The sequence below is a fragment of the Salvia hispanica genome, chromosome 5, assembly GCF_023119035.1.
Source record: "Salvia hispanica cultivar TCC Black 2014 chromosome 5, UniMelb_Shisp_WGS_1.0, whole genome shotgun sequence".
NCBI lineage: Eukaryota > Viridiplantae > Streptophyta > Magnoliopsida > Lamiales > Lamiaceae > Salvia > Salvia hispanica.
Window position 1 is genome coordinate 9,435,587 of NC_062969.1, and position 61,851 is coordinate 9,497,437.

Genomic DNA, 61,851 nt, shown 5'->3' on the forward strand with positions numbered 1-61,851 from the left:
TACTATAATATCATAAGACATTGTTACAAAATAAAGCCGGAAATCATCCAATTAATAGTTTTTCAGTCAATTTCTATTTTTACTAAAGTATAACAAATAAAAATTTACTTGATTTTATAACACCATATAGCACTAATGGAATGCCATTAAATCGATATTAAGATCAAATGAAATAGTTGAAATATCCCGGAGAGTATATAAATATACACATCATTCTCGGGTTAATTTCTCAAAAAAGCTAGCAACTATATGTAGTGTCTTATAAAAATGATGCTAAACAAAATTTTGTTCTATACTATACTTTATGTTTCTTCCAAATAAGGCACCTATTTATTTTATTTTTGTTACCGTTATGAATGTCTTTAAAGTTATTTTTCTTCTACAATTTAATTATCTAATTAATCTCAAACAAATAAAAGTTATTTTTATTCAATAATCATATACGCCCAAGTATATCTTATTTGAAAGAAAATAAAAGTTGAGTATGAATTCTGATACAAAAATAGTTTATTAAGAGTAATTTTTTATACAAACATTATAATTTCGCAATCTTTAAAAAAATAACCCCAATGTTCTCTCTCTGTGAAATTCCACAAATGGTCTGCGATTCTCAAAATCATTGAATGAGAAGGGGACATTGATTGAGATAGAAAATGCAAAGAATAATTGAGAAACCAACGATAGCATTCAGACAAACGAAATTAAATTGGACTGGATGGATTTTGATTTTATGTTTGAACTTTTATGAATAAATTTTATTCCAAAACGTGTAATGTAACCCTCAAACCTTTATTTTTAATTAAATTAGTCGGTTCCCAAATATCAGGTGAATGACACGATAATACAAATAATTGTACTACAAAATTATCAATATGGTAAGAGACGTTGTATCTTTTCTTAATTTTGAATAGTAGTAAAAATTTTAAAAAATAATAATATATATTAATTTAGGAAAAATTGCCTAAAAAGTCACAAACTTTGGGGAAAGTTTGGTTTTTCCCACAAACTATAAAAGTTGCACCTTAAGTCACGAACTTTATCGGATCATGCAAATTTCCCAAACTACCTATCTGGCGACATATTTCAGTTAAAAACTTATCCCACGTGGCGTGACTTGGCAAAAATTTTTACCAGGCACAAAACGACGTCATTTTATGTTTTTCTTTTTTATTGAATCTTCTTTACACATCGCCGATTTCATCCCTAAACCGTTTGTCTACAATTTCACTCTTGTCGATTACGTTTTCCGTCGATTGAATTGGGGTTGTGCTTTCGAAATCAGCCAAAAAGAGGTTATATTACCTGAGTTTAGGGTTAAGCCAGAATTTTTGCCAATTCATGCCTTGGCATGCCACGTGGGATAAGTTTTTAACAGAAATATGCCGCCGGATCGGGTAGTTTGATAAATTTGCACGATCCGTTAAAGTTCGTGACTTTAAACACAATTTTTATAGTTCGTGGAAAAAACTAAACTTTTCCCAAATTTTTTGACTTTTTAAATAATTTACCGTTTAATTTATATATTCTCTCTCTTCTAAAGACCCAAGCATACATTAGAGAAAGAATCACTGAAAGACAAGTAGGTCATTCATTCACCATTGGAAATGAACGACGATAAAATCAGTCAGACTCTGACTAAAAGTGAATTTTAAAATGCAACATAAATTAGGAAATTTCCGTTCGTCGTTTATTTTCCCCATAATTATACAAATATGTTTCTAATATATAGATATTTTATTAAAGATTATTCGGTTTTGACTGTTTCTAAAGTTATTGATTTGAAAGCAAATAGTTGGACGTGTTACACTACCAACAACCACCACCAATCATCACACTTTTGTTTGCCTTATCTCTCTGTTTTTCGGATTTGGACCAAATATTTTTTTGCAGACTCCAATTGTTTCAAATAATTTATTTCAACATCGATCTGTGAAACAAGTCTTGTCATTTTAGATATAGTTTAGCTTTATTTATTTTCTCCAGCATTTATATATTTTTGGTATTGCCAATGTTGTATCGTATTGGACTACTCAATCAAGTCGGTCGATGTAAATTATAAAATATAGTAGTAATATTTTAAAGGAATCAATTGATCATTTTTTTAATTAAGTACATAAACGAGTTCTCTTCAAATTGCTTTAATTTAATTCATATGAAAAATTTACCTAATCCATCTTTAGTCTTATAGCTTAAAACAATTGTCTCTTTCTTTGATTTTTTTTTGAAACAATATTATCGACACTTACTAGGTTATATAACAAACAATTTTAAGTCAATTCCAACTCATATCCAACCATAAAAAGTCCAGTCACGCAAATACAGAAGACATTCGAGTTAAGCCCCAACCGATTTGGTCTCAAATGTGTATTGTTTTTGACAAATTTATCATTTTCAATTTCATGATTCAAGCTTAGTTTAAAAAAATTCATCTAGATCCTTTAACCCGACAATGGGTTTGTCAATGAATCCATGAATTATTACACTAAATCACTTACTCACATACTACATAATAAAATGGTGTAGTCTAAAAGATTTTATAAATTAAAATAACTTGAGTTTTATCCATAGAGTCACGAGTCCAAAACACTTTTAGCCCAAAATCCTTCACCTTTTAAATCGACTTCATACCAACATTCTTGAACTTCAAACTACACTCCAAATACTTACCAAATATACCAAAATACTCTTATCCCTCAATCTTCAAACTCAAACTTTTTGGTTATCCCATTTTTATCCGTGCACCCAAACACAAGTGAAATAAATTTAATCTGTCTACCGTAAATTTGCTTGGTGTTGAATTAGGATTCAACAAGCGAGATATTGATATTACGAACCAAAAGAAATACTTCGATTTGAAGAAATGAGGGGATACAAATTCCACCAAAGCAATTCATGACATCACACCCGGCATCCGAAGAGATGAATGTTTGGTCATTTATATTGATGATATGATTATTATATAGAACGACATAGAAGAAATGAAGAGACTAAGAATGAACTTATTTACTGAGTTTGAGATAAAAGACTAGAGTGTGAAGTATTTCATCAACATAGTTACACAATAAACACTTTTAAATATGCCATGCTTCTTCTTAAATTATTTCATCACCAACCTTATGTGGTGAAGCCCTTATGGGCTAAAATTAGGTCGTCATTTATACGTCCATTTAAAATATTGAAGCGCATTGAGGTGTTGCTTATACCTATGTTTACAGGATGTGTGTCATATCCTTTGCAACGACTTACTTCACATCTCGCTGTTGAAACCCGATCACACGATAGTGCCCATTCCCCACGCTACATAAGACCGTCTTTAATGGTCGCCCCATTTCCACCATGATATATGTGTTTGCTACATGGAATGTGCTCGTGGATAGTGGCGTGCCACAACACATTGGTCTGATGATTCAGAAGTAACCTGCATACGTATGAGACCACTCGACATGCTTAGCTCGTAGTTTCTAACCTTAGTCATTGGGACAAGGTTGGCAGTACGAAGACTAGGTTTGAGTCCTCTTCACCTTTATATAATTTTTTGTAGGAGTATTATTTTAATCCATATAATACATTTGAGCGACTATAAGTTCTATTCTGAAATTTCTTTGTTGTTCTTGAGAAAAAATTAGAAGAAATTTCTATGTTTAATGTAGTTGTTTTTTAGAAGAAAAATTAGATATATAATTGTTTGTAATATATACGAAGCTTAACCCTCTTCTATATTATTGACTTTATTTTTTATGTGCACGTTTCAAGATTTGATTAACTATAAAAATTGCATTATTATGCAACATTGATATTAGAGGATTTTTTTTCATTGCAACTCTTTTGTTGCCCGTAGACTGATAGTATCTCTCCTCGTAATTATTGTACCAAAACAAACTATAGCATTCGAAAAAATGAAAATTTCCGATACTTATATATCTATCAAGTAATCACTCTAACCGCTTTATATTAGTAAATGATGGTAGATGATATAGTATGATCTAATATAAAGCCAAAATCCCTTTTCTTTTCTTCATTGTTTGTCGTGCGGGCACAGTCGATTGTATACATTTATTTGTTTGCTACTGTATATTTTCTGAGATATTGTATGCAACTGTATTAGGGACCCAAAATTTCTTCATTTTCTTAGGGTTTTTAATTTCGAGATATTCAAGAATAGTTAAAGGATATTTTGTCTATTGACACACCTATGTAATATGTATACATTTATAGAAAAATCTTCTAAAAAGGTATTCATTGAAAATTAATGTTTTTCGGCCGCACCTAATACATTTCCATTTTGTCAAAATTAAACTTTTCTCTTTTTATTCTGTTTGCTCCAATGGATTTAATAGGTTTTTATGAACGAATTTGTTGATATCGTTAATTAAACATTGACTTTTCTCTCTCAATATTTTATATATTTCTCCAACATTTACGAAACAAAGCACCATTTTTTAATACATTTTCTGTATTAATTCGCTTGAAATTCGTTTAGCTTATTTTGACAAAATTAGTTAATCGGAAGCTATCGATTTATCAGCAAAAAGTTATGGTGAAAATTCATCTTTAAAATCAAAAGAAGTGTTTTATAATACTTGCACAAATTAGGAATCAATTATCTCTAACTTATATTTTCACTTATATATGCATAATACCATTTTTTTTTCAATTTTCATTTTATTTTCCGTACTTCATTCATACACGACGTTGGGATATTTGAAAAGAGATATCAATCACGTTCATAAGTGTTGTACTACCTCAACTCATAACATCAAAGATGATTAAAATAGAAATATCCCTTTTCATGAATATGTACCCTCTTTTGATGGTTCCAACCTCCAACTTTAATTCCTACCACTATGGATTTTAGGCACACAATAAATTACCAAAAAACTTTAAAATCATTAAACTAAAGAAATAATTGAAACAGATATGCACGTACATATATACGTAAGGGGCCATGATTGCATATTTATTCATGTACTCGTAAATATGGCATATCCAAAATGTGATAGCGTGTCAATGTGGAGATACGTATTTCACAGGTACATACAAGTTACAACAATAGTTTTAAATCAACCAATTCCTCCGTCCCAATCTAAACGAAGCATTTCTAATTCGGCATCAAATTTTTAATAAAGCATAGAGCAGGGACGGATCTATAAATTCTTAGCAAGATTGGCAAAAATATGCATGGAGAAATTTTAAAAATTAAAGAAGAGCAATTAGTGAAAGATTAATAAAAAAATCTCTATAATTGGTTATACACATATATAAAGAATGAAATATGAGCAGGGACATTTGCCCCATCTAGCTTAATGCTAGATATGTCCCTGATATAGAATTAAGTTTTTAAAAATGTGTCATTTAGAATGAAACAGTTCAAAAACAAAAATATGGTACGCAGTAGTAATATACTCCCTCCGTCCCGCTTTAGCAGTCCCATTGACTTTTTTGCCATCTTTTTTGTAAAAATGATAAAAAATAATTAAAGAGGAGAAATGGTAAATTAAGAGAGAGAATAATATAGAGAAGAGTCTTATCGATATTATTGTCTCTCTTACTTTACCATTTCTCCACTTAAACTATTTTTTATCATTTTCATAAAAAGAGGGCAGAAAAGTCAATGGGATTACTAAAGCGGACGGATGGAGTAGTTAGAATGAGACAGATGAAGTAGTTATTAAGTTTTACCACCCCTAGAATTAAAATTGACTTGGCTAATAAAACATATTGTACTTTTATGTGGCCGCGTTAGCTTAAATCCACCTAACTTTAATCCATATTGTTCATTTAATATTTTTTTTAAACAAGATAATATCATGACATGTATTCATCTCACAGTTTCTAGTAATACTTCAAGATCGTTTAATTTATTTTTATATATATCGAATAACTAAATGGTAATTCGATACAATAACATAGTACTTAATTTTCGATTTACAATAGTTTTTAAATCTTACACTCCATAAAAGAAATATGCCATGCCAATCTGTATAGTTGATCACAACATAGTTTTAATTTGAATATTATAATTCGAGTGGTTGCCAAAAAAGTTAACACGAACTAGCCATACATATATGAAAAAGTTGCAACAATATTGTCTAAGGTACTTTTATAGTATTAGCCACAATACCTTTACGTACTTATTTTCTTAATTTAGATTAATATTGTACACTCAATTACGTCCTAAAACATATTTATATACAATTAATAAATCATGACTAGGTATTAATAAACTATACTTGGAAATTGATGAACCCTAGCTAACTTAGTTGGATAAATGTGCATAGTACAATGTTGATGTACACAAATCTTTTACCAATAGCACAAGTGATCATATATGTGTAGTAAATAGTAGAAATAAAATTACTATACGCAGTTAACCCTAATTAATAATAATGGAAAGGCTCAACGTTACATCATGTGATATCTATGCGCAGGACTTTCTTATTATTAACGCTAGCTATATTTTTCTGTGCGGTAAGAAGCCTTTCTTTCTTCTTTTATGTATGCACAGTTGTCCACTTTCTTTCTAATTTGGAGTCACTGTTTGCTGCGTAGTAGTAAAACGTCGGAATCTCATTAATCACTGTACCAGTCGTTTCCGTAGACAGAATTTAACGAGATCCTTGCATAAAAATAAATCCCAATACTATTTCCAAAACTTGCCTCAGATAGAGCAAAAAAAATATTTCAAAAAAATTATTTTTAAAAAAAATAAAAAATCTTCAAAGCCACCCCCACCCCACCCCCACCCCCCCAAAAACATGGTACACTTAAGCAGTGAACTCAACTCACCAAGAAGAGTAGAAGAAGAAGAACATAAAGCTAAATATAAAGTTGTATCTCAAACTCCAACCTGAAAAGAAGCCCTATTTTTTTCTGCGATTATTTCTTGTCTCAGGAAAGCAAGAAAGAAACCCTTTTCATTTTCATTTTTCTCCTTTTTTTTTTTTTGTGGTGATCAGGAGCTACAGATCAAGAAAAAAAAGGAAAAAAAAAGGGCATTATTATTTTGTTCATCTTCTCTCTTCCTTTTTCCCTGTCTCTCTCAAACTTTGCTTTGCTTTTTCATGATGAGAAGGGAAGAAATAGGCGTGATAAATAGCTCGTCTTCGTCCTCGAGCAGCAGGTGCCAAGACTGCGGGAATCAAGCCAAAAAAGACTGCGAGCATTCGCGGTGTCGAACCTGCTGCAAGAGCCGCGGCCTCCAGTGCCCCACCCACGTGAAGAGCACGTGGGTGCCGGTGGCCCAGCGCCGCCCCCGCCACAATGTGATGCAGCAGCACCACCAGATTTCCGCCTCCGTTGACCACGGCCCAAACCCTAAAAGATACCGCGAAAATCAAGCTGCTTTAGGTATGTTTAATTACTACAATTTATAGAGAGAGAGAGAGAGAGGAGAGAGAGAGAGAGTTTGTGTGTGTGTGTTTTCCACTTGAGACACAGTGCACAAGATTTGCCAGATCCGTGGAGAGCAGACTAGAAATTAAGTGAAAAAAGTGATGATTTCGGTTTTGAACATTTTGCATCACAATACCTGTTTTCATATACACTACTGTTGATAAAAAACAAGTCCATCCGAAAATCTTGCCGTGTGTAGCGTCACACTGTAGTAAAACCCACAAACCCTAGCCCCACCCACACAGGCTATGCTAGAACACACTGTAATTTTATTTTATTTCTTGAATTTCTTCAATCTCCCCTCTTTTCTTTTCATTCCACCTTTTTCACCTATTATACCTAGATAGATAATAATTTTTTTTTACGATCATAAATAGTTTCTTGTGACTCCTCTACTTAATCATCAAAACTACCTTTTTTTAACTTTTCCAAGAGGCTAAACACTATATAGAGATATATGATCAATCCATGTATGTAATTTTACATGGTATATAATGTGTTAAAACTAGCTCCTACCTACATAGCTAGCTAGTTTATAACCTGGCTGCATCATTACTTGATTGTAACATTTTATTTAATTTTTTTTGGAATTTCTAATTTTTTGGTAAATTAGGGTTAGAGGAAGGGGATTTTCCAGGGGAGGTTTGCTTTCCGGCGATATTCCGATGCGTTCGGGTGAGCTCGATGGACAATGTGGTGGACGAATACGCGTATCAGACGACGGTCAACATCGCCGGGCATCTATTCACCGGTCTATTGTATGATCAAGGGCCGCCAGAACCGGAGGGAACCGGAAACTATGTCGCCGGAGGGAGCTCTTCTGCTGCAATTGGGTTCTTGCAACAGCCACATTTTCTCAACAGTACTAGTGCTGCAGCTACTGGTACAACCCCCTCTCAATATCCTAGCTCTTTCTGCCCATTTACCTCTACTAGTTCACAGTTCTTCTAAAAGGCATATGCCTCATTCCAAATCTTGAAAAAATGGGGATATTTTTAGCTATGAAGAGGTGGTGGCGGTGATTAGGATGATGATGGGAAGTTAAAAATAATTGTTTCGCTTCTTATTTCTATAAAGATTTATTTGATTTTATTTTAAGAAATTGATCGAGGAAAGGGGAATTTGTATATATCCCCTTTTTGCTGGTTCATGCATATCCCTTACCACTTTAAATATATGTTAAGACAAATATAAGGAAATTAATCTCTTAGTTGGTGTCTGCCTAACTAAATGTGTTATCAGTAATTTTTTTTCTGTTTTTGATGAAGTGTTGTTCTGTTATTTATATGTGTGAAGGTTGTGTTTGTTGTTGTTGTTATCGTGGTGTGTTTTCCATGGAACAAACATGTCTTCTTGTGTTTATATATGGATAGCTAATTGACTATATATACTTTTGTTTTCCGGCTTAAGCCCTTTGTCCATAAATTCTGATTTTTATGGGTTTAACACCTAATAGTAATACACATATTAGGGCAATATTTAAATAGTTACATGTGTACATGATGCCTTGAGAGTGCTCTTAATGTTCATATGATTTATGAATAATTTTGACATGAAAATATTCTTATTTTCTCATTGAATGTTATAGGAGTATATGAAAACATGATCTTATTTGTCACACCTAATAATAATTTTTTATACTATTAATTTTGAAACATTCTTGGCGCATGTGTCATGTTGAAGACATTGAACATAAAGATTCTTGTCCCTTAACATGCCTTTTGAATTTCTAAGCGGCGAAAAGATTAATTGGTGGGCATCTTATAAATTTTTTGATGATGGCGACCTTAAGCAGAAAGCAATTAGTTTGATTATAATAAAATACTTATTTATATAAGTTAACTCTTTATATGCTAAAGAGACATTCACACTAGCCAAAGTAAAAGAATGATTCCCTCTCACCTAAATTTCACATATATAGAATATATACTTAGTACTAATTCAGAAGAAAATTAAATTAGAAACCTCCTCAACTATACAATTGATTAAGATGTCATCGTGCATTGATTCTATTCAACTCAAAGAATCAAGAAAAGAATTACCCTAGTAAATTATAATTGTACTTTAGTTGTTCTAGTGCATTCTATATCACACACTACTATATTTAAATTTCTTATACGACTTTCCGGTTTTGATCATTTAAAAAACCTCCTTTTATGGAAGGTGCATCAAATACTAACAATAACTTTAAAAGGAAAGGGATCCAAGAATTTAAATATGTTCTTTGTAAAGTAACTTGACATGGGGAGGGGGTGGCAATCAATCAAGCTTTATGCTAAATTAAATTAATGATGTCTTCTTTTTTGTATAGTAGTAGAACTTTAACATGTACATGAATAAATTGGTAAAAACTTAAGGGGCCATCTTTTTCTAAAGAGGATTATTCTATAATTCGACTTTAGTTTGGCCTATTTAATTCAATCCTGGTCTTTTGATCTAACTGAGGGGATAATCATTGAGAGAAAGCTTATAAGAATATGTACCCTTCTTGTACGGATTCATGAGAATATAATTTTCAATACACCATATACAATCTAGTTGTAATACGTAGTAGTAATTTATAAAGTTGGCAGTCCTAGTTGTAATTTATAAATTACAAGAAAAAGAAAACTAACGAAGATTATAACGGTGCTCACAGACACTATGAAAGTTAGTAATACTTTACAATTATATATGAAAGTTAATGCTGCAATAACGTCCAATCATTAAATGCTTATTACTATGAGCGTAAGTACAACTTATAGAGTATGAAAATTTCAGTGGTTTAGTGATTTTTCTATGGTTTAATATTGACTTTGCACAGTGAAGAATAGTGTGTTGGTTCTGATCAATTATTCATTCGTAGGTTGATTGTTGTTCCTTGCTTAGGGTTATAGGATTCTGCACATACCTATAAATTGTGTTTAAATATGTTGGCACGTATAGTGATGAAATTTTGTCCCTTTGGCATACAATTTGGTGATGTTCAGTTTCAAAAGATAAAAAAAATACCAAGATACAATCTAGGATTGAGTTGTGAGATTATTTTAGTCGTAAGGATTAACCATGACTAATTATACCATGATTATCTATCTAGGATTGGATTGTGTGGTTGAATCTCATGAACCAAACACACTAAAAATTTAATACATGATACAATCTTGCAAACCGAATACCCCTTTGTGTATTGTTCTTTCATGGAGTACTTTAAACTGTTTGGGTTTTTATTTAGTAATTAGAGTTAAGGCTCTTTTTTACATTAATTTTAGCTTAGAATTTTAATTTTTAGCAAAAAAACCAATTATTAGTAAGTAGTTAGTTATTTCATAAACCACATGTATTTAAAAAAATTTATCTTCGGTTTCTAGCTCAAAACTGTACTAACCTATGATGATTTTCATAACTACTTCTCTGTTATATAAAAATCAGACTTAAATTATGTCATTTGAATGTGTTGTTTTCAGGGTTAAATGGCAAGTCTTATTGTCACTTATTAAGCCTACAATCTCTACTAAATCTAATTAAATATACATAATGTCAATTTTGTGTGTTTGTATGTGCGCATATATGTATTATTTATTTATATATATATAATTTTGCAATCATAAGTTGGTTACTGCTCCAGAAAATGACTGATAGTGAGGAGTAACAGTGCCACAGATTTATCAAATTTTGTACAGATTTTCATCATAACAATTGTCCCTTCAAATCATTCTCCCATTAATTTTGACAAGGATAAAAAGTTATATACGCCGTAAAAATTTGTGGTTATAAGACTACAGCATTTAATTATTGTACAATATTCTTATCTAAAATCCACTTTATTTACGAGTTGCTCGATAAACTGTGAAACATTTACTTTGTTTAGATTTTGTCATGTTAATTTATGAGCTGTGTGACAGGACACAAAATTTTAGTCATAACGATTAATTTGGAGAAATAAGAACTACAGTGAAATAGATCATATATACTCTAGCTAGGGTTGGATTTGGGATAGAGATGTTAAAAGGAGACATATATAAAATCAATAAAATCATCAAATTAATTCCATGGCATTCTAATTTAAAATTTCAAATTTAGAAAGAATTGCACAGACGTGCATACAACTACTACTGGAAATTTAATTTATTAATACTTCAAAAAAATTTAAAATATTCAGACTTTTCAATAAATATGTTAAATAATTTTTGATAAATTCATTAAAAATCTTAGAGCCCCCCCTGCTTCAACCAAATCGTTAACAGGTTATAGGAAAATTCATCTTCGATTGAAACAAGAGCACCCAACAAAGAGAAAATCCATCCCTGCATTTGTGAGTTGGATCAGTAGAATAGTAATGTCTGAAATCGAAAGTCTCAGGTTTGACTCTAATGTGGTTCGGCCTTTAAATTTATATTCTTTTACCCATAAAAAAACATTCAACAATTATTATGATGTATGGATCAATGACATTTATAAAATGGATTTCATGAGTGAAACTCGCCATGTGATGAGGTTGGCGCCAACTCGCCAACGTTGTATGTCAACATTTGGGTTCTTTTCATTGTTGTCTTTCATTCCCTGATGTCTCGTGCAAAACCTCACTACTATGTACTTACTATGTACTCCCTCTGTCTCACAAAGATTGCCACATTTTTCTATTCCCATCCGTCCTATAAAGTTTGTTCCATTTCACTTTTTACCATTTTTTATAGTGGATCCCATATTCCACTAACTCATTGTTACTCACATTTTATTATAAAACTAATATATAAAAGTAGGACCCACATTCCACTAACTTTTTCAACTCATTTTTCATTACATTTCTTAAAACCCGTGCCCGGTCAAAGTGGGACAATCTTTGTGGGACGGAGGGAGAATTGTTAAGATCATCGACTATTACATTAGTTTGATATTATCCGCTCTGAATGGAACCAAACCTGTACAGATTTATTTTTTGGGTCACCCTCAAAACCCTCAGACTAATTGGGGTTGGATAACATTTATATACGGCTTCCAATTTCCTTCTATTCTCCAATGTGGTATGGGTTTGCAACCCGATAAACCTCCCCTCAACCGAGACCACATTGGGAACCATGTCGATAAAACGAGTCAATCCATACACGACTCTCACTTGAGTCATCATGGGCCCAACTCGAACATTGGCCATTCTGCTGTGGCCACTGGGTCAATCTGGATCCGACTCTAACTTGAGTTTTTCAGGGCCCGACCCTAACTGAGGCTCATCCAGACGCGATCCAAAGCTATTTAGGCTTTGATATTATTTGTTAAGATTCGATTGCAAATTAGTTTGATATTGTCCGTTTTAGATGGAGTGGATCACCCCAAATGATCTCAAACTAATTGGAGTTGGACAATGTTTATATAGTACTACTTTCAAGGTCCATCCATTCTACAATGATATGGGTTTGCAATCCAACCATAATAGTAGAAAAAAGAGTATGCAATAATAGTTCTAAATACTAGGCACTTGTGGTTTTGTTTTCTTTCCAATTAAATTCTACTATTTCTCTCCATAGAGCAAATCATAATCCATGAGAAATTTATATAAAAAATCTATTAACTTTACATAGCAAATCTTATTCTATATATAAAAAGTCCTTAGTATTTTGTGATTATAAAAAATCACAGTAATTTGTGATTCTATCCAACACTAATCAATGTGTCGTTCCTCCTAAAAAGTCGTTTTTAATAACACGAAAAATTTCTTAAAAATATTACTATATAAATAAATATCGATAACTGAACAAGACTATTTAGAATGAAAATTGAAATCAATGTAAAGTGACTCAAAAAATTTTGTGAATGTTGTGAAATATACTATGAGTTAACAACTAGTATTTGAAACATGAAATTAGCTTATCAAGTAAATTAATTATTCTCCATATTTTAACTATATATTTGGTTAGTCCTATAAGATTTGATCATATTTTAATCAGTCCCCTATATATAGTTTTAGAGACATAATGTCTCTATGCCATAATACCCTTATGTCACTTTGCCATAATTATATTTTATATTGTGACTAATTTATCCTAATATCATATTAAATGGATATCTACAATTAAGGAAAATTAAAATCAAACCAAATACATTATCTAAATGCATGTGCATTAATTCGGGATAAATTTGAATCATGCATTAAAGTTATAAATGGATTTTAAAATATTAATTCAGATTATAAATTTATCATTACAGGAGTATTAATTAACACATTATACAACTAAAATATTATATTTAACTATAAAATAATTCGATAACTTAATATAGTAGTACTACCATTCTTTCATAGCTTGTTCTTTTATTTAAATATTCTAAAATATACAACAATGAAATCAATTATTTTAATATATGAAAAAAATAAAAATTAAAACATTTTTCTTATTCAAATTTGAATTGTATAATAAAATAATATAGTTACTATAATTTAATACTTCATTGTGCTAATTATTTTTGAATAATTATTCGATCATCTCATCTAAAGTCAATAAGGTCTAGTTTGATACGTCTTTTATTCACCTGTTAAACATACTATTAATTTAATAAAATTACAATATTTAAAATTATAAAATATGACTTTAAATAAATGTAACAAAAAATAATAAATATTAAAAAAACCATGCATCACAAATGTGTAGGTCTCACATAGTCAAAACAAAATTATACTTGCATTATTAGTTCCATATCCTTAAATAACTAAGTAAATTAATGTAAGGGTAATAAAGTATATACACAAAATATAAATTACTCCAAAAATAAAATTTAATGCACAATTACTAATTTAACCTCATTATAGGATTATGGCTTGGAGACATTATGTCTCTAAAACATTTTCCCTCTTTTCTAGTGTTAACTTAATTAAACATGTGTAAATTTTTTACCAAATGTCCAAATCCCTAATTAGTAAGTAGCTACAATTTGCCTGTGGTGAACCGCTAATTAAATCAAAGTCTTACCTATATATAGCTGTGGGTTAATGTGAAACTTTTCATTATGAACTTAAAACGCTTCGCTAATGTATGAAATAACTATATTTACAGTTACCTTAACTCCATTTAAAAACAGGAAATTCAATAAAATTTTCCTTTACCACGTCATTCAGTTACTTAATGTACTCACACAATGGAATGACTGAAAAAATGGTTACTTATTCAGTTATTTTAACAATAAAATGAGCTTTCATTTGAATAATTAGAAAGAATGTTATAGTACAAAATTAACATACTGGTCCCAATACCTTTTTGAACTAAACCTAACATTAAATACCGTCGATATGAAGTTCAATTTAAAAGTAAAAGTTAGTGTATCATTTTCATGTTTTTGTAGTTTTTACTTTTAATTAAAAGTTAGTGGAAATATTAATTAAATGTATATGCTGATGATAACTTAATATCGTAAGATCTGTACACGTATATGAGTACTTTATTAAGTTCTTTTTGAGAATATAAATTTTATAGAGGAATTATACGAAATCCTGGATAAGACTAGAATATGCCCAGGAGATTGAATCTAGTAAGTATGTGAGAAACTAGGTCTGAGCTAGACACATTTTTACCACGCTGCATTTCACATGGATTATATTGGGGGAAAAGTGAGAAAAAAGTGGGAAGGTTTTAATTAGGAAAATGGTCTCGACACATCCCTAGCCTTTTCTTATACGGTTTCCTTTTGATTTTTGAGATTTCTTGATATATTAAAACTAAAATTGATACTTTCTCTTTAGGAAAAAAGGAAATTAGACTGGTTTGACAATACGAAAATTATGAAAAAAAAAAGCATTCCAAAATGTGGGGAAACAAAGGTTTAAACGGAATTATATCCTAATCTTGATTTGGAATTCGCTATAGTATATATCTTCATTTGTTGGATCATTTTTAATTATGTGTATATTTTAACCTTTTGTTTTATGTATTTATTTTAGCACAAACTAATAAATAATAAACCTGAAAATGACTCAAAATTCAGGAAAATAAGATTGTGCGAAGGAGAAAACAAAATTAGGTCAACAGAAAGGGGAGATGCAACAGCAACCTAAAAAGAGCGCATTGAGCCCTAGATATACATACTATTGCCCTACAGTTAAAAGTTTACAGTTCCCAATGGTTAGATAAGGAAATCTATTGGTCAATTCGGACAGCATTCAAAGCCTAGTTCCCTTATATCGCTGGACAAAGACCATTCTCAACTATTTTTGTTTTAGGGTTTACACATTTTGGATTTAATATAATACTGGAGTGTTAAAATTAATTTTCATTTTCCAAAAATTACAAGAGGGAAATTACAACATGTTTTAGTTCAAACCCGGCCTGTACGTTTAATTATATTGTGGAGCAGTCTATACTTTCATGTATAATTGGATTGTTACTTTGTAGTACTAGTAATTTAGTCATCATCACCAGTTGATTTACGGATTTGGATTCTATACGTGATTATATATGATAGTACTAGTATGTATACAGTAGTAGATAAATTTTGAAATATTACTCTTTACAGAATATAAGAAATGAACTATACTATATAGCTAGATGAAATATATATTCATGGATGTAGCTAGATGTGTAGTGAATGCTGTCTAAAGTTGTAGGAAGGTTTGTTCTAATTCACACATTTCTACCTTAGGCGCTGATTCTTTTAAGATCCATCGTATACAAGTCAATTTACACGAAAGTTCGAGGTTAAATTAACAAAAAATCTAAACCAAGCACATGTTCAAATATCCACGCTGTTAAATAGACACCAATATATCTAAATTCTAAAATATGAGTCACATGACTCACATGCATCACTCCTAATTAAATTTTTGTTTAAATTAGTTTACTAGAATTGGGGGATGTCTCGTACATCCAGATATATATAATTCTTTGTCAAATACAAATAGTATTTTTAAAAAAATTAAAGGAGTTATCGTTCTGGTGTTTGATTTTGAAGTACTAATATTCTTTACTCCTAAAAAAAGAAGTGCATCTCTACTTACTAGTATGCAATTAGACTTGCAACTTCAAAATGTGAAATGCAGAAATTGCTTTGAGTTACTTACAATTTACACACGCAACCCAAGGTCTCTCGAGTTCCCGACTTATTAGCCGGAGTGGAAGCATGTTATGTAACTTATCCTACTTGAATACAAAATGTGAAATGCATATTAATCACCGTAATTATATGCGACATTAATGTGTCCAATGAACTCATGTAACAAAAAAAATGCTCTAGCAAATGAAGATTTAATCAAATACTACTACAATATATACTAGTATTATTTGTAAGCAGGGAAACATAAGGTACAAAACCACTGCCCCGTTCACTTAGTAAAAAAGAAAACCAGATATTCTGGTACTATTTGTACTCATAGTCATGGATAATTACTTTAAATAAAATCAAACACAATGAATGACCATTGTGAATCCACCATTACTTGGGCCAAACCAAAGTCATCCAAATACAAAATTACTTAAACGGCCTCGCTCATTTTATGGGATGGCATAGATAATTCATTCCTTGTTCATTTCATTCCCCTTTTCTTTAAGAAAATAGATTTGTACAAGCTCAAATCCACTTAAACATTGCATTTAAACATTTTCTATAATAATATGATGGGACTCTATGTGTTGAGGTGTGAAAAAGAAAGCAAAGAGATGGCAGTCAAGAAATTAAATTTGGAGAGAAGTAGCGATCAAAGTTAATGATATGAAGCGAAAAAGCAATTAGATTTTGTAATATAGTGCAGTACGATAAGTAAAAGTGAAGAGATGAGAACTGGCATCTCAAGTGACTGATCAATAGTACTAAAAGCAAGTTTGGTTAATTAATTAATACAAAAAACGGGTCAGAATTTAACGACTTGAAGGCAGAGTAATAAAGTAGTGTGCCTTTGCTTTGGCTTGTAGCATATCAAGGCTGCTGTGTCTAAAGCTAGTTTCTTGGCACATTTTCCTGTACTGCCCGCCGTGGCGGCAGCAGCCTCTTACAATTTCAGGAACAATGTTGAGAGAGAGAGAGAGATTTCCTATGACCCCTGCATAGTACTCTCTAGCAAAACTGGGATTACACACACACACACAGCTGGCTGATTTTCAATGACCCCTGCATAGTAATTCTAGCAATCTGGGATTTCACACACACATACAGAGCTTATGTAGGATATATATATCTCAATTCTCAGCAATTAGAAAAATGATGTCAAAACATCCACATCTACAATTGATAACATTAGCCAACCAAGCTGTATGCCTCAACCAATGAAAATTTCAGACTGAAATATGATACAATCAAGCATAAATTCAGCGCCAATTCACTCCATATGCTCATTGCATGAACATCAGCTACTCAAAACTAGTAATCAAAACTCATTGAAGGTAGGAGTAAAGCAAAGATACAACTACTTGCGCGCGATAAACTCTCGAATTTAAGTGAGCAAGATCAAAGACAAAACTATAGACCACAAACATCATGGTTCAAAATTAGGTAGCTCTATCCTGATCTGTGAAGAATTTATCATAAGCCCTTCAATCACAATTGACTAATCCTTCAATGTAAAATTAATCAGCCTGAAAAAACGGCTGAATCTTGCAAAACCTCAGAGGTATTTCAGACTAGAAATTTAATAACTAGCAGCCTCCGAGAAGTGATTGCACAATGAATACAAAACTCAATTACTCAATCATCTGTATCAACCTACCCTGCTTTCATCTTCCTACCGAATTCCAGACAATTTCCAGCAGACATAATATGAACAGAGGTCACATGAGGCACAAGGCAGTATGGATTTGACTTGGCAAACATGCTACAACTCAGTTATAGTTCTAGCTTTCAAAGGCATATCACATGACTACTTCAATAAAAAGTTTAGACTGCTCTAGAATTAATTCAGCAAGCATGCTACAAGAGTACAAGTGATTTATAGTTCTAGATTTTTAGGGCATATCTTGTAAGGATGAGACTGCAATTGTACTTCAATAAACAGTGATCTACTCTAGAATGAGTAAGTTATAGTTCTACTCCCTCCGTCCACGAAATGTAATGGAAAGTGAGTTGAAAAAGTTAGTGGATTGTGGATCCTACTTTTAAAGTATTAGTTTTATAATAAAATGTGAGTAGGAATGGGTTAGTGGAATATGGGGTCCACTACCAAAAATGGTAAAAGTGAAATGGGACAAATTTTGGGGGACGGGCGGAAATAGAAAACTGGGACAAATTTTCGTGGACGGAGGGAGTATCTTTCTAGCCAAATTCTTGATGCTCAATCCTAGCATGTGTAGCAAAGCCATCAATCAATCATATATTAGCAGGTCTAATCGTGTAAAGATTTTACCTATCATGCTACCTGATATTAATTCACCTCTGCCTCTTATGTTTCAAAGAATGCAACCATGTGGCATGGGAAAATGAAGCTTCTCGTTCCTTGCAGTCATCTCCACCACCAAGAACATCGCATCCCACCACTTTCACTATTCAAAGAAATAAATATTCTTAAATGTTAAACTCTATCTTATGGAGTAATTCAATTACAAACACCCATATTTTTTCTTCCACCTGCACATTTGGTCCAAGATTGTGCCAACAGTAGTACTTAATGGAACTAAACAAGCCATTCTAGAACTATGCAATTTACGTCGAAATGGCAAATTTAACTTGGGGTACTAACAGTAAAGACTGGAAATCACAACCTGAAAACTTTCAGAAATAGATCAATGCCATCAAGATGAGCAGCTCATAAATGACTAGTAACTGATAAATTCCAAAGCCATCAAAGCACACAAATACAACATTCGACAAAACATCACTAAACAGTATATGATGCTGAATGGCACAACAATTCAGTGGGAAAAACAACCCTTAATCAAAGATTGTGTAAACAGCTACGCAAATGGAAATTAAACAAACTGGCTAGAGAAAACTAGTCAATGAACATCAAAAGGAGCATTTACAGTGGGGGAATTGACAATTGACATAAGGGTTGGAAATGCATCATAGACACTATTGCTGAACAAAGAGATCAATCTTCACATTTGAAACGAACAGCTGATAGATATTTATGCCAATAAGCAATATCCAAATCAGACATAAATAATGATTCATATTTGAGAAATTCCAAAGTCACCGACTACACTACAAGATTATAGTACTAGTCATCAGCTGAGTTTAAGATGCTAAATGAAACCTCATTTCAGTTAAGCTATAGTTCCATCCAACCATAGATAGCAATATGTGCAAGCAAATATAAATATGCACAATTTCAAAAGTCAAGTTATTTGAATTAGAAATTGCAGAGGGATTAATGACCCATATATACATCCTTTATCAGATAAGCAAATCAACACCTAATATTACTGATAGCAATTGAACAGAAGCAATCAGACAATCCCAAACCCTAATGTTACTGCACAATGACCTCCATCATCCCCACCCAGCATCAGCCATTCCACCCCAACTAACGAAGCTTCCCGTGCGCGAAACCAGGCATGTTAACATAATAAGGCAGCTTCTTCGCTGTGAGCTTCGGTCCGCCCCTCTGCCCCATCTTCCTTATCCCCATCTTCGTTATCCTCTGCTTCCCGAACCTCCCCTTCAGCTTCCATGGCACCAATTCATCATCAAAATCGTAATCGTCCACATCATCATCGTCACCATCACCCTCCACATCCTTCACAACACCATCATCACAGTACTCCTCCGCGTAATCACGAACCACGTAATTAAGCGTCATCTCAACCGGCAGAGTCATCGGTGGAGACACCGACATCGCCTGAATCGCGAGTACATCACTCGCTGACACGAAATCGCGCGGCGTCGGTGCATCCTCATCCACGTCCACGTCTGTTTCGTCGTCGTCAACTTCAGCAGGAACCGGCTCCAGATCGTCTTCGGAAACTGAATCGGCTGTGCTGTTTGCCTCTTCGCTGTCGTAGGAGTACAGATCCTCGTCGTCGGACTGAGACGCGTTGACGAGCTCCCACGCCGACAGAACCTCGTCGCCGACGCCGCACACCTCCGTGGTGCTCGATCCGCCGCTCCTCGCCGCCGATTCAGTGGTTTTCCCCAAAAATCTCATCATTTTCACTGGCGAAATCGGTGGTTTTTCTCTTCGATGGTTTTTTTTCTTCAAAGCGAGTTTCGTGTGCAGAAGGGTATGTGGTTCTCGTTGGGGAAATGTAATTAATTTAAATATAGTGATAAATGAAGCCACGTGGCAGTGATCTGAGAGTTTAGGCGTACCCACATGTACAGCTCGAGTTCCTATTGGTTGAATTTACGTGGCAAGCAAAGGTATCTTGGAGCATAATCCTTTCTTAGTCCTTTTATTAATATTTTCCCTTTTCTTTACCCCATTTTTTATCTTTTGCTTTTTTTTCCCTTACATTTATGTGGAGTATTATGTCTTTTTCTTTGTCGAAAAAAATCTTTGGCAAATTATTGGCAAATTATGTCTTTTTTATCTTCAGTGGAGTATTAACCACTGATGTACCGATCAATTTGATATTGATGGATTTTCCTTCTTGCCTGATGGATATTGTTTTGAATTATTTGATTAACTAAATGTAAAGTCTAATTGAGAGCTTTAGCAAGAAAAATAAAACTGTGGTAGTTTTAAAAAAAAAGTTGGATTTGAACCCAAATTTTGACACATTTATTATGACCACAACTTGGACAAGAAAAAAGAATCACGCAAGAAGTGCTTGTCGTACCTGCATGTGACTCTTGGCATTTTACAAAAATGGATGCTCCAAATCTATTCAAAGATAATAAATACTACTCCACCTATAAGCAAGAATGCTAAATGGTTTGATCATCAAACCTCAACATGACCCAGTAAATGAAGCAACAACAATTGAAACTTTGCTACATCCAAAGAAAAGAGCAGAGATCAAATTTAGGAATTCTCAGAAACATTTTTCCAATGATTCAATCAAGATAAATACAAGGCATACAAAATTGACATATATAAGATGAAATTCGTACGAAAAGGGAACAAAAGAACTTCTGCTATTCCATTTGTTATCAAAATGTGTAAGTGAACATTATATGTATTGAGGAACCCAAATACAGAAGATGATCGAGCTGCGTTCTAAATTTCTTCACAAGTATGATCAAAAGTGAGTTATCACTTATCATGAAGAGGAAATGTGGCCCTTGTAGTGCAAATAATGTTTCGTAATCCAACTGTGTATACTCGTGGAAGATAACAACGTACCTTGGATTAATGTCTCCGGAAATTTCTAAGGTTCCAAAACCTCGTTTCCAACCCAATACAACAGTAAAACATCGATGAATTGCAGTTGGTAGTCACAGACACTCATGCATGTAGGTACTTAAATCTTGCGCCTTATAAGAAATGGAGTAGAGAAACTTGAAATAAACTGGAACATATATGTAGTAAACTGACCTTTTTTTGCATAACTAAGCTTAAAGAAGACTCTGGAAGCATACAGAAACTTATGCAACATAGCCTCAAGCCCCGGCTTGTCCTCGTCTTCTTTCTCCTGCACATTAGGTATTCTCACTTGCTTAACTTCAAGCGAGTTCCAATGCAAGAAACATGATGCCATGTGGTATGTTTAGAACTCAAAATACATATATTTGTAGCTTAAAAACTAAAGATTGCATCAGTTTATTAATTGGTGAGATATAGGCATTGAGCAAGGATATTTTGGCGGGAGCATAAACCGGACCGAAACTTACTTGCCCCTAGTTGTGCATTAACTTCGGCTGGGAAGCCCTTGTCAAGTTTCTCTCTTTGGTTCAATGCCTGTAATGTCAAGAAACATAGTACAGTAATTACTAACTAAGAAGAAAGGTTGTTAACTTGTAGTGGAAAAGCACGAATACATTATCTGTACGAGTGAAGATACAAAGGACGTACTATTTGCCTGAGGATGAGAGCCTATGGGCTATGGATCTCTGCTGGGAGGCCAAGGTATATCTTCCTCTTCATCAACGATGGGCTACAAAATAGCCTTAAGCACATCAGTTGTCGACTATGTTTTTTCCTAAGGGGATCGAAGAAGCAATAAACAAGCCCTAATCCATATTCAGAAAGTGCTTCATCCTTGCAACAATAATGCTCAAATCAAAATGCCTATGACTTTAGTTTTGTGGATACGACAATCCACCATGTTCATCAGTACTGCAGCCATTTCTTCGCAATCTTTCTGTGAATGGAAACTAAAACAATAGCTAGTCAGAAAGAATCTGTAGATTACATAAATATAAACACCAACCACATCCAAAATCGTTCCTTGTCATAAAGAGAATCTAGCTGCAAGCAGTATCAGAAATCCATCGTTGAAAGGATATAGTGGAAGAATTATTGCCTGCCAAAGTAACAAAAATGAGCTTTAAAAAAATATAGAATAAAAGTTGGTGTTAGGAATAATATTGAGAATGTAATTCTACCAAATGTATGACACTGGACATACAGGGAACTTATCAGCAATGCATATAAAAATCAGTTTGTGCATACAACGCGGGCAGTGAGTCCTGTGGCGGAAGAACTGAAATCAGCAACATATTATGATGCTTTTCGAAGCAATTATTATTATGCTTTATATCAAAGAGAAGACTTGGAGAAATCCTCAAATTTGATATGGATACATAATGCACTGTTGAGTTGATCAACACAGGGAACGACCCTACTTACTTCCCTGTCATCTGCATCCTGTATTATGGCTATTAGTCGATCCACAGTCTTTGTAACGATAATTTCAGCGTTCTTATCGACTGCACAGATCAAACTCCTCCTGTTTATTAGATCAAAGCCAGAATGCGCAATCAATACCCTCCATCTACCTAACAGAACAATTTCATACCATAATCTGGAAGAATAAATTCATCACGAATATGGTTTTCGACTTGTGTCTTTCTACAAGCTTACTTTTTTTTAGAATGTGAAATTTAGAACCACAGTCAATTCTTGAATACATTTAAACATAGCATACAAATTGTTAGGGCATGCCATCCCAATTTACACACACCAATTAAACTTTCTCATTATTTTCACTTAGGAAGGTTTAGCAAAATCTATTCGGAGGCATTGATTTGAGTGATAAGGCATGATTAATAAGTTAATAACTTAATAAAATGCCTGGTTCCTCACATAGCAGGGGAATTCAGCTATAGTAATGAAGGAGTTAAAAAAAGAATGTTTATAAGATCGTTAATGTGATTTCCAAATGAAACCTCAACAACGAAAAAGTAGAAAGGACAGAATTGAAGAATACCTCTTGCTTCCATTCCATCCTACAAAATTCAATGAAGTAAAATTTGGGCATCCTATTGTTCCATCTCCTACACTGCAAAAACTGAAAAACAGATAACGCATGACAAAAACAGAGATTTATTTCTCCTATTTAGCAAAAATGAAATCTTTCTAGTGCCCATCAAACTGATGATTTAACATGTTAGAAGTTAGAAGAAAACAAAGCTTAAATCTGCACAGAATCAAGTAAGAGCCCCAACTATCTTAAATGTGCAGGATGAAGTAAGAAGACAACTAATAAACCAAACATACTCGAATTAGTTAATAGGTCTTGTATCATTACTAATATGCCTAACACGCATAGGATCAATACTCTCTTAGTAAAAGAATGAGTATGCAATGTTTTTGAATCTAGCAACACATTACTTTGTAGTCTCTAACTATTCATTGTTCTTTCAATTTAGTACACCTATTTACTTTTCGCATTTTAATTCGATTTTCCCATCTAACACTAACAGAGCGAGGAAAGAGAGACATTTTCAGTGGAATTCAGCTAAAACATTTGCAGAATATTTTTAATGTAGGAAGATCAAAGAAGCAAGGAGTTTTTATTGCGGCCCATTGCTCTCAAGTAAATGGGCCTAACTTCTATTCTTATTGAAATTTAATCTGTATTTTTAGATGAAATGGATATCGCTTATAAACTGATCCTTTTTGTTGAAAAAATATTTAATGAAAATAAACACTAATAACTCTTCATGAATCTTGGTGATAAAACTTTTAAAAAATAGAAAATTTAAAAATGTAGAGATGATGGGATTTGAACTCTATGTATATCATTTCAAATTTGAACGCTCTTTCAATTGAACTATATACTATCTACCATAGTTTAAATATGACCCTTTATTAAATGTATAAATCCGTTAAATATGACCAATTGGGCTACAACCCGTAATTGTAATTTATTCTTTTATTTTATTATACATTTGTTATGATATAAAAAATGATTTATGAAAATAAATGAATAATTATATAAAAATTAAAAAAAAACAATTGGAGCTGATGGTATTTGAAACCAATGAGGATCACCTACTGCTTTTCCTGTACCATCACTTACTCCGCCCCTCACAAACATAAAATATGTGGAGCAGGAGGATGGTGTAGGAAAAACATGATTCCCACTGATTTGCAACCTACATTATTCAAGATTTGAATGCTCTGTCAATTGAGCTATATTGTAGAGTTGAAAAATAATCATTTATTTAAGTCAAAATCCGTAACAAAAGAAAAGATTAAAAATGAATCATAATGCGTTAAAATAATAAAATGGATTTCACATTTCACCCTAAATGGATTTCTGTGATGCTCTACTGTAAGTTTGTAACTGAATCATATCCGTTTAACAAGCAGAGAAAAAAAAAAAACTGAGGAATTAAATAATTTGGTGATGGTGAGATTTGAAACCTATTTTAACTTCAAACATTGAATGCTCTGCCAATTGAGCTACATCACCTAACTGAAATGTAGTCCTTTAAAACAACTTATAAAATGTATGGATTAAATTGACAGGCTTTATATTTACAAATATGTTATAAATAAGTAAAGAGAAACATTGAAAAATTAAACAAATAATCTAGCACAAATGCTTCTTACTTATCAAATTTACAAAAGGGAGTGATTACCCACGCGTGAAACACGTCGGGCATGCAAAATGCGAAGTTCCAACGATCACAACAGTAATATCAAAACATGCTAGAGATTCTATAACCAGAGAAGTTATGTTCAAATGTCGATTGCAAAAGACCACAAGGATATTTTTCGATTCCAAGAACACCCGGGTAGATAACTCCTCCATCTAGGTTTATCTGATCTAAAATGTGTGTTTTTATCATGTGTTTCATATTAGGTTTATCTGATCTAAAATGTGTGTTTTTATCATGTGTTGTCTTATTTATCTTTCCTACCAAACTACCCCTAAGTGTTGAGTCTTATTTGCAAGATGAACCAAATATGTATGAGTGCAAGTGGCGGAGTGAGGCTCGTCACATCCTTGCATCGCTTTAATGCTTTATACTGATAAAGAAGCTATTATTTTGAAACAAATACTCCCTCCGTCCCAGAGAAGTTGGCATACTTTGAAAATGACACAAGATTTTAGGAGGTTTTGTTTTGTGTGTTAAATGGAGAGAGAAAATATAATTTTTATATTCATGTGAGAGAGAACTTTTTCCAAAAAGGGAAATGTGACATCTTTTGTGAGACAAACTAAAAAAGGAAAGTGTATCATCTTTTGTGGGATGGAAGGAGTACAAATTAATGTTGAGTGATTCGTGCATCTGAACTTACAAATGAGAAATATAGAAATTTCAAGAATATTTATTATGTACATGAACCACATATAATTGGCTTCTCTACGTATATGAGGGACACATTGGCCTCAAGAACCGATCTACAATCTCTATGAATTAAGGGCATCGACCACTAATTAGGTATGTTTTCGAAAATAACTTTGGAGAGGCCCAATTATCTATCTCATATTTTCTGGAGTTTCAATTTGTTTTATTTCATGAAGTGAGTCTCATACTTTTCAAAATTATAATTATTGATCAACAAATAAAACTTTTTTTATCCAACTGTCTCCTGCCGTCACGAACCACTATATATGAGTATGATTTTTCAAACACAATTACTTCATCTCAGCAGTAAAAATTCCCCCACTTTTTCTTCTCCTTCACGTTGAATTGAAAGGTGATGCAGCAAATGGCATAATCGTAATCTTCTGTTTATTAGGTGAGGATCCAAGAGATTTTCAAGATATTTCTCATATCTATATATATCACCGTGATTGGATAAGGTGTGATTTGTCAATTAGTGCCACACAATTTCATTTTCTAATAAAAAAGAAAGAAAAAAGTAGTGGGTTTGTGAATATATATTGAGTTTATTTGCAAGGGGTTTCAATATATTATAATAGTGTGGGTCGAGTTTGGATGCACCCAGAATAAAATTTCGGAGTGACACATATTGCGTGTTTGATTTTTTATATTAGTATTGAATCTAAATTGCGTGTTTCTTTGAAATAGTAAGTTGAAGAAGAAGAATTTGTAAGCAATATTATTGTAGAAACAGTTACCCCACTCCCACAAATAATGCAGGAGTGCTAAGCATAAACGTCCGAATTCAAGCCCAAGACGTAAGCTTTGAGTTTTGAATTAATTCAGAATTTACTGTATGATCATTGATTCAGTTCGGAAGGTTGACCCAAATAACCCGAAACTTAAACAGATTAGAGGCCACGATTCAGTCCGGTTCGTCAAATGCTTGAACCGTAACCGGCCTGGATACCGGTTATCCGGTTCCGGTTTAACCGCCGGTTACTGCCGGTTCTGGTTCCGGTTACTAACCGCCGGTTTTTCAGCGGTTCCTAACCGGTTCCAGTTCTTATTTTTTTTATTTATTTAAATCTTATAGTTATAACTTTTAAATTCTATAGTAAAATCCAAAGAGACTTTGAAAACGGTCGAAAACCGCCGGTTTTCTGACCGAACCGCCGGTTTGTGTCAGAAAACCGCCGGTTTCTGACCGAAAATCGGCGGTTTCCGACACCTTTTCAGACCCTACGCTGCAACCCTACGCCTACGCCTGCAACCCTAGCCCTGAACCGTCAGGAACCGGCGGTTTTGTGTCAGAAACCGGCGGTTTTCTGACACAAACTGACGGTTTTCCGACCGTTTTCAGCCCTACGCTTGCAACCCTAGGAACCTACCGGCGACGGCTACATTTTCTCGGTTAACCGGCATTTCCGAACCGGCGGTTAACCGCCGGTTCCGGTTTCATATTTTTTGAACCGTAACCGGCCCGTTATAAACCTAAACCGGATTTCGAACCGGAACCGTCGTCCGATTCCGGTTTCGGTTCCGACCCGCCGGTTGGGAACCCGCGGTTAACCGCCGGTCCGGTTGGGTTTGGCCACCTCTATTTATTATTTAGAGTCTAAAAAATTTAAAGTTTGAAAAATTCACAACTTTAAGTAATTCAAAATTAGCCCGATTAAGTTAACTCTCATTAATTAGTTTTCAACTTTTATTTCATTTTTCAAGTTTTTGAAAATTAGTAAAGTAAATCTCTTTTATTAAACATATCTAAAGAAATGTTTTGATTCATTATTTAAAAGTTATTATATTCATTATTTTATAGTATTAATTATTATACTGCTATTACTTATCTTACAACTATCCTAAAAATTATACACCATCAGTCCTATAAGAGAATATACGTACTTTAGTTGGGTATGAGTTTTATACTCATGCAATTAATAAAGTAAATACAATATTATTAGTAGAGAATAAGTCCCCATCTCAATAAAAGAAAAAGAGTGTTTAAAATTATAAAGTAATCCCTCTATCCCATTAAATATGCAACGTTTGCTTTTGCACACTTGTTTTGGAAAAATTATACTCCCTCCATTTTTTAAAAATAGCAAATATTTTCATTTTGGGCCGTTTTTTAAAAGTAGAAACTTTAGAATCTTTATATTTTCGAACATGGACCCCACAATTTACTAATTCTACTTTCACTACTTTTTCTCTCTTACTTTACTCATTTTTCTTTTTTCTCTCTTACTTTACCAATTCTTGTCACCTATTTTACTAATTGTGCATTTTAACCCGTGTCATTTCAAATGTTTCTATTTTTTGAATACGGAGAGAGTAATAAATGACTAAAGTGGTGAAAAAATAAAGTACTAAGAAAGAGAATAATGTAGAGGAGAGTCCCATTTACATTACTCTCTTTTTTTACTTTATTTTTATTCCACTTTAATTATTTATTATCATTTTTTTAAAATATGTGTGAAAAAATAAACATTTCATATTTAATGGAACAAAGGGAGTAGCAATTTAAAAAGGAAATAATACATACTCTCAGAGACAGAGGAGTATGTAACAATTAAAAAGATAATTATTAGAAAAAATATACCTTCATCTCTAACTGAGTTACTATATTAGTTTCAAGTTGAAATAACATTCACGTACATGTATTTATTTATTATAGATATAAAAATATTAACAAAACTATAATACTCTCTCCACAAGTGAACAATTTCTTTTCGCCATTAAATTTAATAAAATAATACAGTATTTATTGAGCTAAGTGAGAGAATGAAATATAAGAAAGAATAGTAAGAAGGAGATTAAATAAGAATGAATAAGAGCATTTACAAGGGGAAAGGTAAAGCATTATAACAACAATATTTGCCTTATTTTTATGAAAAATCATTTTTCAACGAGAAATGTATTTGAGAATGTATTATACACTTTTTTCTTATTTTAAAGAGATATCTTTTCCTCTCCATCAGTAAAGAGGTAAAATCTTATAAATATTATATTTGCTTCTTTTTATGAAAAATTATTCTAAAAGGGGAATGTATTATACACATTTTTCTTATTTTGAAGATGTATCATGTATCATTAACTCTCCACCAATTGAGAGGTAAAATCGTATAATTATCATATTTGTCTTCTTTTCATGGAAAATTATTTTCTAATGGAAAGATATTTGAAAAGGTATGCTTTAAAATACATATTGTATTATTTTAAAAAATAGTTACATTTATATGTTTTCACTTTAAAATTTCTTATTTTTTAAAAGGAATATTTTTCTTATTAGAAAATAGTTAATTTTTACGTTTTCACTTTAAATTTCTTGCTTTTTAAAAGGAATATTTTTCGTTTTTGAGAAAGTAGATAGATGGTATATTTTTATTACGTACTATGTCATTCTTCAAATCTAATAGGCCTAGTAAATTAGTTCGAAATCCAGAAATATAGGGTTAATATTGACTATTCATAATCCGAAAAAATATAGCCCATATCCATAACTAAATAGCTTGACAATATGAGCGAGTTAGACAATTGACATCTTTAATCACACGTATACATAATAGAGGTAGATACCAACAAAATTGACATCTTTAATCACACGTATACATAATAGAGGTAGATACCAACAAAATAATACATTATAGAGATAGATACCAACGAATAATTTCTAAATGGAAACTTGGTCTTGGCCAACCAAAACGAAACCCAGGTGTTTGGAAAGTAAGATTGGTTTTATTAGTTTGACACCACTTTTATGTCGTAATTCTCATGCAAATTTACTACTCCCTCCGTCCCATTAAAAATGCAACGTTTACTTTTGTGCACTTGTTTTGAAAAAATTATAATAAATAACTAAAGTGGTGAAAAAATAAAGTAAGAGAGAGATTAGTGTAGAGGAGAATCCCCTTTATATTATTCTCTTTTTTACTTTATTTTTTCTCCACTTTAACTATTTATTATTATTTTTTCAAAACATGTGTGAAAAAACAAACGTTTCATTTCTAATGGGACAAAGGGAGTATAATACGTGTGAGCAGAAGAGAAGCGATGAATAGTTTAAGCCATGTTTGGTATGACTCATCCCATTAGGATACTAAAATATCTCCGTAACGGCCGATGATCTGGATATCAACTTCAATTATTTTTTAACTTCAATTCTGACTTGGAAATGGGAAAAACCGAAAAAGTATTGGCCGTGAGTTTGAAACTAGAGCATAATTTTCATTTCCTGAAATAATATTATCTCTCCTAAGTTAGAGTCAGTGAACGTGATATCAGATGTATGTATATATAGGCTTACAAACATAGTTTGAAATGTTCTAAAATTTTGGTGGATTTATTTGAAAAAAGATAGTCCAAAGATAACCTTCAGAAATAAATTTCTAACTTATCTTGAAGTCAGTGGCTCAGTGCAAATTAAAATATTACCTCAACCAGAAGTTACGATTGGCTACAAGATTAGGCTAAACGTTTCGATGGTCAAACTCAACACCAAATATACATATGTTATGGAAATAATAAAGTATGCATATATCAAATTTAATTTCAATAGTCACGGAAAATATTAAAAACGCCAAAGAAAAAAAATAATTCAAAACCACCAAAAAATATCCAAATGGCCCAAGTGACATAAACCCACTAGCCCCACGTAGGGAGAAAAAAAACAAAAAAGGAAGAAAGACTAAATCTTTTAAAATATAGAGTTTTTATGATACAGGTGTAGACAGAGAAAATCAATCATAATGAATAAGTTTGTTGGTTGGAGAAGTATTAATTCCATTCCCCACTTGGAAATGGAGTTAAACCAATAGGTAGCCTAGCTAAGAGCCGGGAAACTTTAAAGCAAAATAATGGTGAAAGCAACCTGTTTTGGTTGCCCATGACATTTTTGTCATTGTATTTGGACCTAGGCATATTAATCTTAGCCAGACAGATTTTAAGTGCACTGGACCAACAGCACAGTAGAATTCCCCCTTCTCCTACACTAAGAGCCATGCTCTAGATATCAATTATTCCCTTTTGAAATGGTGTACGTATACATGGAAATGAGACTGCAGTGATCAATGAATATGGATGAATGAATGAACAGATAAAACCCCCCCTATCCCATACAGCTAGGCCCCCCTTACCCCATTTTTCCCCATCTTTAGGCAAACCAGTGTCGAAGAGTAAGAGATTTAGGGATGAAATATCAAATGAGATTCTTATAAAAGTGTTCCATCTTTTATCGTGACGCGATCATTACATGCCACATGAATAAGAGGCATCACGGATATTTTGTTGTTGTATATTAATATCCTTCCTACATTAAATATAAGACACCATTTGCAATAAAGGATCCCAAATTCCCAATTGTTGAAATAGAGCAATATAGCAGCCCATCTCTAAATAAGGCCAACTAGATTTCTTGCATATGTAGCTGTAGCTGTGGCCAACCCACCCCCGGGGTGGGTGGGGTGGGGTGGGGTGAGGTGGGGGGCATAGACAGACAAGACAGAAGATAGATAGACAAGAATATTGGCAATTTGAATGATCTTTTTTCGAGAGCTTTCCATAAAAGTCAGAAGGAAAATGAATTCCTGGTAGCTTAGCTGTGCCTTCCACCCTACCCATATGCCCATAAAAGTTGTCTCTTTCCTCATTCAATCCTACCAAAGTTACCAGCCATCTCTTTATAATTCCAACCAGCACTATGTTTAACTAAACATATTCTCACAGAGAGGTACACCCCCATAAAAACACACAGAAGCATGAACAATTAAAGACTTCAAGTACAAAAACTGGACTTACAGAAGCTGCCACGATGAAGATTCAATGCGACGTTTGTGGGAAAGAAGCAGCGTCCGTATTCTGCACCGCGGATGAAGCTGCCCTCTGCCAGAACTGCGACAACAGAGTTCATAACGCCAATAAGCTGGCTAGCAAGCACCCTCGTTTCTCTCTTCTTAATCCTCAGTTGAAAGAATCTCCCCGCTGCGACATTTGCCAGGTTTATTAACGTACATTGTCGTTAACATGTTTCGAATCACCACATCAGTGTCAAGAGTTTAAGTCTTTAGAGCAACAAACTATTAATTTGATGAGTATTTGCTATGAAAAAAAATATTAATCATCTGTAGTTCATACTTGTGCAGGAAAGACAAGCATTACTGTTCTGTCAAGAAGACAGGGCTTTACTTTGTCGAGATTGTGATATACCAATACACAAGGCCAACGAACTCACCAAGAAGCATAACAGATTTCTTCTAACAGGGGTTAAGCTTTCTGCAGCCGTTACTACGCATCAAGGTGCTACATCGTCCAGTGAAAGAGAGATCAAAACCTCAGCTGCTAATGCAAGCTCAAATGCAAATTGTTCAGAGACATCATCGAATCCTATGAGGGGGAATGAGCCGAGCCTACCCGTCAGTGAGCAAGCTTCAGACTCGACCAGTAGCATATCGGAGTACTTAATAGAGACTATCCCCGGTTGGCATGTTGAAGACTTGATGGATCCTTCTTCCCATTACGGTTACTGTAAGATTTGCTTCTCCAACCAACAAACTTATTCATTATAATGGTTAAAAAACATCAGTTCCTCCCGAAAATCAATGATCCAATCAGACCATATGTGCAACTATTCTTTATACAGAGTTGTTTATAGTATGAGTTGTAAATTGTAATAGTAATAATAGCTCCTAATATCTCTTCGTCAATGTCTTAGGGAGAGTTTAACACGTTAAAAATATCACCTTGCCCTTTACTTATGAATCATTTTTCAATGAATTTGCAGATTGATGAGGTCACATCTTTATCAAATGAATAATCCAGATCAACCTTGGGTGTTTTCAGCAAAAGGCATGTACAAGATCAAGTTCAAAACACAAGAGGTACAAGGATTTAGGATAAATATGGTTTTGATATCCCAAGTCAGGTCACTATCAGTCAACATGTGAAAGGATTTGGAGAAGAACGACAGGAGGAAAGCCTCTACTGGTTATTCCATGTCTATTTAATCTTCTTCCTTTTTTCTCATTCTGTGGTCCCTCCTCGCCGCTCTTTATTAAGTAACAAAGTAAGGCACAATTTAATGACCTAAACTGAATTCTTCTATCCTTTTGTTTGCAGCTCCTCTCAAAGAGGATAAATGTTTTTGATCAAACCCCTTTTCCCCCACGCCAATCTAAGTGGAAAGGTTTATTTTGTGTTTCTAGGTAAAAAATTATTTATTTTTTGGTCAAGCTACCACTACTCCAAACTAGGTTGCAAATGACTTGTGCTTCTTTTTTTTGCACACAGAATTTGTTGTAACTTTCTGTATCTCACTAATCAACTTATCCACATAGACAAGATATGGAATTAGTTTTAACCCTGAAAACAATCTCTCTAAAGTTGAACATACCTCTAGTAAAAAAACACAGTACATATTATGTGTACACCTTATAATTACACTCGCACTAGCACTAGATTCCATAAGTTTATTAGTGCAAGCTCTCATACATCTAATTAATTATCATCTAGAAAGATCATTATTAGAGCACTACCTCCCGTGGCAATAAATCACAATAAATACCTTACACAGTCAAATCGAAATGTTTGCAGGCGTATCTAAAGTCGGCAGAGAATTATTATTTTTATCTTTTTGGAGAAATCAACAGCATTAACTCAGTGGCAAATAAACTGTCTCCGATCTCTGAATTCTGAAAGTCTAGTCGAAGAAGTTAACTTATACAAACAAAATATTGCAGTCATGTAATCCAAAAGTATAAGACTAGGACCGAATTTCTAACAAAATAGAAACTGTGAGCAGCAATCATAAAAGTCCAACAGATCGCAATCAAACATAAAACTGAAGCAGCTAGAAAACAAGACATTGAATAAGCATCAAACAACATCTAAAAAATAAAATCATGAGAAATCATCTCTAATCGCTAAATTGGCAAATACCTTGTGAGCAAGGGGTTGAGATATGCAGAAGTATTCCCCTGCCTTACTATTATACACCTGATTCAATGTGTTCATAGTATTTCGCAACGACGGACGGCGCCGTTGAAACAATCGGCCGTGGAATACGGCAGCTTGAAGGCTGAAGACGATGGAGCAACAGCGCGGGAGGTAGAAATGCGCAGTAAGCAAAAAAAGCGTGGGAAGTTTGAATTTGGGATTTTAATTAAGAACGCTTCCATTTAAATCCACTCCCAAAATACCTCATGAATTTATTTAGTTACAATTATTTTAAAGCATAATATTAGGGTTGGGCTTTTCTTTGAGCCGTCCATTATGTGATGGGCCACATAAGCCCCAAATTAAATTAGATTGCAATTTTTATATGAAGGTTATAACTAGGCATGTCAAAATGGATATTGGGTATTGGATATCCGATATTCAAATCCGAAAAAGTCGGATAATTGGATATCCGAAATCCAATTTTTCGGGTATCGGATCGGGATCGGGTAGTGAAAATTTTGGATTATCGGGTATCGGGTTACCCGATATCCGATCGGGTATACCCGAATTATCTGATTTATCCGATTTATTTTCTAAAATTAATAAATTATATTTTTATTATAATCAAATGTAATTTAATTTCTTAACTACAATTTAATTAATACTTAATAGTATATAAGATATGTAATTTAATTTTTTAATTACATTTTAATTTCATTGACTTGTGATATTTTGAATTTTTTATGATATTATTGTTAGATCTTGATTCTTATGAATTATTGAATTGTGATATTTATAAAGGATGAATGTTTGAACTTATTAATTTTGATGGTTATTGACTTATTGTGGATGGATAAAAGATGTGAATATGTATAACTTATGAATTTTGTAATTTTCAAAGTTTGTAGTTATTTTCTTTTAAATTCGAACTACTACAAGAATTTTGTATCCCAATAAATTTGTAGTTATTTTCTCTTAAATTTGAGCTATTATAAGAATTTTGTATTTCTAAAAGTTTGTAATTATTTTTACTTGAATACTAGTACTTCAACTTTGTATTAAATTTGAATTAAATAATATTAAATAAATTCTAAAAATTTATAGTTAGTTTTCAAAAAAAAAATTTAAAAAAAATTCAAAATCACAATTGGGACTGGATACCCGATTTTTCGGGACTGGATACCCGGGTATCCGGGTACCCGAAATCAAATTCGGGTCGGGTATCGGGTATTGGATTTTGGGAATTTCGGGATCGGGTACCCGAAAATTTCGGATCGGGTATCCACGAGTACCCAATTTGATAGGCCTAATTTAGATCACAAGAATGAGATTTTGATTTCTATATATCTAAAAAAATAATTAAAAGACATAGTATAGAGATTTGCCAAGTCAAAAAGAGTATTATACGGTATTGATTTTCATAGACTTTTGATGTAATTTAGTTTTTAATAAATTTCACTCTATAACTCATGTTTTACTAGGATGATCACAATTCACAATTATCACTAAACTCTCACAGAGATTGTTGATTATAACCTTGACACTATTACGAGTGTGGGTAGTAAAACTCCTAAAAATCCTAAGATCCCTCGTGTGACCATGTCCTCACACTTAGGGGTTTCTTGGTATGATGGAATGGAATGGTCGAATAGAATGTGATTCCTATTTCCATTCTATTCATTTGCTTGGTGTGATGGAATGAATGAGTGAATGGATGAAAATGCAAAGGAAATCCAAAGAAATTGACATTTCATTCCTATTTCATTCCATTCCATCCTCATTCTATTCCATCATACCAAGAAGCATGTAAATGCCCATTTATTGAGTTCTTCGTAAGAACACAACAAATCGGTCAATTATTGATCAAATGATCTCGTGCATAATCGTAGAAATATTTTGCTTCATCTTTCATGAGATTGATATCTAAAGTTGCTTACTATTGTTTGTAAAGGGGTAAACATTTATTTTTGGTGCTAAATCTTTTATATTCTTGGTGAGAGTGATTGAATCGTAAAACTATAAATCTATATACCTTGTGCATAATATATATAGCCATAGGTCTAAAATCCACACTTTATTTTTTCTATGTAATACCTCATAATACTATTCTGCTACCATTTTGGGAACATATGCATTTTGTAGAATTATTTTCGTTCCTAATTCTTATTTGTATATTCATTTATTAACGAAAGATTATTTTGCTTGATAACTTTCCTATGCAATTTTTTTTTCTAAAACAACGTACGTATTTATTTCAACAATTACTCAACTTGGCCAAACATAAATTTGATCATATTAATTTGAAAACGAGTAAACAATTATATATAAGTATTATTTTTAATTATTATAACTACATGCGATACAGTGCAGACGCTACTAATTTGAGGTTGAATATAAATGCTTCTTTTTATGCCTAATAAAAATATTCTTAGCAAAATAATGTTGAATAGTACTTTTTTATTTTGACATTTGCAAGGAAGGCTAACACTGAAGAAATGAATGTTGTTAGAAAAGAGTTTGCCTCTATAAATTGCATTTGGTTAGATGCGATTTTCATTTCGCGTAATATAAATGAATGTTTTTAGCTTTTTCTTTAGTTGAGAGCATTGGAACAATTTACTCAAGACATTGATGCTCAATCTTGCTCCATGAAATTTCCAGAACTTTTAGTTTAGAAATTACTGAGTGATAGCTTCATTAAGCATGCTAGAAGTAGTTTTGCATATATTTAAAGGGATAGTCATCGTAAATTTGTATTGATAAAATCCCTTTTCATATGTTTTTGCTTTGATTATGATCAAAATATAGCTTGGCTTTGTCATATTTCAGTATAAAACAATAATTTTATACTTTATAACTGAATTTTTTCAACATTGAAAAAGAGAAAAGAGAAAGAAAGTTCACTGAAATCAAATAGGACACGTAGATACTAAAATAGTATTATTAAAAGTAACATCATATGAATATTGAAATTAGCTAGGGTGGGCATTCGAACTCACAAACACATTTGTGTGGAATGGTACCTGTGTCACATCGAATAGAGTTCAACTTACGAAATTTCAAACACATTGAGCATACTTCGATCTCATGTTCACATGAGGGACTTACAAAAGAATCTGTGCAAGTCATTGCTTCAGCATACAATACTAATCCTCTTTCATCTGCAAAAATGAAGTAAGATTTATATTAAAATGAAGATTGTCAAACAAACATTATATTGATATTAGTAGTGTGTAAAAATTCAAACCTGGAATGAGAAAGCATAGAATAATTAGGAAAAGATATTTCAGAGAAATACATTGTTGCATCTTCATTTATGCAGTCGATATCTAAACTTGGTTACTATTGCTTTGTAAATAATGTAATGTTAGTTTGTGTTTATATATAGAGCCTAAAACATTATTTTTGGAGCTAAATTTTTTATTTTTTATTTTGGAAAGATTGATGTAATCACAAAATCATGAGTCTTTATATTATGTGAATAATTTTGGTAAAAAATCTTCACCATATAGTATTTGCTATGTAATATTACGAACATTATGTTTGGGTACTAAATCTTTTAGTCATAAATAAATACTAGTATAAGTTATAATCACAATTTTTATTTATTTAAATTTTTTGTATATACATATAAAACTAGAGATGAAAGCTTTAACCCATAAAATTTCAAATAATACTATTATCAAAGAATTGTATTAGTATGATTTTTTTTCCTTACGTGAAAGTAAGTAATGCAATAGGAATATACTGTTTTACAAGTAATACAGTATAATATTATATTATGAGATGAGATCAATGTATATAGTTGTAGTATATGGAACACCAATTATGTGTCCAATTAATGTGGACGTCTCTTAATGCTCTTACATATGAAAATTTTCATAAGAGTTTCCATAAAATGAGCAAATGGACGTCTCTTAATGCTCTGTTATTTTATAAAATATGTGTCAAATTAATGTGGTATATGGACCCTATTTATTTCCGTTGTCAAAAAGTTATTGGTGTAGTACACCACATTATTGTGCCAACATGGTATGGAGGATTTATGGAATTTTTACTCATATATATCCTAAAACATTATTTTTGAAACTAAATCTTTTAGTATTTTTGGGTAAGATTGATGTAATCACAAAATTATGAATCTTTATATCATGTGAATAATTTAAACCAAAAATCTTCTCCGTATAGTATTTGCCATGTAATATTACAACATTAAGTTTGGGTACTAAATCTTTTAGTTTTTTCGTGAAATTGATATAATCATATCATTATGAATTTATATACCATGTACATAATTTAGGTTGAAAATCAACACCTTATTTTGGCTACGTATATACAGAATAATCAGATAATATTATTTTGGGAACATAATTTAAGTCGAAACTAATGTCCTTATGCAGCATTAGGCCTGTCAAACAAACCCGAAAAAGTCGGATAATTGGATACCCGAAAATCCGATTTTTCAGATATCGGATCGGGATCGGGTAGTGAGAATTTTAGATTATCGGGTATCGGGTTACCCGATATCCGATCGAGTATACCCGAATTATCCGATTTATTTTCTAAAATTAATAAATTATTTTTTATGATAATTAAATGTAATTTAATTTCTTAACTATAATTTAATTAATACTTAATAGTTAGCATATAAGATATGTAATTTAATTTTTAATTATATTTTAATTTTATTGACTTGTGATATTTATAATTTTGAATTTTTTGATGATATTATTGTTAGATCTTGATTCTTATGAATTATTGAATTGTGATATTTATAAAGGATGAATGTTTGAACTTATGAATTTTGATGGTTATTGGCTTATTGTGGATGGATGAAAGATGTTAATATGTACTACTACAAGAATTTTAGATTCCTATAACTTATGAATTTTGTATTTTTCAAAGTTTGTAGTAGTTATTTTCTTTGAAATTCGAACTACTACAAGAATTTTATATTTCTAAAAGTTTGTAGTTATTTTTTCTTAAATTCGAGCTACTATAATAATTTTGTATTTCTAAAAGTTTGTAGTTATTTTTACTTGAATATTAGTACTTCAACTTTGTATTAAATTTGAATAAAATAATATTAAATAAATTCTAAAAGTTTGTAGTTAATTTAAAAAAAAAATCAAAATCACAATTGGGACTGGATACCCGATTTTTCGGGACTGGATACCCGAGTCGGGTATCCGGGTACCCGAAATCAAATTCGGGTCGGGTATCGGGGTATTGGATTTTGGGAATTTCGGGATCGAGTACCCGAAAATTTCGGATCGGGTATCCGCGGGTACCCAATTTGACAGAATTTGACAGGCCTAGTTATAACTATTTTGTGTTTTTTATTGAATCATAGAAACTCCTACAAATTTACTTAACTTAGCGTTTTTCAACATTTATTCCAAGATAAGACTCAATTTCCATGACCAATAATATTTTAAGATGTTTATCTACTCTTCATGAAAAATGAAAAGATATTTGAAAAAGTATCATACTCCCTTTTCAATTTTAAAGAAATTTGTTTACCTTTTATCCATACAAAATGTAAATACAGTACTTGATTTTCTTTACTTTTTTCAACTTACTACTATTCTTCTCTTGGAATATGGAGTACTATTTTTAAAAAAAGTATATTTACTTTTTAAAAACAATAAATAAATAATACTCGTAGTATATATTTTCAATTCATTTCTTTCCTCCAAAGATGTTAATGATGAATAACTCGCCCCAAATATGGGCGAATGGTCTTACAACTGAAATTCGAGTCCAAAAACTTTGACGATTTGATGCAATAGCTTTCGAGAAAATCAATAGCATATAGAAACTTGCACATCACATAGAAAATCTGTAGAAAAGCTTGCGATCTATGATTTATTCCAAAAATATCAAACATTAGTAAGATATGTAAATGAGCTCTCTTTTTCTTTAACATGGAGTAATTAGAATGAGAACATGAAATCCGAAATTGCACAGCTTAATTAGGTAAATTCAACAAAACCATTCAAGCCACAATTCACCAGCCATTACACAAAAGCATGAAGTTGACAATGCAAATGCAAATACAAAAGATCTAATCATACCAAATTACCAATGTAGTATTTGTGTGAATGCAGAGTAATAGTGTCAAAGCTAGAGCATATAACAGTATTGATCAATTAGTTGCATACTTGCATTCACTATGCAACCAACTTCAATCTTTGAACATTACTAGAATATGAACAAAGGGCGACAAAGTTGACTGCACAACCAAATCAAGAAATGGACAACAAATTAGGATGCAGACTAATCCTTTCAACAGTCCAAATATAAGATTTCATACTTATGCATTCTCCATTGAGAGAAAGGCAAACAGGCAACTAGCACAACAAGAGCTGCAACCAAAATTTAGAGGCAGACACCCAATCAAAAGTTAAAAAAAAGGCTAAAGTCAAAACAAATGCAATTGCAAAGCTCAAGTAAAGAGTCAAAATGTCATCAGAATCATAAAATTGGGCAATGAAACAAATGGGAATATCATCAAAACTTTACTCTCCCAAAAACAAAGAATCATTATAACAAAAGCACAATAAATGTAGTGATAAGATAACTAAGAGGTGCAACAATTTCAAAATTTGATCTTCCCTTTGTATTCAATCATTCGACATAACCAACAGCAAAAATGTAAACATATTTGAATACACGGCAAAATACATAATAAGATCCAAAAATATTCCTACGAAAAGTGAATTCCAGCCTTGTTAAACAAAGAAAGCAAGTGCATAAAATCAGCTTGAGCTAGTTTCGAGGCCCTTTTATCCTCAAAACCACCCGATTTCAAAACCCCCAAAATCTTGTTCTTGAACTCAGAGCCCTTTGCATCTCCATCATCCATCTCCATATCCTCATCCTCATCACCATTGTCTTTCCCTTCTTCTTCCTCGGTATCAATGTTCATATCCCCCAATGTATTCCCCAAAGCAGATAAACTCTGAGCAATCTCCGAATCCTGATCGAACCCATCCGACGTCAGCTGCAGCGCTTGCAGCGTCTTGTAATTCCTCTCAAGAAGCGCCAGAATCCCCTTCTGCCTGAATAACGCCCCCAAGGTTTTGTTCTTTCGATTGAAGCAGATGCGAACCAATCCATCCCACTCCTTGAAATTCACCGGCGGCAGCGGCTTCCTCGGCTCGATTCTGACGACGGAGGAATCAACCTTCGGCGGCGGCCGGAAATTGTTCCTCCCGACCTTGAGGAGGTGATTAACCCTAGCCAGAAGCTGCGTGTTCACGGAGAGGCGGCAATAGAGGCCGTCGCCAGGCTGCGCGACGAGCCGCATCGCGAATTCGCGCTGGAACATGATCACCGCGCATCGGAAGAGCGGGCGGTGAGCGAGCAATTTGAAGGTGAGCGGCGACGAGATTTGGTAGGGGATATTGGCGACGCAGATGTCGAAGTAAGGGAGATCGCATTTGAGGACGTCGCCTTGGATTACCTTCAATCGGCTGGAGTAGGGGGTTCCTTGGAAGCGGCGCTGCAGCTCCAGCACCATGCGAGGGTCGAGCTCCACGGCGATGACGCTTTTTCCGGCTTCGAGAAGCTTCTTCGTGAGATTTCCGGTACCTGGACCGATTTCGAGGATTGTGTCGGTGTGTTTTATACCGGATTTCTGGACGATTGAGTCGACCAATAGAGGGTTTTTCAGTATGTGCTGGCCTTTCGACTTGTGGAACGGGATTCCGCCTTGAAAGTGGGTGGCGCCTCCTCTCTGCGGCCTCTCTTTCCTGATTTTGCCTCCCGCCATTGTGTGGTTTTGCTAGGGCTTAGTTTGGAATAGGTTTTTGAGTTGCAATGTAGAGCTAAATTTTTTAGTTAAGGTGTGGTACATATATAATTGATTTGGGCCGGCTCAGTTAGAAAAGCCCAAAATCTAGTCTGCCTCTTAACAGATCTATGCCATATTATTACTTAACAATAGTAGTTATAGTTCCTATTTCAATTCATATAATTACTCCATTTAGTAATTTTGTCACACTATCGATTTAATATGCGTTCCGGAAACATATTACTACCAATTTATTTTGTTCTATGCCTCGTTGCCTTGTTCTGTTGATCTACTGAAAACAACATTCAACAAATCAAGTTAAATATAGTGCTCCCAACATCTCGTTATAAGTGAATCAGTATTTTTAATACGTACTCCATATTAAAAGAATTATGTTTTTTTACCAAAGTATTAGAGCTAAAAAAGAAAATTAAAGAAGACATTTTACTTAGAACTCCTTAAAACATAGATTTATTGTGATTAAACAAGTAAAGAATGTTCTGAAGTGAGGTGTTACTTTATGGCTATAAATTTTTTAAACAATTAAATAAAGAGTGTTTTGATGATTTTATTTTATAGAGGGAACTACATAAATGGTATCTGATCTTTCACTTTCGCACATTAATGATACCTGATCTTTATTTTATATTGTTTTTGGTATCCAGTGACAAAAATAACCCTAGGTACCAAATATGTGATTTTTTTTCATGGATGATATTTTTGGAAATTTCCATTAAATAGTACTCCCTTCGTACCACAAAAGATGTCACACTTGTGGGACGGCACGGGATTTTAAGAGGTTTTGTTTTGTATGTTAAATGAAGAGAGAAAATATAATTTTTATATTCATTTGAGAGAGAACTTTTTCCAAATATGAAAATGTGACATCTTTTGTGGGACAAATTAAAAAGGAAAATGGGACATCTTTTATGAGACTCAGTGAGTACAATAATATCAGTACGATATGTGTGCTATGCTATCCTAGCTAGACAAACACAATGCTCATTTATCTGAATATACTCGAAACTAGATGGAGTAGTTAAAGATCTGATTCTAGCATACTTGTGCATTTTCTATGAAATTATAATCATACTTATCTTAATAATTTAGTATTATTATCCGGTATAAGTATCATTTAATTTTATGTTCTCTATCGGCTTCATCATTAAGTTTAACCTTTATCAATCAGCATATATACCTTGCTTAGGACTGGGTTTTCATCTTTTTTCTTCCTTCTTTTTTCCTATCATTATCACTGTGTCATTCATCATTTTTCGGTAGAATGTCAAACCCTTATAACTAGTCTCACTTTTCATCATTATCAGCAAACCAAATCATAGTAAAATAAAAAACTAAAGCAGAAGAAAGTGATACTATATATACAACAGAAATAGTAATATTTTCCACAAAGATACACTCAAAGCAACAGTTAACAAGTTTCTTTCTCTAAAATAGATATTCAAGTATGGCAAACCTCAACAACACTGCGAAAAAATAACAAATGCAAATATATAGGAAAAAATGAAATAAAATCACTCAAGATTCAGAAAACAAAAAAAAAACCCTTCAAACCAAGCCCCAATTCAAAGAATGACAATTTAAGGATTGAAAACTACCCAAATTAAAAGATGCTCTTACTGATTTTTCATCAACTGAGCTCCCCATTTGTGCCATTGTCGGCAGCGACAGAGCTAGTTTCGACCCTCGGGGGTCCAGAGTGTCGCCTTGGTCTGGCAGGCGAAGCCGGGAACGAGAGACGTTTCTTGGCTGATCCTTTCTCCGGCGTGGTGGTGCCATTCTCCAGCCCTAACGGACTTGGCAATCTCGACTTGGCCTTTGCCGACTGTGTCATCACCATGTAGCTTGGCACGGACGAAGAGCTCGCCAAGCTCTCGTCGTCTCTAACTGAAGAGCCAGCAATGCTGTGCCTCCTATTATTCCGTTCTGACTGTATGCTGAAGATGCTCCTCGAGTCTTCTTCTTGACTCATCCCGCTGCCTCTTGGGCTCGCCGGTTTCAGTTTCCGGGAAGCCATAGACGAAGATACAGCCTTCGATAGGGGGGTTGCTGGGGACGGGTGGCTGGGAGGTTTCTGGCTGGCTGGTGAGGATGGTGATATCTCGGAGTTGAGTTGATGACGAGCAAAAGACTTTGTGACTTCTCCAACAGTCCCATTTCCACCGCTCTTGATTGATGAACGGTCGTTGTTCAGATCTTTATCTGCTGTGCTCGGAGTCTCCCATGGCCGTGCAGCCATCCATCGCTCTAACCAGCTCCAACCCCAGTGAGGATTAGTGGGGTCCATGAACAGCAAGTTGGGAGACCTTGCCGATTTCTTCCACGTTTGCTGCGTAGTAAAAATGTTTTTGATCAAAACTAAAGGGAAGAACAAACAAGAGCCATTCAATACAGAATTTGTACGAACAAGAAGATGAATGTGCATTATGGTTGCAGAATGGCTGCTTGTTTTCGATGATATCTTAGATCGATAAAAATAATATACAAGACCATTCCACCACAACATTTTGTTTGATCGTGAATTCTTCAAATACTCAATTTTATGTATCGTCAATCTAATTAATCACACAAAGTAAACGGGCCCCAAGTAAATACCTGATGAGTGTATGAGTAAGCTAAGGCTCTTTCTCGCCTCATTGCAGCTTCGTATTTGTACAGCATGTTCGCCTCAATCTGTTCCTTTGACTGTAGACTATCATCCCACTCCTCTCCCATCTATGATAGAATCAGGATGTCTCAGTAAATGGCAAAGTGAATAAAATTTGAATGAAAGAATTCACAAATATCGGGCGGAGACATGGAATGAGAGACTCTTGCAGCAAAGAGTCAACTTCAAACTTTCTATGCATAAGAATGGCATGGCTCTCAGTAAATTTCTTATACAAGGGAAAAATGTCTCAGCCGATTGAATCAAAAGATATCATTCTTTCAGTATTTTCTTGAAAATGGAAATAGCATTAGCATAGAACTAACCCTCAAACTCTCGAGTTCTTTTGCACGTTTCTGCAGGAGCTGTCTCTGGAGTGCCCGGTTCTCCTCCAACATCCTCAGTCTTCTGGATTGAATCTGAGACTGCACGCGTGATAAAGTCTGCATGCATTTTAGAGTATTTCCAGTTTGGCGTTTAACAGTGGGCCCATCAACGAGTGATTTCAGCCTGACCAGCCCTCTTAGAGCCCGTAATGCCCTCCTTGCCTGAAATAAGAATCACGTATGTGGATCTTGAGTCAAAGACTTCGAAATGGCTTTTCAAGGGTTCTGTCTAGAAAGGTAAAAATGGCTTTTCTAAGTGATCTATGTCAAAGAACTATGCATTTTTCTTTATACTGATTGGTCTTCATTCAAATAAACACAGGCGTGATTTAATATGCAATTTAAGCCACGATTTCTCAAGAAGACAGTAAAGAAAATTAAGTGTAACTTATAAAGGAAGGATTCATTGATATTGATAGATTTTGGAAATTTCTTACATATCATTTCTTTAACGACATCTCTACTATCACATTCATGAAAGAAACCAAAACTTGTGAAATACGATACCTGGTAGCCACGGAAAGCAGTCTGGATTTTAATAGCTGCCACTTCCTCAGCAGATTTTCCAGCAAACTGAGACACAGTGGTCAGCCGTACCACTTCAGCTGCAGCCTGTGCTGCTGCTACTGCGGCTTCAGCAGCTGCAGCCGAAGCAACTGCAACAGAGTAAGCATGTCTCGTCTGCTCATCTTCCACCTCCTCAAACTTAACATCTTCCAGAGGCGGAAGAGGGTGAGGATGAGGATGAGATTCTTCAATAGTCTCCTGCTTGGGAGAGTCAGCAGCAACTATTGGCTTCTCATTCTCGAACGATACATTGTTTGATTTTTGGGCTCTCTGCAGATGAAAAAAAAACAGCATCAGCAGTTTGCAACATATCACATGACATAAAAAACTAAATAAAGCTTTGCAATACCTTTGATTTCTTAGAATTTGGGCTGAAAGCCTTCTTAACTGAAGATAACCAATTTCCTTTTCTGCCCATTTATCATTCCTTGATTGAACTACTCTGCACTCCAATTAGGGGAAAAATCCAACTTAATCAATATCAAAGATCCAATCTTTATTGGTTACTTATTATCTATGAGACACAATCATTAAACACCTTGAGGAAAACAGGGGAAAAATAAAAAATCAAATTCCATTTCCAATTAAAATACTGAGTTTCAACTTTCAAGTGCCCCATAACCAAATCTAAATACCCTAATATGTAGAAATCATGGACCTCCATTTCACTTTTCTCACCACACCAGCATTACCTACAAGAAACAAGCATTTTACCGGCAGATTTATCGGAGGACTACCGCCCGCCAGTACGTACCAATCTGTATATGTGCAACACCGTGTCTTGTGGTAGTGATTACACAAATATATGAGTATCAGAAAACAATAACTCACTGTATCAGAATAGTAAAACCAAATACTATTAAAATTCAATTCTTGAGTCTAATTTTGCAATACACCAACCAGAAACAGAGTCCATAACTGTAACCTCATATTCATGTCCTCCTAGTTATTACTCAAAAAAACACCTGAATTTCAAGAAATTTATCACTCATTTTCTAAAATTAATAAAATCTCACACAAAAAATTTGATTCATGACCTAATTTGCTAGAAAACCAACCCTTGACAGACTTCAAAGATTCAGACGCCAAAACTCAAAAACACAGATGCATTTTAACCACATATCACTCCAAGATTTATAAAAACATTTAGCACTAAATAATAATTCTTGAATCTAATTTCCGAGAAACTAACCTGATTGGAACCGAAGAGATCTCACACAATCAAAACTCCTGTCTTCGCGAGAAAGTCAAGTGAAGTCTCAGCTGAAACAAAATGTGAAATTTTAGAAAAAGTGAAAGATTAAAGTGCAGAAATGGCGAAAATGTATCAAGTTGAAAGGAACCTGAATTTGTTTTGTAGTGTGTGCTGTGTGTGTGAGGAAGGACAGCGAGAACCAGATCTTGGCGAAGAGCGAGAAAGAAATTCAAGGGAAGGGGAGTGAGTAGGAGAGGAGAGGACATGAGAGAGAATCACAAACTTCACAGCTGGTTTTGCTATTGTGGGCCACCACTCCCTCTCGAGCTGCCCACGTGGGACCCACGGCTTTGTTTAATTATACTATATATATATATATATGCTCATTGGCTAACTACCTCTACTTTATTTTTCTTTTAAATTAATTACTTTCAGTCATATTCATATTAACTGCTTTTTTTCCTTTCTTGTTTCCTTTAATATCGGCACGGCAATTTTTTTAGACTTGAAGCATTCTTAGCGTGAAATTAGATTTTTCTTTTTTAATAATTTACCATTATGAGATTAAATTGCTAATAAAAATATGGATTTTTAAAAATTAACCTATTTATAGAGTTATGTACTGTTTTGCAAATGTTTTTTACTAATGGTAGTAAGACAACAAAATATTGAGACAGACTAAATATTTTTAATTCAATGATATCTTTTTATAAACTGAAGATGGTTAATGTCATGTCTCATGCGTTTTTATCGCAGCTTCGATTGGTAGTTACTTATTAATTTATTTTGTTACTGGATACTTATAATGAGTAGTACTAATATTTATAAAATGGTAAAAATTAGGATGTGAATGTGAAAATATGAATTAAATAAACATTAAGAGAAAATTTTTGATTACATTGCCGACTAAAGCATATTCTTATTTCGCTGTCGCAGATTTAACAAGTAGGAAGTATCTCAGAAAGAATATCAGAAAACACGGCAAAATCTTTTGAACCAAACTAAATTTTTAATTAAAAAATGAGTTGTTTGAACTTTATAGTTATGCGCTTGCAAAGTACTGCTAGTATTGTTTTATACTTTTATTCAACATCAGAAATTGTGAGGCAAAGGTGTTTTACGTCTTTATTTTACATTTTCAAATTTCACTAGTTAATTTATTGAGAAACAGAAACTGAAAATTACATAATTTGTCAGAGCATGCCCAACTTACATGCTTACAGAGATACAGATGTTTTGTTTTGCTGTAGGTTATTGACTTTAATATTTCGAGTTACTCGATGCCAATGTATTTAATTTCATTCAATTATTGCTGAACATTTGAACTTCATTGTATTATTCCTTTACGTATTTTTGTTTGTAAAAGCTTTATAGGGTTAAAATTGCTGATTAAACTAAGTAGTAATTCTATATTCTATAAGTATTTTATAACGATCTAAAAATGACGTGGTAAAAGGGTGGCATCTGATCCTCATCACAAAATAAAGTAATTTTATTGATACGTATTTTTCTCATTTGCTACGGATTTTTGAAGAACGTTAAAAGATTGGTAGAGATAAATTTACTACTAGTATAAAACAAGAAATGATGGAATTTAAAATCATGCATGTTAAAAATGTGTGAGTATTTCATCGGGATTGTGCATGCAAAGTTTGAAATGCATGATACGAATTGGCCCAGTATTACCAAAACTGCATCATTGCACAAGTAATATTTGGTACGCATTGTGCACCATTTCGGTTAACATGGTATAAAATTTATCAATCTTATCAAGTGTTCCACACCTGCGACTATGCATTTCGCACACAATGTATGGGAAGCATGGTAAGAATTGCCCAATTTACCAAGTTCCAAACCTGTATCCAATTTTTGCACTTCATGTTGGAGAGAGAGCATGCAAAAGAATCTTAAGAGATAAATAGACAGACTTTCCATCAATTTATGCTCTATCGGCCCTGTCATCGTCGACATTAAGCGAGAAGATAAGAGAATCGAAGATAGTGTAAATCAAACTTAAAAGTAAAACTCCAAATCAAAGTTATTACATAGTACTAACACACTTGTATATTTTATATGGTTGGTATTAGGTACGTAGGAATATTGCAAAAATGATCACATATGGTTAAATGCTACCCAAACAGAAGACATGATAAATTAGGAACGACTGATTGTCATTACTGTTTGCCATTGCAATTGGGCAGCCAGCCTCTCATAATTGTGAGATCGGACAAACTCATTAATGATAACGGTGGAGTTGTGTGTCTTCTTCCTAAAAGCTTCAATCATTGACCCATAACTTTGATCATTTAATTTGTACAATAAGGCCTTTCTTTTAAAATTAAAGAAAAGGGAAAACACTTACATTAAAAATGATTTTTTAAGTTTCAATTTTGGTCAAATGACACTATCATGTCATATGCAAGCATCTTTCATATTCAGAATTATCTAAATCATTTTCATATGTTACTGTTTAAATGTTTATATATTTATGGATACATCTCATCTGATATATTTCCTTCAAATTATGAGTATGCTTTGAGGGAAATCAACTACTTCCATAATCGATTCAGTAGAATAACATGAATTTAATATTGAGATAGTTCTGGGTTTTGGATTAGAAGGTTGGTTTTATTTTAACGCGACCTATTAGTTTTATAATACAATATGAATGAAATGAGTTAGTGGAATGTGAGACTTGCTTATCATTAATGGTATAAATAAAGTGTGATAATTATTATAGGACATACCAAAATAAAAAAGAGTAACAATTATTGGGGAGTGGATCCATTCTTGTGTTTTCTCTATAGCAGGGGCTGCTGTGCCACCATACGAATAGGTTTCCACTCAACTTTGACAAATTTATATCTCACCAAATAACTTTAACTGACGGTGCACTAACCATCCCATTGTAATCATTATTTTAGTTATCTACGCTGAACTATTATTTCACTATTAAATAACAATTCATTAGGAATTTAGGAGTGTTGAATTAGTCATTATAATTTACAGAGATATTATGGTAAGTTAATTTTATTTTTTTTATTATTTTTTATTTTGAAATCATAGTTAGATGTCATCATTCGTCAATTGCAGTCGGGAGTTATCTATTGTAGTTATAATTTATTTTTATAAAACTTGGGTCCTATTCTAATGCTTTTAGCACCCTAATCCAAAATCAAGACTAAATCTTCACCCTTGGATTTTAAAATGAGTGGATGAGATTAAAGCTCACAAAATCTCAATAAATAGTAGACAAAATATCAACAAAAGGGTAATATCGTCATTATGTTATCATATGATAATTTTCGTGAGTATTTTTTTATATCAACATTGTGTATTACAAATATCAACAATATGACATTGGAATATCAACACATTTTTATTGAGATTGGACATGCATAATATTGAGATTTTGCCTACAATATATTGAGATTTTTTGTTGCATTTGTTGAAAATAAGCTGCTTATCAACATGTACGAAAATTGAAATATAATTTATCAAATTTCATCACCCGAACATCGTCGGAACATATGCAATTGAGATCTCGTTGGAATCCTTATTAAATTATCTTTAATTTGATATATTTTTTGTGAAAAAATAATTTAAATTGAGAGAGTTACGTAAATTTAAAGATTTGAGATGATTTTGAGGAGAGAGAAAGTAGTTAGTTATAATTACTACATATAGATTTGACATTAATACCCTTTTAATTTAATTAATAATTATTTAAATTTAAAATATATTACACTTGGCATTATATTAACCACAAGATCTTCTAATCTAATGGTTGAAAATTGGTCTCAATTTGGGATTGGTAATTAGTTAGCAATTGATTACATCCCTATAAAACTTTATCAAATTCAGCAAGTAGTTTTATACTAGTACTAGTATTTATTAATCTCAATTATTATTTACTTCATCACTCGTCACTCTTCTTTCAGCTTATCTCAAACTATTTACACTATTTATATTATAAGGGGAGTGTTATATTGTTAACTCACCCCTAAATTGTTAACTACAACTAAATGATAGGCATTAGATTTTTAAATTAAAGGTGGAGATCATTCAACCCTTGAGTATTAATATCATGCACAAAAAATATCAATAGGGGTATTAATGTCAATTAACTACAAAATTAGTTATAACTAACTTTTAAAAGAAATCCCAAAAATTTAAATTCATATAACGTATATCAAATTAACGATAATTTTATAAGGATTCCACCAATATCCTACATGCATATGTTCCAACGTCAAAATTTGAAAAAAAAAATCGAATTTTTTTAATTTTTTCGTACAGCAGAAATGTCAACATACTATCTAAAATATGTTAATATAATACATGTAGAATGTCAATATAAGCAATGGGTTAACATTCTTAAAGCATTGTGTTGACATTCTCAAAGCATTGTGTTGATATTTTCGAAACACTTTATTGACATTTTCATCCAAAACCCTAATTTGGAGTTTTTTTTTATCTTTTTCGATTTAATTAATAAAAACAAAAATTACACATGGCAAATTGTAGACCACACGTTTTCTAAAATCCTATGGCCTTAAATTAGTTGTAGTTAGCAATTAAATGATGAGTTAGCAATTGATCACTCCCCTATATTTTAAAGTGATAATTAGAATATTTAATTAATATATTAAAATTAATTAAGTATTTTTTTAGTAAGTGATCTTTCATTATACTTAAAATACAAATTTAATTACACTAAAAAATCAATCCAAATTTACGATTTAAAAAAGAAAAATACAAGTAACATCAGATGAGATGGATGGAGTACTAATTTTATTTTTTGAAAAAAATAATTGAAACTTCCTATGTATTATTTTAGTGTAAATTAGTATCTTATAATTGAAATTCGATAATTTAAGAGATAATTGTCATTAAAATTACTATTTAATAGTGCAACAATTATTCAGCGTAAACCACTAAAATAATTGATTACAATGAAATGTTGTTATTTATTAGTGAAATAATAGTTCAGCGTAAATAACAAAAATAATAATTACCCCCTCCGTCCGCGAATAGGAGTCCCGTTTTTCCATTTTGGTCCGTCCGCGAATAGGAGTCCCGGTTCATAATTACCATAAATGGTAAAGAGGCCCCACATTCCACCAACTCATTCCACTCACATATCATTTAAAACTAATATATACAAGTGGGACCTCTATTCCACTAACTTTCTTCCACTCACTTTTCTTAACATTTCTTAAAATCCGCACCGATAAGAAATGAGACTCATATTCTTGGACGGAGAGAGTACAATGGAATGGTTAGTGCACCGTCAGTTAAAGTTATTTGGATAATATAAATTTGTCAAAGTTGAGTGGAAACGTCGTCGTTTGGTGGCACAACAGCCCCTGCTGTATTTTCTCTATAGCAGGGAATCCACTCTCCAATTATTATAGGATGGAGGAAGTATGTACTATGGAATATAGGTAGATGTACGTGTGCATTTCAATTTTTAATTCGTGTGATACGAAATCCATTTATCTTTTTGTAACTCTCTTTGTTCCCTAAAATTATTAAATATGAGTAGTTAGTTTGTTAAGAGTCTCTTTTGAAATTTCTCTTTGTAACTATATTTTACTCCATTTAATTTGTTAAAGAATTCTGAGTTATGGAATAACTCAATTTCAATTCTCTATACTGTTTGTTTTAACATGGGAAATTAGTAAAAAAATCATAAACTTTCACAAAAATTTGGTATCTTCCACCACCTTTAAAAGTAGTCTTAAAAATCACTAACTTTTCAAATTGTACGGATTTCTCACACTAAAGTTTCTGTAATAAAGTTTATCTACATGGATACCAAAAAACATACATACAATGGTCAAAGCTACATTCCATCTTCTGAGGAATATGAAATTGATGGTGATATAGATGATCTAGAATTAGTGTCGGCATTCCACATATGCAAAATTTATGCCAGAAACTTTAGAGTGAGAAATTCGCACAATTTGAAAAATTGGTGATTTTAAGACTACTTTTAAAGGTGGTAGGATATACCAAATTTTGTGAAAGTTTATAGTTTTTTTGACCAATTTCCCTTTTAACATTTGAGTTTAGGAAAAACTGAAAAGTGATTCAAGTTTTTCTAATCTTCATTTCTCCCACAGTTAAAGAACAAAAATAAATTTAAGTACCATAATCTAAAAATGAATAAGAAAACTAAAAAATGAAAGAGAGATAAATAGGTTAAAAAAAATAAATGGGATATAATTATATTGAAATTGGTATAAATGCTAGGTTAATAATAATTAATAGTACTAATTTGAAACACAATAATATACCATAAGCAATCAGCAAAGTCGTCCAAACTCCACGTGTTACAAATTAACTAGATCTATTCATAATCCATAAGCAATATAAATATATAATCCATAAGCAAAATAAACAGAACGCCTACACCATGTCGTCTTTGGCAGCGGGATCGGCTCAGGCAGCAAAAGTGAAGGGACCTGCTCCGCCATCAAGAGTGGAGGGACCGCTCTGCCAGCGGGATCGGAGGGACCCGTCGACACTTGCAATGGAAATGACAGTGGCCCCGGGGCTGGATCGGTCGGCGGAATGGCTGGTAGAATGTCCTCATCGAGGATTTTATATACCAGGTGTGAAGTATGGTGGACTCTAATTGTGATTGGGCTTGATTAAGTTGGCTGGGCCGATTTAATTCAGAGGCCCAAGTGTTTATTGGTGACCCATGATTGGTTTTGGCCCAATAACTTAGAGGGATGCTCCGATGGCTGCCACGTGGCTATCTATCACACAGATCGTGGATGTTGGCCGTTGGATCTAGGTGTGTGTTTGTTATGAGTCTGGTGACTTATCACATTCTCATTCAATACCAGACTCTCTCTCTCTCTCTCTTGTGTGAGCTGCTTCTCTCTCTTCTCTCTCTTTGGATTCCGGCACCGATCGCCGGCCATCTTCTCCGATCTTCTGTTTCCCTCGTTGGTTCTCGGTTCTAGAGAGAATCATCGGTTTAGTTTCTGAGTGTATGAGTCTTTGAGCATTCCTTCTCAGATCTAGGGTTTGTCCAACCTCTTCGTTGGATTCTTGAGAGATTGGAGGTTTCCTTGAGGGTTCTTGTGTTGCAGAGAAGTACTCTGAGATTGCTGTGAGTTTCCGGGTGTCTGGGGTGGTATCTTGTGTTGTAGCAGTCGGAGTATCCCTAGGGTTAGGGTTCGATTACTTCGCGGTGCTCCCTTGAGACTTGTTGGTGAAGATTGAGGAGGTCCTTGGCCCTGTGAAGTCGTGTGTGTGCGACCTGAGCCATATCCTAAATCTTCTGAACTTTGTTGCTTTTTCAATTTAGATCCGCAAGGATCTTGCATTTGATTACTAATCCTTCTACTTTGCAGGTGTTTAATCGGATCAAGCTTGTGGAGTCCAGCCTAGTTGAAGGCTTGGCTAGTAGCTAGGGTTACTGATTTGAACTCTCTGTACTAAGTGTATTTTGTAATCTTGCTATCTTGTAGCTATTGTTGTACTTGGCTTGTAATTTCTGAGATTAGCCATCTCAGAGATCAATCAATATAAAGAGGTCCCGGTAATTAGCGAATCCCGAGTGATCTGATCCCTACAGTGGTATCAGAGCCACGGGGGGATCACTTGGGCGCGCCGGGTCGCAAAATAAGGAGGTGGGCTCGTCAGAGTAAGGCTCAGCCTCCGGTACAGGCTCTGAGGTAAGTCGGATTCTCCTTAACGAAGGGTTTCCGCTCAGGTAAATTGGCTGGATCTCTAAAACTTTTATAGCTTTCTAGTTTTAGGGGTGGGCAGTTGTTGCTGGTAGTTGCCACTGGCCGTGGCTTAGGCTCTCTGTTCTCCTACTTGTTTTGCATGTTCTAGTTGCTCTTTACAGCTTTCTTGCTTCCGTTGCTATTTTCTTTGAGTGTCTCTTTAATCTCAAAGTGTGTATCCCAGAGCTTGAATCTGTGTCCTTGAGTGAATTGCCTATCCACCCTGTGCCTTAACCGCCTTGAGTGACCCCCTGCGCCCCCATACATTGGGTGATTGTGAACTGGGAAATCCTCTTGCCGGGGTACACGTGACAGATAGGGAGGAACTCCTTCTGGACTTGAATCTTGAGTCTGAGATCACTTTGAGGTGACTCCTGTGCGTGTGCGCCTTTGCTGTATAAGTGCTTCTGTGTTTCTTGCATGAGAAACCCCTGCATATCTGTTTTAAGTGGTCTCTTTGACTGTTGTGTGTTTAAGACCACTCTCTGTGAAAGCAGGGTTGCTTGTTGTGCTCTCTGGGTTACTGGTACTTTTGTGTGTGTTAAAATCTTTCTCAAAATGTCCCAGCCAGTTGGCATTGTCCCCTTTAATGGGAAAAATGATTTTGTGATTTGGAAACAGAAAATGAAGTGTGTTTTAATTCAGCATAAAGTTTTCAAATCTGTTGAGGGATTAGTCCCTGACACTGAGTCTGCAGATAAGGCTGCAGAAATGAATGAATTAGCTAGGTCTATTATTATACTCAACCTCTCTGACTCTGTGATCAGAAAGGTTGGTACCATTGAGTCTGCCTCTGAGCTGTGGGAAAAGCTAGATACTCTGTATACTGAAACCTCAATGTCATCAAGAATGTATTTGCTGGAAAAACTCTTTAAGTTTAAACTTGATCTTTCAAAGGACATTGAGGATAATATTGACATTTTTCAAAAACTTGTTCAAGACATTAAAAGGTCTGGTGACAAAACCATTGATGAGTATACTAGCATTGCCCTAATGAATGCTATCCCTGATTCTTATAATGATGTTAAAGCTGCCATTAAGTATGGTAGGGATTCTGCCCCCCTTGATTTAATCATTAGTTCTTTAAAATCCAAAGAAATTGAGCTTAAGGAAAATCAAGCTTTTAAAACTGCTCAGTCAAAGGCTTTAAATGTTAGGGGCAGATCTAAAAATAGAGGGGGTAATGAGGACAGTAACTCTAATGGGAATGGTAAAAAGAAGGGCAAGAGTAGGTCCAGGTCTAAGAGCAGGAATCCTAAGGCTAATAGAAAATGTTTTAACTGTGGTGAGGTTGGTCACTATAAAAAGGAGTGCCCTAATCCTAAAAAGCAGAAAAATAATAATAATCAACTGGATTCCATGGCTAACCTGGCTAAGGATAGTGATTCTGAAGGTGTTTGCTTCATGACTCATGATATTCTTTCTGTTAACTCTACTCTTGGCTGTTCTTTTTCCATTAATGACTGGCTAATTGATTCTGGATGCACCTATCATATCTCTCCTTTCAAAAATGTGTTTTCTGATTTCAAACCTGTGGAAAATACCTTTGTTTCTATGGCAAATGACAAAAAGTGTCAGATTCTTGGCATTGGTACAGTGTGTTTGAAATTCAGTAATGGCTATGTGCTTAATTTGAAGAATGTGAGATATGTGCCTGATTTGTGTTACAACCTGCTCTCCTGTACATGTTTAGAACAAGAAGGTTTTGAGGGTAAGTGGGGGCAGGGTGTTATGAAAATCTGTAAGGGTGCTATGTGTTTGTTTAAAGCTGAGAAGAAGTGTAATCTCTATGTGTGTTCTGCTCAATCTGTGGCCTGTGTGAGTAATCTTGCTAATGTGGTTAGGGTTGATAAGGCCATGTTGTGGCATAATAGACTTGGTCATATGAGTGAAAAGGGTCTTAATATTTTGAAGAAAAATGAGTTGTTATCTGAAAATGATTTTCAAAATAGTCTCCCCTTTTGTGACACTTGTGTGTTGGGCAAACAACACAGAGTTACCTTCCCCACTCCTATGACTGACAATGTCAGTCAGAGTGTTCTTGAGTATCTCCACATGGATGTGTGGGGACCAGCCTCTGTTTCTTCTCATTCAGGGTCTGTGTATTTTCTGTCCATAATTGATGATTTCTCCAGGAAAGTTTGGTGTTTTTTAATGAAAAATAAGTCTGAAGTCTTTGAAAAATTTTTGACTTGGAAAAATCTTGTTGAAAATCAAACTGGAAAAACCATTAAAGTCATTAGGACAGATAATGGTCTTGAGTTTTGTAATTCCCAAATGGATGCTTTGTGCTCCAAGTTTGGAATTAAAAGACACAAGACCACTCCTTATACCCCTCAGCAAAATGGAGTTGCTGAAAGGATGAACAGAACCCTTTTGGAAAAAGTTAGGTGTCTTTTGTCTAAAAGTGGTCTTTCTAAAAAATTTTGGGGTGAAGCCCTTCTGACTTCAGCATACCTGGTGAATAGGTCTCCCTCAGTCCCTTTAAAGGGTAAATGTCCTGAGTCTATATTCACTGGGAGGAAAATCTCTTTATCCCATTTAAAAGTTTTTGGATGTAGTGCTTTCATTCACTCTAAAACTGATAAGCTGGATCCCAGATCCAAGAAAGGGGTATTTCTTGGATATCCAGAAGGTGTTAAGGGTTATAGGATTTGGAATAGAAGTGAACCAGGTTTTAGGGTCATAATAAGTAGGGATGTGGTCTTTAATGAGGATGAGTTCCCCTGTCTTAAGCCTGACCCTGATACCTCTCCTATAAGTGCTGACAATGAGCCTCTTAGTGAGGTGGAGTCCACTGACACTCTCACTGAGGTGGAGCCATCTAATGATGCTCCAAGTGAGGTGGAGCACTTCTGGAATACAAATCCTATAGCCCCTGACCCTGAACCAGAACCTGAGCTTGAGCCTCAGCTTGAGCCTGAACCCCAAAATGTGACTCTTCATGATGACCAAGTTGTTGAGCCTGAACATGTTCCTAACCCTGGTCCAGATTTGAAGGATTACCTCCTGTCTAGAGATAGAGTCAGAAGGAATCCTAATCCCCCTGTTAGGTATTTAGGCCTTGTTAACTTGGTTAATCTTGCTTTTAATGTTTTTGAGTCTGATGGAAATGAGCCCCAATCTTATAAGCAGGCTCAGAAGTCCAAGTTTTGGGACATGTGGTTCAAAGCTATGACAGAAGAAATCCACTCTTTGTATGTTAATAAAACCTGGATTCTTGTGCCTCTGCCCCCTGGTGCCTCTGTGGTTGACTGCAGGTGGCTGTTTAAGTTGAAAGATGAGATTGAGGGGTTGAGGTACAAGGCTAGGTTGGTTGCAAAGGGTTTTACACAGCAAGAGGGGGTAGACTATACAGAAATTTTTGCTCCTGTGGTTAAGTTTACTACTGTGAGAGTGATGCTTGCCTTATGTGCTCATTTTAATTGGGAATTAAAGCAAATGGATGTCAAAACTGCTTTTCTTCATGGTGACTTGGATAAACCCATTTACATGAAACAACCAGAGGGTTTTGTGGATCCAAACTTTCCCAATCATGTGTGTTTACTTAAGAAAGCTTTGTATGGTCTTAAACAATCTCCAAGGCAGTGGAATATTAAGTTCAATACTTGCATGCAGAAGTTAGGCTTTGTTAGGAGCTCCTTTGATGCTTGTTTGTATGTGAAAGATCTTGATAAAGTGCCTGTGTTCTTGCTGCTGTATGTGGATGATATGCTTATTATGGGTCCTTGCATGAAGTCTGTTAAACATGTGCAATCTGCTCTCTGTGATAATTTTGACATGAAAGACCTTGGTGATGCCAAAAAGATTTTGGGGATCAATATCCTAAGGGATAGGAAGTCCTCATCTCTGATTCTTCATCAGGAGCCTTATGTGCAAAAAATTCTTGAAAAGTTTAATATGCTTGGTGCTAAAACTGCTTCTGTTCCTCTAGCTGCTCATTTCTTGCTAAGTAAGGACTTGTGTCCTAAGTCTGAGTCTGATGTGAAAGCTATGAAGAAGGTCCCTTATTCTAATGCTATAGGCTCTGTTATGTATCTCATGGTTAGTACTAGGCCTGATATTGCCTATGCTGTTTCTTGCTTAAGTAGATACATGTCTAATCCTGGACCTGTGCATTGGGAGGCTCTTAAATGGTTGCTTAGGTATCTGAAACATACTTCCAAGTATGGTCTGTGTTTTTCTAAGTGTGATGATGGTGTTGAGCTATGTGGTTTTGTTGATTCTAACTATGCTAATGACAAGGACAAGAGAAAGTCCACTACTTCTTATGTGTTTACTGTGTGTAGGTCTTGTATTAGTTGGAAATCACAATTGCAGCACATAGTTGCCCTCTCCACTACTGAGTCAGAATATATAGCCATCACAGAGGCTATGAAGGAGGCTATTTGGTTAAAGGGAGTTCTCTCTGAACTCAAATTCTTGCATAATACTCCTGCTGTTTATTCTGATAGTCAGTCTGCTATCCAATTGTGCAAAAATCCTGTTTTTCATGATAGAACTAAACATATAGATGTTAGGTTCCATTTCATTAGAGATGTTGTTGAAAAATGTGAGGTTTTGTTGCATAAAGTGCATACTGATAAAAACCCTGCAGACATGGGCACTAAGTGCTTACCTGTGGAGAAACTGCTTTCTTGCATTAAAAGGCTGCATTTTGATTGTGGTTAGCATGTGCATATGCATGTCCCGGGGGAAAGACCTTGATGATTCATTAAGTCTTGGCTTAGTTGAAATCACAAGGCAGTAAAAGTCCTATAAGACTAATTGGCTTGCCATCTGGTGTCTTATTAGGCAACCTGGCCTTATCTCTTGACTAATGAGCTTTAAAACTCTTTGGTGTCTTGAGAGGGCCTTGTAGGCTATGATGAAAGCAACACATGACCGTGGCTCTCCTCTATTTACCCAATTTAGTCCAAGGTGGAGTATGTGAAGTATGGTGGACTCTAATTGTGATTGGGCTTGATTAAGTTGGCTGGGCCGATTTAATTCAGAGGCCCAAGTGTTTATTGGTGACCCATGATTGGTTTTGGCCCAATAACTTAGAGGGATGCTCCGATGGCTGCCACGTGGATGCCTCACTCGGATCTTGGATGTTGGCCGTTGGATCTGTTGGTGTGTTAGTTTAGAGTCTGGTGACTCTTTGCTTTCTCTCATTCGATACCAGACTCTCTCTCTCTCTCTCTTGTGAGAGCTGCTTCTCTCTCTTCTCTCTCTTTGGATTCCGGCACCGATCGCCGGCCATCTTCTCCGATCTTCTGTTTCCCTCGTTGGTTCTCGGTTCTAGAGAGAATCATCGGTTTAGTTTCTGAGTGTGTGAGTCTTTGAGCATTCCTTCTCAGATCTAGGGTTTGTCCAACCTCTTCGTTGGATTCTTGAGAGATTGGAGGTTTCCTTGAGGGTTCTTGTGTTGTAGAGAAGAGCTCTGAGGTTGTTGTGAGTTTCCGTGTGACTGGGGTGGTCTCTTGTGTTGTAGCAGTCGGAGTATCCCTAGGGTTAGGGTTCGATTACTTCGCGGTGCTCCCTTGAGACTTGTTGGTGAAGATTGAGGAGGTCCTTGGCCCTGTGAAGTCGTGTGTGTGCGACCTGAGCCATATCCTAAATCTTCTGAACTTTGTTGCTTTTTCAATTTAGATCCGCAAGGATCTTGCATTTGATTACTAATCCTTCTACTTAGTGTGCAGGTGTTTAATCGGATCAAGCTTGTGGAGTCCAGCCTGGTTGAAGGCTTGGCTAGTAGCTAGGGTTACTGATTTGAACTCTCTGTACTAAGTGTATTTTGTAATCTTGCTATCTTGTAGCTATTGTTGTACTTGGCTTGTAATTTTTGAGATTAGCCATCTCAGAGATCAATCAATATAAAGAGGTCCCGGTAATTAGCGAATCCCGAGTGATCTGATCCCTACACCAGGGTTGCCGCCTTCTGAATCCATGTCGCCGTTGTTAGAGTCTTTGTCGAACGAACAACATCGTTATTAATTGCGTTGTTGAGCATCCCCACGCAATCGAAGTAAGAAAGGGTATAACTTTCAACCCAATTTTTCTATCAAAATGTTGCAAATTTAGATTTACAGGAATCACAAAGTCCTCAAAATTGGGTATGAAGGAACCTATGAACATGACTCCAATGGAATAAAATGCGAACGATAAAGAAAGAAGCGTCCTCTCTCTGTCGATCTCCCGTATGATATCATCGGCTATTGATTTGATATCATCAAATGTCCGACGAAGTAGGTTAAAATTCGCACGGTTAAATTCACATGGTGCTTTAAACTTGTATGCTCCAGCACATACTCATAGTGACCCTCGTATTATTCTATTAAAATGACTTGAAATCCGCACGATGTTTGCGACATGGCCGCGATGATGGACGATGGGTTTTGGTCGTCTGACATCATCATTTGACATCGTTTAGGGGTGAAAAAAATAATTTACTATTTTTTGGATTTATTTTTAATTTCCTACATGTTTCAACTTCTTAGACTTTATACTAATGTTATGTGAAATTCTATCGTCAGCATTGTCTTAAGCATGGTTAATAAATGGTCTGGACCTGATCAAGCTATATGTGCTTGAATACCGAAGAGGACGGGGACTGGCTTCAGCATCGGAATTACTGTTGGAAGAGTAGATAGTATTGAAAATTGTTATTCGGTTTCAATCTCGGTTTTGCTTTCAGCTTCGTCCCGCGCTGGGAAATCATAGAATGGTTGGAAGAGGCTGAGTACACCAGCCTTGAGGAAATCGAGTTTATCTCCGTTACGAGGGGATGCGCCGCCAACTCCGCCAGGAGAGTTGGAGGTGAAGGCGGCGTTCCTGAGTTAAATAGCCGAGAAGGCTACTTCATTGGTCGGCGAGCGGGCGGTTCAAGGCTGCTGCAACTTGATGTATACGCGTGTTGCTGGGAAGGCCAAGAAAGCTTTGGGCGATGTACGTGTGTGCGCCGACGGGGGGCATCCTTCCTCACGCTAGCCAACTCTGCGAGGAGTTTGAGGAACTCAAATCAAAATCCTGTAATGCAGTGAGAGAAGTTGAGAGGGAGCAAAAACAGCTTCATGTTTATAGATGGATCTCAAATAAGTTTCCCTTTTCCATGAGGATGTATAATCAAAATCATGTTTACGGAGGGAGCAAAATCATGTGATGCATGTGGATGTATAAAGTCTTTAATGGGAAATGGGAAATTTTATTTGAATAAAGTTTTTAATAGCTTGTGATTTTATTATTAGTAGGAAAAACTTGGACCATCTTATCTCATCAACCGATGAAATATATACAGTGCAATATATTACTCCCTCCGTCCTATAATAATTGACACTCTTATTGTGGGCACGGATTTTTAAAAATATAAAGAAAAGTTGATTAGAAAAGTTGATTGAATGTGAGACTCACTTTTTTATATTAATTTTATAATAAAATGCGAGTGAAGTGAGTTAGTGGAATGAAAAACTTATTTAATACTTATTGTAAAAATAAAGTGTGACAATTATTATGGGACGGACCAAAATGAGAAAGAGTGACTATTATTGTGAGATAAAGGAGGTAAATATTACTCCATCCGTCCCAGAGAAGTTGGCATACTTTGAAAATGGCACGGGATTTTAGGAGGTTTTGTTTTG

At 34.2% G+C, this 61,851-nt stretch overlaps 6 protein-coding genes across 7 annotated transcripts; 2 read left to right on the forward strand and 4 right to left on the reverse strand.

Annotated features, from left to right (window-relative positions):
- Positions 1–6,868: 6,868 nt before the first annotated feature.
- LOC125186203 (protein SHORT INTERNODES-like) lies at positions 6,869–8,618 on the forward strand. Its single transcript, XM_048082551.1, has 2 exons — positions 6,869–7,347; positions 8,006–8,618. The coding sequence occupies exons 1-2, from the start codon at positions 7,062–7,064 to the stop codon at positions 8,341–8,343; spliced, it is 624 nt and encodes a 207-aa protein (XP_047938508.1). The 5' UTR covers positions 6,869–7,061; the 3' UTR covers positions 8,344–8,618.
- Positions 8,619–19,798: 11,180 nt separating this feature from the next.
- On the reverse strand, positions 19,799–20,422 carry LOC125189359. Its single transcript, XM_048086644.1, has one exon. The coding sequence runs from the start codon at positions 20,420–20,422 to the stop codon at positions 19,799–19,801; it is 624 nt and encodes a 207-aa protein (XP_047942601.1).
- Positions 20,423–21,334: 912 nt separating this feature from the next.
- Positions 21,335–24,059, reverse strand: LOC125189360. Its single transcript, XM_048086645.1, has 7 exons — positions 23,586–24,059; positions 23,006–23,105; positions 22,800–22,845; positions 22,684–22,701; positions 22,434–22,603; positions 22,048–22,114; positions 21,335–21,877 (listed from the first exon to the last, which is right to left on the reverse strand). The coding sequence occupies exons 1-7, from the start codon at positions 23,684–23,686 to the stop codon at positions 21,678–21,680; spliced, it is 702 nt and encodes a 233-aa protein (XP_047942602.1). The 5' UTR covers positions 23,687–24,059; the 3' UTR covers positions 21,335–21,677.
- Positions 24,060–31,688: 7,629 nt separating this feature from the next.
- LOC125190706 (B-box zinc finger protein 20-like) lies at positions 31,689–33,126 on the forward strand. Of its 2 annotated transcripts, XR_007170951.1 has the most exons (4): positions 31,689–31,933; positions 32,079–32,460; positions 32,717–32,919; positions 33,052–33,126. XR_007170951.1 is itself a non-coding variant. In XM_048088077.1 (3 exons), the coding sequence occupies exons 1-3, from the start codon at positions 31,748–31,750 to the stop codon at positions 32,719–32,721; spliced, it is 573 nt and encodes a 190-aa protein (XP_047944034.1). In that variant the 5' UTR covers positions 31,689–31,747; the 3' UTR covers positions 32,722–33,126. The 2 variants fall into 2 exon arrangements, 1 of the variants encoding a protein (XP_047944034.1); XM_048088077.1 differs by having other exon boundaries at positions 32,717–33,126.
- A 7,335-nt stretch (positions 33,127–40,461) lies between these two features.
- On the reverse strand, positions 40,462–41,691 carry LOC125186261 (ribosomal RNA small subunit methyltransferase). The gene has a single exon (XM_048082617.1). It carries the CDS (start codon positions 41,645–41,647, stop codon positions 40,580–40,582), a length of 1,068 nt encoding a protein of 355 aa, XP_047938574.1. The 5' UTR covers positions 41,648–41,691; the 3' UTR covers positions 40,462–40,579.
- Positions 41,692–43,021: 1,330 nt separating this feature from the next.
- On the reverse strand, positions 43,022–46,776 carry LOC125190748 (protein IQ-DOMAIN 2-like). The gene is made up of 7 exons (XM_048088129.1): positions 46,630–46,776; positions 46,479–46,549; positions 45,636–45,728; positions 45,227–45,556; positions 44,660–44,881; positions 44,282–44,401; positions 43,022–44,015 (listed from the first exon to the last, which is right to left on the reverse strand). The coding sequence occupies exons 3-7, from the start codon at positions 45,702–45,704 to the stop codon at positions 43,317–43,319; spliced, it is 1,440 nt and encodes a 479-aa protein (XP_047944086.1). The 5' UTR covers positions 45,705–45,728; positions 46,479–46,549; positions 46,630–46,776; the 3' UTR covers positions 43,022–43,316.
- Positions 46,777–61,851: the final 15,075 nt, after the last annotated feature.

Coding starts and splice junctions, on each gene's coding strand:
- LOC125186203 (XM_048082551.1), top strand. CDS start 7,062: ATGATGAGAAGGGAAGAAATAGGCGTGATAAATAGCTCGTCTTCGTCC. Junction 7,348..8,005: donor CGAAAATCAAGCTGCTTTAG/GTATGTTTAATT, acceptor TTGGTAAATTAG/GGTTAGAGGAAGGGGATTTT.
- LOC125189359 (XM_048086644.1), bottom strand. CDS start 20,422: ATGATGAGATTTTTGGGGAAAACCACTGAATCGGCGGCGAGGAGCGGC.
- LOC125189360 (XM_048086645.1), bottom strand. CDS start 23,686: ATGCGTTATCTGTTTTTCAGTTTTTGCAGTGTAGGAGATGGAACAATA. Junction 23,106..23,585: donor GGATGGAATGGAAGCAAGAG/GTATTCTTCAAT, acceptor TCTAATAAACAG/GAGGAGTTTGATCTGTGCAG. Junction 22,846..23,005: donor AGGATGCAGATGACAGGGAA/GTAAGTAGGGTC, acceptor CTTCCGCCACAG/GACTCACTGCCCGCGTTGTA.
- LOC125190706 (XM_048088077.1), top strand. CDS start 31,748: ATGAAGATTCAATGCGACGTTTGTGGGAAAGAAGCAGCGTCCGTATTC. Junction 31,934..32,078: donor CCCGCTGCGACATTTGCCAG/GTTTATTAACGT, acceptor ATACTTGTGCAG/GAAAGACAAGCATTACTGTT.
- LOC125186261 (XM_048082617.1), bottom strand. CDS start 41,647: ATGGCGGGAGGCAAAATCAGGAAAGAGAGGCCGCAGAGAGGAGGCGCC.
- LOC125190748 (XM_048088129.1), bottom strand. CDS start 45,704: ATGGGCAGAAAAGGAAATTGGTTATCTTCAGTTAAGAAGGCTTTCAGC. Junction 45,557..45,635: donor CAAATTCTAAGAAATCAAAG/GTATTGCAAAGC, acceptor TTTCATCTGCAG/AGAGCCCAAAAATCAAACAA. Junction 44,016..44,281: donor CTTACTCATACACTCATCAG/GTATTTACTTGG, acceptor TTTACTACGCAG/CAAACGTGGAAGAAATCGGC.